General features: G+C 41.8%; 1 protein-coding gene, 1 long non-coding RNA gene and 1 pseudogene across 2 annotated transcripts; 2 read left to right on the forward strand and 1 right to left on the reverse strand.

The window, feature by feature from the left end:
- The first annotated feature begins 8,999 nt into the window (after positions 1-8,999).
- On the forward strand, positions 9,000-13,441 carry LOC114559146 (uncharacterized). The gene is made up of 3 exons (XR_003693018.1): positions 9,000-9,063; positions 12,368-12,430; positions 13,419-13,441. It is a non-coding gene; the product is annotated as an uncharacterized LOC114559146 (long non-coding RNA).
- An 18-nt stretch (positions 13,442-13,459) lies between these two features.
- LOC114555365 (uncharacterized) lies at positions 13,460-16,328 on the forward strand (annotated as a pseudogene).
- Positions 16,329-32,993: 16,665 nt separating this feature from the next.
- Positions 32,994-40,025, reverse strand: ccnd1 (cyclin D1). Its single transcript, XM_028574026.1, has 5 exons — positions 39,551-40,025; positions 37,953-38,168; positions 36,941-37,100; positions 36,119-36,267; positions 32,994-35,988 (listed from the first exon to the last, which is right to left on the reverse strand). Exons 1-5 carry the CDS (start codon positions 39,746-39,748, stop codon positions 35,833-35,835), a joined length of 879 nt encoding a protein of 292 aa, XP_028429827.1. The 5' UTR covers positions 39,749-40,025; the 3' UTR covers positions 32,994-35,832.
- Positions 40,026-72,089: the final 32,064 nt, after the last annotated feature.

Below are 72,089 nucleotides of genomic sequence, written 5' to 3' on the forward strand. Positions count from 1 at the left end.
TACATGCTTCGTCCTTGTTGCATTATTCATTAAGATCATTTTAAACAGATTTCAGATTTTCAGTTCAAACAACTCTGAATTGTATGAGAACGTCAGACGTATTAAAAAAGTGTTGGGTTAAAATCGGGCTCATGATTCCAGTTAATGTGTCGGGCCGGGCTTGGACACAACGCGCACGGGCTCGGGTTGGGTCGGGCTTACTCTAAAGACATTCATGACTAATAACTGTGAAACAGGTTGACACAATGCTATCCCTAACTTCACCACCAGATGTCCTCAAAGAGTTCTGAAGCTTCGAATAGTGAACCTTTTTTCGATACAATTGGCTTGAAAGCTTCACTGCTTCAGAAAGCTTCAGTTCGCCATCACTAGTAGTTGCCTGATTAACTGAATGCAGGTTAACTGTTGCTGTTTGTACAATAGAAAGTTGGTGTTCAAGTAACTCACCTCTGTTGTGTCTCCTCTACAGAGTGCTCAAGCTAAAAGAGCCCACAACGTATCGAGCCCCATTTTAAAGGTTCCGGGAGATACCATGGTTCATGTGGAGGAGGGGTGTTGGAGTACTTTAATTGATTGTACTTGCTAAACTAACTATGTGTGATTGTATTAGGTAACAAATGCAAATAAATTGAGATAAGAGTAGATTAGTCAAAATGTGTTTGATGTGGTTGTTGTTTTGTGTATAACTGTTTAAATTGAGTACATTTCAGACTTACCTGGCAATATGGTAGGGTCGATAAGATCAGTGGCAGGCTATAAAAGGCTGCCAGTTTACCATCTAGCGCTGCTGCTGTCTGGACCACATGTTGCCTGTGGTACTCAGTTTTGCTGGATGCGCTCATGGCTTCCACGTTTGTGTTAATTGCTGAGGAAATAAACACCTGTTGATCTGCACCGTACCTCTGCCTCAAGTCTCCTGCTGTCATTATCCAACCGCTATGCGGCCATTCTAACATGTGATACTGAGCCACCCCCCTAACCACGCCCATTTACTCAGGCCACGCCCCTTTCATAACATTTGAACCATTTAAGGTAGAGTCTTGTGTGAGGTGTCATTGAACTCAGCAGAGAGTTCCTTCTTCATTGTTGATGGTTTGGCCTGCCCCCTATGCTTAAACCACGCCCCCTTTCATAACTGGTGACCATTTAAGGTAGAGTCTTGTGTAAGGTGTCATTAAACTCAGCAGAGTTCCTTCTTCATTGTTGATGGTTTGGCCTGCCCCCTATGCTTAAACCACGCCCCCTTTCATAACTGATGACCAATTTAAGGTAGAGTCTTGTGTGAGGTATCATTGAACTCAGCAGAGAGTTCCTTTTTAATTGCTGATGGTTTGGACCGCCCCCCTAAGCTTAAGTCACGCCCCCTTTCATAACTGGTGACCCGTTTAAGGTAGAGTATTATGTGAGGTATCAGTGAACTCAGCAGACTTCCTTTTTTATTGGTAAAGGTTTGCCCCGTCCCCTATGCTTTGGCCACGCCCCCTTTCACAGCTAATGAACTGTATGACGTAGAGTCTTGTTTGAGGTATCATTGAACTCAGCAGGGAGTTCCCTTTTCAGTGGTGACGATTTGCGGTGTCTGAGTGCTGCGCAAATGCACGGTCATAAGGAGCGGCATCCGCCAGTAACCCCGATGCGCGCAGAGGCGCGAGGGCCCATCCAACGCTGCTTGCAGCTTTAATTTTTGGATTTATTACAGTAAATATATTACATATTGGACCTTTAACTACTTGAGGTCAATGCCTAACACCACCAATTGGGCTGCTTTGTAGGGTGGGATTTGCCTAGAAGTTGCATGGGATCCATAATAACGCCAGAATGACAGATATGCGTCTCCTGCACACTGATAGGTCGATCAGACTGTTTTGGAAAAAAATCCTAACAAGCAGAGGCATTTTCTGCTGCGTTCCGGAGTCAATGCTTGATTTTCCACGCGCGTCCCAGAAGCGTGCTAAAGATACGCGCCAGGTCTATTTTCACGCAAGCCGTCAGCCAGCCAGGAAGTGAAACGGCGAGAGCATCCAGTCAGTTTACCAAAACACACCCCCCCAATATCGTTATCTCCTCTACAATACCACAGACAACAAGAGATTCATCTTGGAGGTATAAAAAGTAATACGACATCACAGATCCTTTTTATCAGGACAACGCCAGAAAAGAGAAGGCATGGAGTTTAATTACAGGAATGCTTGGAGTGGAAGGTAGATGCTAGATTGTTCTGTAAAGTACTTGTAGAGACAATACAATCAGTGAGTCTGGCAGCAAGGCGCTCCACTTCTGAGATGCTCCCGGTGTGGTATAGCGCGTGACAGAGGACGGAACAACACCTGAACGCAGCCGGAATGCAGCAGAGACACGCCCAGTGGAGAATGGAGAATGGCAGAACAGATGATGAAGAGGAAGACTGAGAAAGAAACCTTGCAATATGCTTGATCTAAGCTCAATCTTGTGTCGGAATCTTTTGATTTATATACGTACAAAAGACGGTTTTATGTCTGAGATGTTGTTCTCTGTGATTTTTGTTTGTGCCTCAGTGTGAGGTTTGGTTGACAAGGCACCCATATATTTGTTGTTGTATATGCATGTACACATGTACATATTAGAACATTTCAAATAAATATATTAGAAATGTATGTATATATTTTGATGTGTGGTGAGCGTCTGGCGTCATATGGCTGCAGTGCATCACTCAGGAAGGTGCTACACGTTGGTGGTGTTAGAGAGTAAGGCAAGGCAAGGCAGCTTCATTTGTATAGCACATTTCAGCAACAGGGCAATTCAAAGCGCTTTACATAAAACATTAAAGAGCAGTTAGAAAATGATTAAAAAACAAATTAAAACATTAAAAGACAAGAATAAAATTGACAGTGCAGTATAAGAATTTAAAGAACTGAGAGATAAAATACGTGAATAAAAGTTGCAGTGCAGTATAAGAAATTAAACATTAAAGAGCAGTTATCGAGTGCAACTTCAGTATAACAAATGAACAGTTATTTAAAGAAAGGCAACATCAAAAAGATAGGTCTTTAGCTTTGATTTAAAAGAACTGAGAGTTGCTGCGGACCTGCAGTTTTCTTGTAGTTTGTTCCAGATATGTGGAGCATAAAAACTGAACGCTGCTTCCCCCTGTTTTAGTTCTCAGTATGTTTGTAGCTTCTAACTAAATCTCTGTGGTTTAAAGTTAAGTTTTTATTATGTCTGCTTTATTTTGCGTTTCATGTTCGCTTATAGGTTTAGTGTTAAGTTACTGCATTACTGCAACATGTCCTGATTTTGTTGCCTCATAATAAAAGCTTTTAAATAACAAAATCATGGGGGACTTTTATTGTGAAGAATATATAGGAAATTAAACCTTTTCTCAGCCGCTGCTTTGACTGTTTAGTTCGCTGGCTGTGAAGATAGGTCTGGCACTGCCAGACTAAAAATCACTGACACATCAGCAACAGTATGATAATAACATCTAAAACACACAATTCACCCAGTGGTTTCTGTGATATGAGAAATATTAATAGTACTACGTATGAGTACGTAGTTCCACTCACAGTAGGCGGTCCTTAATGTGGCCCAGGACACATTTATGTACACACTGCTATGAGAATGTGGACACATTCTCCAGACTACCTCCAAATGTGGTTTTGGTTATCAGATCTCAATGTGTCCTGAGAATGTTTTCACCTGTACTTAGAGCTATCAACTTGTGATTTGTTCACCCTGTGCCCTTCCCTCACAGTTTTGAAGGGGTCTATATATTAAAGTTTGCTTTATTTTTGGGGGTTTTTCCCTTTATTAGACAGTGACCGGATAGACAGGAAAGGGGGAAGAGAGAGGGAATGACACGCAGCAAAGGGCCGCAGGTCGGACTCAAACCTGGGCCACTGCCAATGACTCAGCCTATATGAGGTGCACACTCTATTGGGTGAGCTATAGAGGTCGCCCCAAATTTGCCTTCTTATAAAGCTTTGTAGCCTTGTATTGGTAGTTGTTTTCGGTATGCCATGAGTTATTTTCAATGATTTATATCCTCATGTTTTTGTAATTTATTAATTATATTTTTATTATTTTGTATGGTTTGGTAGTGGTACAAATATATTGCAAATGTGAGCAAAAGAAGAGCAAACAATCAGCATCCTCAATCCCAGAGTTCTGTTCTCAAAGTGCAGCAGGCCCCCAACACCCTCTGCAGAATGGATCCTGGAAATACTTGCCTCTGTGTTTGATGTGGTCTGCTCAGTAATGTCTCTCCCTGCTCTCAGACCACATACACTTACCTGTGACAGGACCAGAATAGTTTATCACATGTCAAATAAGTGTGAGTTGGTTCAATGAGGAGCCACCGGCTTTCCCGTTTCAATGCAAACTGCCATGTTAACACGCAAAGTCACCAGCCAGTATCAGCCTAGGACTGATTTCACTTTCACTTTGACACTACTGCTCCATAAACTGTCTGGGGCCTCCATTACTGCACATACCAATGTAGATTTTTAAAACTGCTCCTGGAAAAATCATTCCAACTTGAATCTTATTTCCCTCACGTTGGCCATTGTCTCAATTTGTTATAATAATAATAATAATAATAATAATAAGAAGAAGAATAAGAAGAAGAAGAAGAAGAAGACATACTTTAATGATCCACGGGGACATTACATTTTTACACTACATACTACACACAGGCCCAAAACACACATGCACACACACACACACACACACACACACACACACACACACACACACACACACACACACACATGCACAAACAGGACCTATACATGCACTAATGGAGAGATGTTGCGATAACACTGTATTCACCATAGTAATGGTGCATTTTTGCATACAGTGGCTTCCTGGATGCAGGTATGCTATTTGCGTTATTATGGAAGCCATGCAACTTCTAGTCAAGACCCACCCTTCAATAGTATTCACACACTACTATTGGCCAGGCGTCCATGCTTACGCAAGGTAACGTAACAGGTCCTATCCCCTGACCATTCGTCTATCCTAACCTTAACAACTCAAGGTCAATGCCAATCTCCCAACCAATCGAGGTGCTTCGTAGGGCGGGACTTGCCTAGAAGTTACGTGGGATCCATAATAACGCCTGATCATCACATGAGTCTGATGTGCTGGTCACATAGGTCAAGTGTGCTGGTGATATGGGTGAGGTGTGCGAGCCGGAGAGAGAAGAGCAGCATGCAGCGGAGCACATTGATCTCTGTTGTAGTTATGTTATGTCAGGATCTCAGATATTACTTAGGAGAATACAATGTTATCTTGACCAATAAAAACAATATCCAAAACATCAACAAAAAGAATATTGTAACAAGCCAGAATCCTTTATTTTGGATGTTTTTAACTTTTTCTCAATTGCATATCCAATTGCCTTTACAGCAACATAGTGTTGTATTTTTTTGTAATTCGGCACCCCTACATTACTTCACTTCTACACCACTGTTGTAAATATGGACAGCTGTTAACGTGCATTGGTTATCATTACATTACTGATGATCAAAAACCAGCGAGTCCACAACTTTACTAGTCTCGCTTTGCCAAACTATCCACATGCTGGTTAGTCCACACAGCTTTCCTGGATGGGAGAAAATCCTGTTCTGGTTTATTGGCATTTCTTTAAAGGTCACATATTATGCTTTTCTGTGTTTTCTGTCATATCTACAATGTTATAATGTTGGTTTCATGGTAAACATGGCCAAAACAATCAAATAATGAGGGAATCGTATTTTAGACAAATCCCTGTGAGCTAACACGTTCAGATTTCTAACTATTCTCAACAGTTTTTTCTTCTCTTGGTTCACTACACTCTCACATTAGCATACTGCTAACTATTAAGCAGCTACATGTCTAACAGCAGCTAACAGGCCAATGTTGGTCATTTCTCCCCATATTCCAGTCACTTTACTGTTGGGACATGTCCGGTTGTGTAATATTTGGTGTAGAAGCTTTCTTGGTGATTTTTCACAGTACAAAGTCCTGCTATATACTCCGTTGCAGTAGCTCCAGCTTCAACTAGCTAGTGAAACACGGAGCGGAGGTTCCGGAGATTCCAGTAAGCGCGCTGGCCAATCAGAGCAGACTGGGATTTTTCGGGAGGAGGGATTAAAGAGGCAGGCACTCCTATAGAGTGTCTCATTCAGAGGGTGAATACAGGTGCAGCAGCCATGGGCAGTATGACAAAAATAAAATTGTTTTTTTTAAATTAAAGCATGTAAACATGTTCTAGTACAAACACAAAATGCAAGTATAATCCTGAAAATGCTATGTAATAGTTGCCCTTTAAACCAATCACAATCAAAGCGCAGCACGGAGCTGCTGCAAAATAGTTGTGCGAGAGAAACTCAAGTTGGACAGATAGTCTTGCTAGCTGTCTCAATTTACCCTGCAGAGATCTGAGGAGCAGTTAACCATAGTCCTCATAAATCCACTGGAGTATAAAATTCCAGCACAAAGAAAGAGGAAGGTAACGGACATCAGCGATAAGACATGTATCTGGCAGAATTTCCTGCAGCACCGGAGCAATCCCGGAAGTGGAACGTCAAGGATCAAACATCGAGCAGGTGCAACAACACAAGACCTAGCTAGCCAGCCAATATTACTTACATGCAGTAGTCTGTCTGCAGCATTTTAGTTTAATATCACAATATTTTTTACCAAATACATCAATGCCGATATTTCGGCGATATTGTAGGGTTGACTATTGGTGCTTTCACAAAAAATGTACACAATGACATTTTAGACAAATAATCACCAGTGATGTGGATATAATGACGTTAATGGGTAAAAGCAAATAACAGATCAGCTAACAGTCTGGTAAATTCAGAAAATTACTCTCTTTGCAGCCTTTAAAGCCAGGAAAAGACACAACACTTGTGTCATATCACGATATTATGATATCCAAAATTTAAGACGATATGTAGTCTCATATATCGATGTGGATATAATATCCATATATTACCCAGCCTTACACCATTATCCTTATTACAAGTCAGAGGGGCATCCACATGATTTTGAAGCTGTTATTTTACAGTTTTTTACAATCGCTATGACATTTTTGTCAATACATTTAACAAGTTTCCTAAACTCTTAACGCACCAACACACCTAAAACACACAATTGGCAAAACGGTTAATTTCATACTCAAAATCACACATTGTAAATTAAACTCCAAAACTAATTTTCAAAATACAATAATACACTAACACAATACACTATGTCTAACAAAACACTGCAAACATGTTTCAAAATCAAATAATTATTCAAAACACTAACACATTATCTCTTCCAACAGGAACATTTAGTCAATCATAACACAATGACAAAAAAAAACACTATCATCAACTGAAATTACAGAAACTGCATTGTTTTATGTATCAGGTCTGCCCTTATACAATAGACAGTATATTGTATTGATCATAGATTGTGTTTTGCACTGCAGTTACTTTTGATGCCTCTCTACATTTTTGTTTTGTTGGGTTTAGTAAATGCATGCATTTTGTTTCTTTTGCTGCTGAAATTCAATAAAAAAAATGAATGACCATCTTAGAGTAGCTGTATAGAATGTACAGTTTATGAAAAAAAAAGACAGAGACAGAATTGCTGCATTAAAGACTTTATTTGCAAAAGGACATTGCTGCAAGATATACAAACAGAAAAAGCACTGGAATAATAATAACAAAAACAAAGCAATCTTCTAATCTGCCCGGTCTTCTGCATTTGGCCACATGTTCTCATCCACATCACACCTGATATCTTCATTGGCAAGGCATCGTGGGAAGAATCGTTTGCCATGCCTTATCCACCCCTGGCAGTGTTCAGCTGTGATGTCTTGGCATGCAGCATCCATTGCATCCAGGAGGGACATTTGGTCAAGTGGACGATGGTCAAAAACTTTCCATCTCCAAGCTGAGAAAAACTCCTCAATGGGGTTGAGGAAAGGGGAGTAAGGGGCAAGGAAATGGGACATCATCCTTGGATGGGCGTCAAACCAGGCTGTGACGGCCCGGGAATGGTGGAATGCCACATTGTCCCATATGATCACATATATTGGCAAGTGGTCTCCCACCTGTCCCTTTTCTACCTCTGGCACCAGTCTTTCGTGCAGGTCTTCTAAAAACAGGAGAAGGCGGGCTGTGTTGTAGGGGCCAATCTTACATTTATGCAGGAGTGCACCGTTGTTGGAGATTGCGGCGCACATGTTAATGTTGGCTCCTCTCTGGCCCGGCACGGTAACTGTGGCCCTTTTGCCAATTATGTTTCTCCCACGGCGACGCCTTTTTGCCAAGTTGAAGCCAGCCTCGTCAACATAGATAATTTCATGTGGGACTTGATTGGCCTCCAACTCCACGACTCTCTGAAAGTAATTAGACACAGTGTATGTAAATGTGTGCTGTACTGTATATCTACTGTATGTCCTAATGTACTCCAGGTTTATAGAGTAGTTTACTGCAAAACACACTGTGTATAGTACAGTAATGACTGTATTGCATAACCTTACCTGGACGTATTGGTGACGGAGTTCTTTGATGCGCTCACTGTTCCTTTCAAAAGGAACTTTGTATAGTTGTTTCATTCGGACTCTGTGTTTAGCTAGAGTCCGAGAAATGGATGTTATGCTGATTGCTGCAATGTTCCCAAAGACAAGGTTGTCCTCTACAACTCTGGACTGAATGTCCTTCAGTTTTATTTCATTGTCAGCAATCACCATGTTGACAATAGCACGTTCCTGTTCTTCATTCAGGAGCTTTCCTCTGCCCCCTGAGGGAGGTAGACGTTGAATCCTTAGAGGGACAAAATACACACTGTTAGTTATTACAGTGATTTCACAATATTTAACAGTATTATTTCACAATAAAATATTGTATTCAGACTTTTACTGTGAAATAAATGTAAGACTGTATGTTCTCTATCACAGTACAGCATCTTATTGTGAAATTTGAATTGCACTTGAAACGCACTGCATTGTGGGGCAATTTCGTCAGAAGCCAAACTCACTGGATTCTGGATTTTGTCACAGACGTCAAAGACGATCAGGAGAGATACACGACCAGATACGAGGTACGTCAAGTTGAAGGCAAAAAGTCAAGAAGTAAAAGAAGGCAATAGAGTTATATGTTAGATTGTAATTCACGGTGCTTTTAATAGGTATTCTGAAGAATTCTTTGCTTTTTGGTTTAACTTTTGCTAACGTTAGTGGATTGACTTTCATGCTGGTTAGCTAGCTAGCTATCAGACTCTGTCACCACATTTTCAGGCTCAGTCATATATTTATTTATTAAGCTGACACTTTTATCCAGGACGACATACTGACAGTCCCCCTGGACTTGAGCAACGGAGGGCTATATATATAGCTAGCTTACTAGCTAGCTAGCTAGCTAGCTATAACGTTAGCTAGCTAGCTACAACGTTAGCTAGTTAGCAGACCTCCACCGTTCTCAGACTCCCTCATTGTGGTGAAATAGCAGGTTGCCCCTTGTCCGTTCAGTGTACTTGTAACGTTAAATATAATTTTACTTCGGATACCAGTCCCTTTTTCTCGTTTTATCAGACATTATCTACTTATCTACCAAAATCCTCGCTTTTCCCTCCGTTTTTTTCTGCCGTTATTTTTTTTTTTTTTTTCGCTTTTTTTTTTTTTTTTTCGCTCAGCATGTTTCATACTCCTGCTAGCCAGTTCATTTAAATCCTTTCCCCCGCCATTTTGTGAACAATGTTTCACTGTAAATTTAGTTTGTGTGAGCATGTGTCTGAGACTGTTAGTCAGTTTATTCACCACACAAAGCTGCACAGTAACACTCCCAATTATCCGTATCAGTGTGGTGTTCCTGACTGTACTTGTATGTACAGCAAAGTGATTGTTTAAAAACTCATATGTATAGAGACCACAAAGCTACAGGATCTTCCCAGTGGCATTTCAAGCCAACTGGCACACTCTTAAAGTGTGTGTCTCAGCCCTGTGCATTCAAGTGTGGCACTATAACTTCCCTTGTAAAGCATTTGAAGGCACATTTACAAGAAGGGTTGGAAATCAAATGCCCATTTAGAGGCTGCAACTGCAGCTTTACAATTGCTTCCAGTTTTGCCTCACATGTTTCCAGGAAGCATACAAGTGGAGGTGTAGAGGATCTAGATGATTCGGTACTAGAAAAGTCTGTTCCCACAGAGCCTTTGGGTCAGCCTGAGCCTGGTCAGTCATGTTCAGACATTTCAGAGGAACAACATGAGCTAGAAGTGCCATTTGCTGTGGATGATGCCCTCTTTTTACACAACCTTACACTTCTTTACTTGAAATTACAAGCTAAGCTATTGTTACCAGCGAGTACCATTCAAACAATAATTGACGACTTCCAAAATGCCCATGAAATTGGTCTCTTACATTCACTTAACATTCTGAGTAAAACATTAAAGGTACATGGAATTCCTGAGGCCACAATAAGCAACATAATTGAAGAACTAAACAAAGGGGATCTACTCAGGCTTTATAACAGGGGTGCTCTGAGCACAGATGTAAAGAGGAAGGAGGCTTTTAAAACGGGTTTCAACTACGTTGATCCTGTGCCTTTATTTTTGGGAAATGATGAAAACGACAAAGAGTGCTTTGCCCAGTATGTACCTATAAGGGAAACATTGGCTGCACTTTTCAAAAGTGAGTCTTTTCAAGAGCAGTACGCTTTGACACGTTTGCAACCCAGTGCTGATAATGTCTATCATGATGTTAGGGATGGAGAAGGAATTCAGAGTAATCGATTGTTGACAGCTGAGCCTTCATCGGTTGGTTTAATACTATACCAAGATGCATTTGAGGTTGTGAACCCTCTTGGTTCAGGGAAAAAGAAACACAAAGTGTTAGCTGTTTACTCAACCCTGACTGACATTTTGCCGCACAATAGATCCACTATTGATCAAACGCAACTTGTCCTACTATGTAGGGAGCAGGACTTTAAATACTTTGGGATGAACAAAGTTTTTGAGTCATTGTTGAAGGACCTCAAAGTCCTGGAAGAGAGTGGTATTGTGATCGGTGATGGCAGCGTTGTCAGAGGCTCTTTGGTTGCGTTGGCAGGAGACAATTTAGGATCACATTCTGTTGGGGGCTTTGTGGAAAATTTCAGTAGGGCTAAGCATTTCTGTCGCTACTGTGACATAGACAGATTTACATTTATGAATGAACCACAGTTGTGTGGTACCACAAGAACAGTACAGTCCTACCAAAGTCATATACAAGATTTAAAGACTACTGGTACAGACTCTGTATGTGGTATCAAGTCTGACTCACCTTTTAACCAGCTTGCTCATTTTCATGTCTGCCATCCTGGCCTCCCACCATGCCTAGGTCATGACTTGTTTGAGGGTGTTGTGTCATATGACCTTGCTTTGTTCATTGGTCATTTAGTTAAGGAGAAGCATTTCACTTACTTGCAGTTAAATCGGTGTAAGAATCAGTTCAAATATCAAGGAAATGATGGCAGAGACAAACCGGCAGACCTCTCTCCTGGCAGTGAGAGATTAAGTGGGCATGCAGTTCAAAACTGGAGCTTTCTTAGATTGCTACCTATCTTGGTGGGTGACAGGATTAAAGATGCTTGTGACAATGAGGTATGGCAGCTCATATTGCAACTGAGAGAGATAGTGGAACTTGTCTGTGCACCAACCATTACAGCTGGCCAAGTAGGATATCTAAAAGTCATCATCGAACAGTACATCTACTTCAGAAAAAGGTTATTCCCTGATCATTCCCTGAAGCCCAAACACCATTATTTGTGCCATTATCCAGAGCTTATCATACACTTTGGCCCACTTATCCGCCTGTGGACTCTAAGGTTTGAGAGCAAACACACATATTTCAAGCAGTGTGCCAGAAAATTACACAACTTCAAAAATCTTTGCAGAACGCTGGCAGAGAGACATCAACTTCTGCAAGCCTACTTGAGTTCAGGAAACCTGTTCCCTCCAGCTATAAAAGTAGAAAGGGGTACAGAGTTTTATGTAAACGATTACAATGACATGATCAGGGCATCTGTAGCCAGTTTTAACTTTGAGTCAGAGTCATCAGTGGCTTGTAACAGTGTCACAGTGAAAGGCACTGTGTACAGAAAAGGCATGTTCGTTTTACTTGGGAACAGTGATGAAGAACTTTACTTTGGAAAAATTAACTTGGTCATTGTTCACCATGACTCTGTTTATTTTGTGACAAAGAAACATACTTTTGTTAAGTTGAGAGACGTGGGCATCTACTGTGAACTAGGAGTAGCCAAAGAGGATTATGTTTGCATCAAGCATGAGGATTTGCTTGACTACTATCCTCTTCCAGCTTACAAAGTATTTGACCTGTTACTAATTGCTCTCCACCATTCTTTTCCAGAGGCACTTTAAACAGGCAGGTGACAAGAGCAGACCGGACGGTTGTGACTAGTGAAGGTGGAAGGTAAGGAAGCTTTTAGGTGAAAATAATTTGGCGAGGCGATTGGTGGTGTTTTTGAAACCACGTAATATATCATCAATTTGGCAAACTACGTGTGAAAGTTTGCCACTGCCTTGATACCCCAAGGAGCAACAATGCTGCATTCTATTCTGTTTTAGCCTAATTCTATAATTTATCTAAACCTGTGTTGCTGTGTGTCTAGGTTACTCAGAAATCTAAGTTACTAAATCACATTTGAAACTAATGTTGCATAATAAAAACTTCAATACACCATGACAGCATGAATTGATCAAAATCAGCGTTACCTCTTCTCTACCATCTCCGTGCCTGTACTGAGTGTTTTTGAATACATTTTTCTAAGAATAGCCTGTTTTAAAACTTAACCTACTGGACTTGGTTATGAGTAGCATAGGCTGTGGCGGCATATTGGTCAAACTTTACTTATTCAAAGGAAATTGATAGCCTGTTGCCACATAGCAGTAAAAGACTGTATTTCTTGCTGCTGTTTGTTCAAACCAACTGAACACATATACATTCAAACAACATTATAGCCTAGTTCTAATTTGTTTATTTAATTTTCAGTCCCATCATGCAATATGCATGTCTATTCTGTCTCTGCTGTTCTATAATTGTTGTAAGCTTTGTTCGGCTGTTTGAAGTTCATAGGTGCTGTCATTTCTGCTGACCACCAGACCAAACTTTTAATAAACAATTACTATGCAAGTAGATTTGCTTCACTATCCAGCCAAATGCAAACAAATGGTAATTGATAAGACCCTGTTGATTCTTCTTGGGGCTCCGCCTTTTTATTATCGTGATGCAAAAACAATGGTGTCTCTACTCTGGTCAAATTCACTTATTTTGTAGTCATGAATGAAATTCAGATAGAATTCAGACCGTTCAAGAGAAAATCAACATTAAAATCAATATTTGCCAGGAGTATGAATAATTTTGTTACTAACTGTATGTTTGTCATTCTATGGTCTTGTAGGTAATGGATCGCCAAGCCATAAAAAAGCGGTCTCATCAGTTTTACCGGGCCTCCCTGTTGAAACCCTGAATTCCTTGCTGGATGGGTTTGAAGAGCTTGGTGTGGAAAGCAGGGCAGACCTTGTTTTGGTAAAAGAGAAGGATCTGGAGAAATACCTCAGACCAATCCAGTGTCGAAAATTGCTAAGTGTTTTTATGAATGAAGGTAAATCCATATTTTTATGCCATAGATTGAACAAACCCAAAACACTAAGTTTAAATATTAAGTATTTTTAGAATTCTTATCTTCACCTAAACATTAGAGATGCTAATGGACAGTTGGTCTATAAGAGCAGAATGGTACAAGTCGTACCATTTTTAATAATTTTTTCTCTGCAACCTGTGAAGTTTGTTTGTTTCAGTATACTTTATCTACCTCTTATCTATTCACAATTTCTTGTCCTCTGACTTGTAGGACTTCCGGTGCTTGAAATAGAATGTGTTTCAGTAGCCTCTCCACCCTGCCCAAGTAGTCCATGTCAGGCGTCATTGGGTTCCCAAAGCTCTCTGAACGCTTTATCTTCACCCAAACTACCTGGCAGGTCATGGTACACAGACTTCCATGTCAAGTGGGACCAGATGCCAGCAGCAATCCGAACAGCAGTGGACAATCAAACAAGACCATCACCAGGGGACAGACAAGCTATGGTGAAGGCAGTGGTGGACCAGATGCTTCAGCATGATCAGAACCCAACCAGAGCAACATGTCACAGCATTGTCCGCGGCATTGTAAGGGATTATCCCAAAAGTTTTGCTGATGTTGGTAGAAACGGAGACATTCTTGGAGATGGCTGTCACTCTCTTCTTCAGCAGATTAAAACGAGAGTGGAATATAAAAATAGAAACAATACTCTTGCACAGCGACGCAGAAAGAAAAGGCCCACAACTACGGTGGCTGAGGAAACCGGAGTGATGGCAAGAGGCCCTGTGGATCGGTACGGATGTGTGAGGTGGTGTCCTGCAGAACTTCCTGCTGGTGAGACCGAGGCAACCTTAGATGAAATGAAAAGGCAGCTGCACAACATCTACTCAGAGGAAGGGATGGGCGGGGCAGGGAGAGCTGAAGCTTTGATTGAGAAGACATACGTCATCCAGCGGCGGTACCTCAACAGTTTGCCTGCACCTGCCATTTCAGACATTAAGGAAGAATGGCCTTTTCTTTTCTCTCAGAGAGGCCTTTACTCCCACTTTAGTCTGCTGACAGATATCCCCATCCTTATTAAGTTGCAAGAGGCCCTAAAAAACAGAGGCAGTACACTTATTCGGTTCTGCCAGGAACTCAAACGCCATCCAGAGATTGAGGACGTCCTGAATAATTTCGAGCCAGAGGCTTCAGACAAGGCTGCATGTATCCTCCTGCTCCTGTTGGCGTACTTTAAGGAGCCCAAGAGTGCCATTAATGCTTGAGACTGATGTAAGTTGTGTATAAAATATTTTTAAAAAGCAGTCTGTGTTTACACTAGATAGTATACATAACATTCTCTCTGATTACCCTCTGTCAGGAGACCAGTGAACTGTCTTTTATGTATTTGAATCTGCTACCATAAATATGTTACAGTTAAGGTTTATTTTACAGCCGTGTGCCACAGCCGCTGATGTGCAGAGAACAGTGATGCTACCGAGCACCCCCTGCTTGATTATCCAAGGTACTATTTATATCTGGACTTCATATTCATATTTTCTAGCACAATGTTTCCTTTAGGATTTTTTTTTTTTAATTACTGTAGTAGTTGTATACAGTCAGTGGCTTTAGAGATTTTCAGAATTATCCCGCATTCAAGGGGTGGGGTAGCAAAGCATGTTCTGTAGCTTGAGCTGTTTGAGAGACTAAATCAGTAGATGATCTTGTTAGATCAGTAACAAGTGGGTTCACAGTTTAAAGGCAGTGTTGCTAGATATCAAAATCAGAAACATTCTTCTCTTGTTCATTCAACATTCCACTTCTATATCTGTTCATTTTAGGTGACCTGATGAAGCCAAAGACTTGGATGCTATCCACTGAAGGACAAGTGGTGATGGGGCCAGACAACCGCTTCATCAATGGGATAGCAGCCGTTTTTGCAAGCTATTACAACTTTAATCTGCAGTATCCTGAGGACGGCTCATGTACTCTGGAGTTTATTCAAAGGTATTGAAACACTCAAATGTACATTACACACACACACACACACACACTTATATACACACGCCTACAACAACACGGTAAGGGTCTGGATGCGCGCACCCCAAGGGGGTAAGCTTCGCCTCAGAACTCGAACCTCCTATGGCGCCATTTTGATGCTACAAAACGATCACGTCCCGTTAGCATTCCATTGACTCAAATTCATATAGCAATAATATAAATAATAGTAATAAATGGCAATTTATTTTGACATGGACGTATTCCCACTGCAACACGCTATAAAGTATTTTTTTGCTAATGTAAATAATGGTCTTTCACAAAACTTCGATTAACGTAATTTTTCTCCCAAATGAAAGTTTTAACCCATTATCAGCCATAAATAGACCCACGGTTGTTTTTACTCTGGAGCATTCCTTCTAACTGTAAAATATAATGAGCAATATAACATGCAATACTGAAAGTTGTTGTCTTGTCATATTGTTTACAGGTGCTTCTTGGGTATTAACCCTGAGGTGGGCTCCAAATCGAAGAAGAAACAGTTGGGAGGCATCAACCCACATGTGAGCACACTCATGAGAAAACTTGTGGACTTTGAATGGATGTCGATGTAGATATAAAGGATTAAAGTATAGGGACACCTGGCCATTACACCAACAGGGACTTTAACATTCAGGGGCATTGCATTCTAAAGACATGCATTACATTACTGATGGCAAGCTCTATATATCTCTCTCTCTCTATGTATATATATCTCTGTCTCTATATCTCTCTCTCTATATATATATATATATATATATATATATATATAATCTCTTTCTCTATATCTCTCTCTATATATGTATGTGTGTATATATCTCTCTCTCTATGTATGTATATATATCTCTTTCTCTATCTCTCTCTCTATGTATATATATCTCTCTCTTTCTCTATCTCCTATGTATGTATGTGTATATATATATATCTCTATATCTCTCTATGTATATATCTCTCTCTGTGTATCTCTCTTTCTCTGTGTATCTCTTTCTTTCTCTCTCTCTCTCTCTCTCTCTGTATCTCTCTCTCTCTCTGTGTCTCTCTCTCTCTCTCTCTCCCTCTGTATCTCTCTCTCTCTGTGTATCTCTTTCTCTCTCTCTCTCTCCATTTGTATCTCTCTCTCTCCATTTGTATCTATCTCTTTCTTTCTCTCTCTCTCTGTTTGTTTCTCTCTTTCTTTCTCTCTCCGTGTGTCTCTCTCTCTCTCTCTCTCTCTCTCTCTCTCTCTCTCTCTCTGGGAACAATTTGGTTTTGAAGAATTCTACAATCAGCAATACCACAAGCCAAGCAAACAGCCCGTTCCAAACACATTTTCAGCACTGCACTAGTTTAATCAATGTTATTAAAGTCCTTGTTAGTGTAATGGTCTGGTGTCCCAACAGTTTTGTAAAAAAAGTGTATGAGACACTTTCTCTCTCACACACACACACACACACACACACACACACACTCTATCTGAGCTTTTATTTGTGTTTCTGTTGATTGGAAGATGGTTGTAGTATTGTTGTTTATCCCTTGTGTTGACTTCGGGTCAAATTGACCCATTTTCAATTTATTTTTTATATCAGAAAATATGGGACGTAGAAATAAGCGCTGAAATTGTGTTGAAAAAATTTAACAATTTAAAATGCTGGAAAAAGCAAAAACAAACTGTGGGGGAAAAAAAGCCTTTTTTTCCTTCAAGGTTGACAGAAAGACAACACAAGGGTTATGATAATGTTTAAATGTACCAATGCATTCCTGTGAGGTGAACTATGTCATTATCACATTGGCCAATGTCTTTTTCTGTACTTGGACCCACATAGACAGCAAGATGGTTGTAGTATTGTTGTTGTTGTTGTTGAAGATAATCTTTAAATGTATAAATGTTTTGTAGTTTTATTCATTAAAAAGTTAAACTGGTATTTGCTTTGTTTTTATTTTTAACATGTTGGTATAGGTCTGGTAAAATCACATCAAATTTACAGTGTTCACTGTAAATACACAGCAAATTGCTGGCTACTGAGTTGCATTACTTTTACAGTAAAAATTAAAAATATACAGGATATTATTGTGATTATATACAGCAAGATACCTTAAAATAATGTAATTCACAGCAAATTGCTGGCTACTGAGTTGCATTACTTTTACAGTAAAAATGATAATATACAGGATATTATTGTGATTATATACAGCAACATAACGTAATTTCACAGCTAAATGCTGCTTTATTACAGTAAATAGGTGTGCCCGACTGCTGTGAAGTTACAGTATAGAGCTGTGGATTTATTGTAATTTACTGTAAAATAGTACCGATAAATTACTGTGAAATTACTGTGGAAGTAATGCAACTAGTAGCCAGCAATTTGCTGTGAATTTACAGTGAAAAATTTTACAGTGCAGTTACATTTTAGAGACCGGAGGCATACACTCTAATACTGTAAATGGTAAAATTACTGTATTTACACTTTGCTGTAGGAAAGGCAATATCCTACCTGTTGGTTTCTCTGAAAATACGGACAATGGATGCCACTGTGTCCCGGCTGAGATTTGGCTGTACTCGTTCACCAGCCTCTCTGTATGATAGCCCGTGGTTTATGACATGGTCAATGATAGTAGCTCTTATTTGATCAGTTACCCTAGCTCTGGTCCTTCTTTGAGCGCCACCACGCATTCTAACTCCTCTCCCTCTACCTTGCCCCCACTCCTCTCCCTCTACCTTGCCCCACTCCTCTCCCTTGTCCTTAACCCACTCCTTGTCATTGCACCACTCCTCTCCCTTGTCCTTGCCCCACCCATTCCTAGATGGGAATCAGCTGTGATTTATACATTTGCATAACTTCAATCAGCTGTTTCTCATTAGCAATGGAATAAGATACAGGGAATATATTTGTGTTTCAATTCACAATAAAAACAGCTGTTTACCTTGACTTTAGCCTGTAAGGTTAGGTTTAGAACATGGTGTTATCTGTTCTGACATACAGTGTGAAAGCATTTGTAAATTTGACTGTAATATTACATTGTTTTGGTCTTGGTTGAGCTTGTGTGTAAAAGAAGTTCAAGCATTTTAAATTTGTGTTAACTGTATGCATTTTGTGTCAAAACAACAAGAAATGTGTTAATTGTATAGCCTACACAGACTGATGTTGTGTTAACTGTGTTAAGAGTTTAGGAAAGTTGTTAAAAGTATTGAAAAAAGTGTCATAGCGATCGTGAAAAAGGTAAACAAGTTACATAATGCTGCTTTAATAGGCTGAACAAAGTAAATAATACTATTTATAAATAATTCATATTTGAACTATATTAACTTCATACATTTAGTTTCAAATGTGTTTTACTTGAATTAGTTATAGTGGACTACATAGGATGTAGTGTGTGTGTGTGTGTGTGTGTGTGTGTGTGTGTGCGTGCGTGGGTCTTTGTCTGCTGCTGTTTGAGCTGGTGCTGGCAGGCCTGTGGGAAAGGATTAGACTTTCACGCCTTTTCCTCCACACTGAAGCCCCATCAAAGACATTCCTTGCATAACAAATCAATGAGTACTGTCTCTCTCTCTCTCTCTCACACACACACACACACACACACACACACACACACACACACATGCACACACAAATACTCCTGTTAATCATTAGCCAGATAATAACTTTTGGACCTGTTCTCTCCTTGACTGTAGGAAGGAGGAAATTAGCAGAATTTACATGTTGAAACATTTATAGCAGTGTACTTTAAAATGAACATGAAATCATCCCCAGATATAGTACTGTATGTGTGCCAGTGCTCTTCTCTTTCTATACAGACTCCTATACCCAAACTCAAGTTAATGTTTCTGCTATATAAATTTTTTCAGCAGCGGCCCACCACTGCTATATAATTGCCACCACTGCTTCAGAATTTTATGAAATAACACAAAGCCACAATTACACGACTCTGCAGAGCCGTCTGCTCCACAGAAGTCAAGCTTACGCTCATCTGCTTTCTCCCCCCTTTGAGGGGGAGCAACTGGAACAGTAACAGGAAGTCATCACTTGCTAACTAATGACAACCAAATAAACAACAGCACGAGTACAGCATTTTCTCCTCAGGCAGAGTGACAAAAAGCCTCGACGGCTGATTTACCATGGAAACAGCGCTCACACAGGTCCTGGAATATGACAGCTATAGTAGCTTGGAAAATAGTGTTATGGGCACTGAATTTAATTAATTTACTGTTAATCAGACCCCAGAAGGTGTCCTTCTGCCTCACTTCCCGCTGCAGGAAATATATTCCCCAGACACGCTGTATTCACTAACTGTTTAAAATGTTTTCCAGGTTAGTGGGGATGCATACTGCTCAAAACTAACATGAAAAAATGTAGTAATATTCCCTACTTCCGGTATGCTCTGCGAGTGGTGAGACGCATGTGGGAGCCGCTCTGTGAACTCAACTTTTAAAATATATTTTTAGTAAAGCCTACTGTTTACTATTCGATTCTTATTGTCTCTTATTGACAATTAACGACCTCTGCATGTACCAAATGCCACGAAAGGGACCTAAATCCGACTCAGAGCAGACAACTGAAGCTAACGCTAGCGACCCCAACGGTAAGCTAGCTACGGCCACTGAAACCCCGGGTCTGTCCATGGGGACTGAGCTCACGCCCGCCTTGATCGAGAAGTTGCTAACTACGACCATTAGGAAGGAAATTTCCACAATTGGGGACTGAGTTTCTTTCAGAACTTCGTGAGTCACATTCTGCTCTGGTGGGCACTATCGAGGACCACGGAACCAGAATTGTGGCTATGGAGTCAGCCCTTACCGACATGACCTGCAGCCTCCAAAATGTTGAGAAGCGGTGCGCTGCTTTAGCCACAGAAAATCAACTCCTCCGGGAGAAGACTGACGACCTTGAAAACTGTGCACGGAGAGTGAACCTCCGGGTTACAGGCATCCCCGAGGGTGTCGAACAGGGAAGACCCTCTGATTTTATGTCATCCTTTTTCACCATCCTGTTTGGAGAAGGAAAACTGTCTCGCACTCCGGCAATTGAACGTGCGTATCACTCCTTCAACCCAAAGTCCGGTCCTGGACGTCCCCCTCAGGCTGTGATAGTCCGCTTCCACCATTACCGAATGCCCTCCCAGATTTTCAGTCATATTACTGGGCTGCCAATATTCACAACCTCCTTTACTGGCCACACTGTCATTTTGGTCTGAGCGACTGGGTTCCCACGTGGGTACAATTAGAAGAAGCCTCCTGCAAACCATTATCTCTAACAGCCCTACTTTACTCCCCACTAGCTTCAATTCCTAAACGTCTAAACTACAGTCCAGCACTCAATCAGTCTTTACATATTTGGAGACAATTCAGATCACATTTTGGGTTCCAGAGTTTCCTGTTTTCCTTCAGCCTTTCCCCCATCGTTGAATAATAGAGTCTTTAAACTCTGGTTCAAAAAGGGAATAAAAACATTTAAAGACTTGTATGTAGACAAGACGTTTGCCTATGTCACCCAGCTGTCCTTAAAGTTTAGCCTCCCAAGGTCGCACCTTTTTAGATACTTTCAGATTAGAGATTTTATTAGGAAGATTTCTCCTCAGTTTCCAAATCTTCCTCCCCCAACACAGCTCGACACCACCCTTGATGTTAACATCAATGACAAGGGTGCTGTATCTAGACAAAATTGGGAGGTCGATCTGGACTGTAGATTTACTCATGAGGAATGGAGACAAGTTCTAAAAAGGATCCATTCCTCCTCCATATGCAGCCGTCATAGTCTTATCCAATTCAAATTCATTCATCGCATATATTGGACTAAAGTTAGGTTAGCAAAGATCAAACCAGAGATGGACCCTGCATGTGATAGGTGCAGGCAGGCCCCAGCTTCTCTGCTCCACATGTTCTGGCTTTGTCCAAGTTTGACAGGCTACTGGAAATTGATTTTTAATTCTATGTCAGTTGCACTGGGCTCGATAATTAACCATTGCCCACTTGTTGCACTTTTTGGTCTCTCCCCAAAAACTGCAAATTTGTCATAATGGTACACTCGGCTTCTGTACATTACAGTTTTTTTCTGATGGCTTAGGCACATTTTTTGTAACTATTGGCTATTTTTGCAAAACTCTACACACAAATATGAAAACCTTTCACCAAATCAGCAAAACAATGTAGTTCTCTTGCAAAAGTTAATAAACGTTGAATCTTAAATCTTCAAACCTTCATAAAAATTGTATTTTCGTATCAAACAGTTAACACAAGCCATCACATTAATAAGCACACAATGCGCCAACTACACACTGATGGCATGAATAAAGAACACATCTGGCTTTTGCTTTCTCTGTGCACAAGGTAGGCTATGTCAGTTTGACGTCATACTTTTGTCATAGTTCTGTAAACATACAGGGATCCAAACTTCAAGTATTGGTCTTTATTTACACACATCAAAACAAACACAAGTGTTTTTTTCCAAGTCAAAACCCAAAATAGTAATTTCACTGAGAAGAAAAAAGAAAATCAGTCTACATCATGTCGTCTCTCTGGGTCCGGCCACAAAATTTCGTCTACATCAAATGCAATGTCTCCTAGTCCAAGGCACCGGGGAAAATATCTTCTGGAATGCCGTATCCAGTCCTGACATTATGCCTGGTCAATATCCCCACATGGCTCCTCCATTGCCTGTAAAAGGGCTGGTGGGGATACCTGACATAGACCTTCCAGCGCCAGGCAGAGAAGTACTCTTCAATTGGATTCAAGAATGGAGAGTATGCGGGGAGGTTGAGTACAGTGAAGAGCCAAAGAAGACCAAAGCAGCCCTATGTAAACTAACATTGTCCCATATGATGACGTATCTGGTTTGCTCTGGTCTATGAACATTAGTGAGCATGTCAAGTAAGGTGTCCAGGAATGTAATGATGTGTCCAGGATTTCATGATGGTGAACAATGGTGAATGATCCATTGTACTCCACACGGACAGCTCACCTGTGCTTAGGCTGACTGTTTTCACATGCAATAGTGTGCCAGACAGTTGGCAAAATAGTGTAAATAGGCTGACTGTTTTCACATGCGATAGTGTGCCAGACAGTTGGCAAAATAGTGTAAATAATAACCATACATGTGTATAGTTTTGCTAGGAGTGTGTTGATCATTTGGAAAATGAGTGTAAAGCAGTTAGTTGTGTTTACAGTTCCGCAAAAAGAGTGCTGTGCAGTGGATTGTACCTACAGTTTTGCAAAGTGTGTGTTACAACATTACAAACTGAGTTCAAAGCAGTGTTTGTGCTTTTAGTTTTGCAAACTCAGTGAGTGGTTTTGCTATGAGTATTAATAGTTTTAGAAATTGTGCTATGACAATCACGGTAAGGGTTTAAGCATTCAGAAAAAACTGTAATAGCCAGGCGATTGATTCTCCAAGTCAAGTCGACCACCTACCCATATAAACTGGATACGTGACCTAATGAGTTGCATCCATCTTGAAACTATAAGATATCTGAGAGATTGGAAGCAGGACAAATTTAGGACTATTTGGAACCCATTCATTTCCTACTTCTCTATCAATGCCACTGGGATCACTCCCACCCTGCCATCACTGTCTTAATCTGTCCCAGCTGATACCCTAGAGACGAAACCCCCTCAGTTGTTATGTTAATTATTAGGGATCCAAGCCCGAGTCTGCAAGAACCGGCGGTACCAACAGCTACGCCGTTCGCACAACAGGGCTGTAGAACCCTATTGTTTTTCTAAGGATTAATCATATTCATCATATTCATCATCATCATATTATTATTCTTCTCCGCCTAAAACTCTGACTACAGCCTAAACCGTACATGGTGGGGAGTTGCCATTTTCAGGACTTGTCCAAAATTCTGCAAGGACCTCAGGCGCAACAATTGACCCACTTCCACCACTATTAATTGGCCACTAGGGGGAGCTACAAGTACAAAAAGTTTATATCTCATGAACGGCTCATCTGATTTCTACAAAATTTGATGGGTACCATTTAGGGCCACCTTTGAGGCCAACCTTCGAGTGGGGTACTGAGGTGTCAAAGTGGGCGTGGCCTATGGGACCCAAGTCTAGATTCACCACTTACACTAATGTGAACAACTTGAAATTTACAGGGTAGATGGACAATGGGCCATGGACCAAACCTACCAAAGATTACACATGTGGACCACTAGGTGGCGCTATAATGTTTTGTTTGCCTTTAACTCCCACATTACACATCGCACATTAGAAAACCATACATCCACATGTTCCTTGAATCAAGCTGAATCACATGATATAGGCCACGCCCATTTCTGCTTAAAACCTTTTTTCGCAATATCGGGCAATGCACAAAACCAACTTTTTCGAACTCGTCCTAGGCTGTGCGATGGATCAGCACAAAACCTGGTACGTAGCATCTCCAGATGGACGTGCTCACAAGTTACTCAAGGAATTTTGCCACAGTAAATGCAATCAACACGAAACTTGTGTTGCTCGTTCGCCATGCTGCTCTAAGGATTTGTACCGTTTTGTTACGCGTGCTCCTCTGGTTTTCTACAATAAACAAACTTCTTAACCCACCTGACAAAGTTTCTACAACCTTCAGAGTGGACAAATGTAACTCTTTTCTCCCACTTTTTCAATCCAAAATCAACACCATTCATAGGCGCCAATACCGTGCAATTAAACATTGCAGTTGGTGCTAAGTGAAGAGTCAGTCATAGTGTGATTGGTTATGTTGGTGTCATTGATTCCTAATATCCCATGAAGCTGATCACGGTTACATGCCAGTTAATCTTTTCATCTCCAATCCTATCTGTATTTGTGAGAAGTGGCGCTGTCCTGAGTTGAAAGCCTACTTTACGGCTAAATTATCGAAATAATAGGCGCATGTGTTCGCATCGGACGCTGTCCATTTCCTAAGGTTCTGAAAAGCAAACCATTTTTGACTACTTTTTTTTTTTTAAAGGGCTTGCACTTGTGAGCATCCACGGACGAAAAAATAAATCGCCGCCTATGATGCCATTTACAACAACCTGACCATCTCCCCTGCTCCTTCAACCACTCCACCTGCCTCCCCCCCTCCACCCTCTCAGTCACTCTCTCATTTCTCTCTGCTGTCCACTGTGGTCAGGGGGGTTAAGAAGTTTGTTTATTGTAGAGAATTGTTAAAGGTAGTCTGTATATGCATGGAGATGAACTGTTAACCACTACATTTGCAATGGCAGAGTACCATTGACCTTGTGGATCAAACCTCTTGATATTCACCAATGTTTGCCCCCCCACGCAATGCTTTAGGTCCCGCATTGGCGTAGCTCCCCGGGTCATCGGGGACGACTGGCGCAGCTCCCTGGGGCGTCGGGGGCAACTGGTATCGGAGGCTTGGGCCCCGTCATAACTGCTTGCAGTTCTAGTTTTAATTTATTATTTTATTTTTATTATTTTTAATTTATTTTCTGTGTATTTTTTATAATTATTTTTGCTCCTCTTGCTTGCTGTGTCAGTAACATCATAATTACAGCTTTTTTATCTTTTTTTTTTAAACTCATTTTCTTTTATTTTCTTTCCTTCCTTTCTCCATTGAATAACTCCAACTGCCATAGATGATGTGATTTTTGTTCAATATCTAGCTAGATGCTATATGTATGTTTGTCATATATGTTGTCTACTAACAAAAACGAAAATATAAAAAAGAACCTAGTAATGTTCCCTCAGCATTTTGTTTTGTTGCTAAACTGTGTGTAAAAATGAGCCCATCCATCCATCCATCTTTGTCCGCTTATCCGGTATCGGGGGAGCAGCTCCAGCAGGGGACCCCAAACTTCCCTTTCCCGAGCAACATTAACCAGCTCCGACTGGGGGATCCCGAGGCGTTCCCAGGCCAGGTTGGAGATATAATCCCTCCACCTAGTCCCGGGTCTTCCCCGAGGCCTCCTCCCAGCTGGACGTGCCTGGAACACCTCCCTAGGGAGGCGCCCAGGGGGCATCCTTACCAGATGCCCGAACCACCTCAACTGGCTCCTTTCGACGCGAAGGAGCAGCGGCTCTACTCCGAGCTCCTCACGGATGACTGAGCTTCTCACCCTATCTCTAAGGGAGACGCCAGCCACCCTCCTGAGGAAACCCATTTCGGCCGCTTGTACCCTGGATCACGTTCTTTCGGTCATGACCCAGCCTTCATGACCATAGGTGAGGGTAGGAACAAAAACTGACCGGTAGATCGAGAGCTTTGCTTTCTGGCTCAGCTCTCTTTTCGTCACAACGGTGCGATAAATTGAATAATACCGCACCCGGTGCGCCGATTCTCCGACCAATCTCCCGCTCCATTGTCCCCTCACTGCTGATCCTCATCCCAACTGCTTCACACTCGGCTGCAAACTGATCTAGTGAGTGCTGAAGGTCACAGGCCGATGATGCCATCAGGACCACATCATCTGCAAAGAGCAGCGATGAGATCCCCAGCCCACCGAACTGCAACCCCTCTCCACCCGGATTACGCCTTGATATCCTGTCCATAAATGTTACAAACAGGATTGGTGACAAAGCGCAGCCCTGGCGGAGGCCAACCCTCACCTGAAACGAGTCCGACTTACTGCCGAGAACCCGAACACAGTTCTCGCTTTGGTCGTACAGAGATTGGATGGCCCTGAGAAGAGACCCCCTCACCCCATACTCCTGCAGCATCTCCCACAGTATCTCCTGGGGGACCCGGTCATACGCCTTTTCCAGATCCACAAAACACATGTAGACCGGTTGGGCATACTCCCAGGCTCCCTCCAGGATCCTTGCGAGAGTAAAGATCTGGTCCGTTGTTCCACAACCAGGACGGAATCCGCATTGTTCCTCCTCAACCCGAGGTTCAACTATCGGCCGAACCCTTCTTTCCAGCACCTTGGAGTAGACTTTACCAGGGAGGCTGAGAAGTGTGATACCCCTGTAATTGGCACACACCCTCTGGACCCCCTTTTTAAAAACGGGAACCACCACCCCGGTCTGCCACTCCTTTGGCACCGTCCCAGACTTCCACGCAATGTTGAAGAGGCGTGTCAACCAGGACAGCCCCTCCACACCCAGAGCCTTGAGCATTTCTGGACGGATCTCATCAATCCCCGGGGCTTTGCCACTGTGGAGTTGTTTGACGACATCAATGACCTCCGCCTGGGAAATTGACAATGATCACCCATCATCCTCCAGCTCTGCCTCTAACATAGAGGTTATAATTATTCAGGAGTTCCTCAAAGTGCTCCTTCTACCACCCTATTACCTCCTCAGTTGAGGTCAACAGTGTCCCATCCTTACTGTACATAGCTTGGATGGTTCCCCGCTTCCCCCTCCTGAGGTGGCGAACAGTTTTCCAGAAGCACCTTGGTGCCGACCGAAAGTCCTTCTCCATGTCTTCTCCAAATTTCTCCCACACCCGCTGCTTTGCCTCTTTTACGGCAGAGGCTGCAGCCCTTTGGGCCCTTCGGTACCCTGCAACCGCCTCCGGAGTCCTCTGGGATAACATATCCCGGAAAGACTCCTTCTTCAGTCGGACGGCTTCCCTGACCACCGGTGTCCACCACGGTGTTCGTGGGTTACCGCCCCTTGAGGCACCTAAGACCCTAAGACCACGGCTCCTCGCCGCAGCTTCAGCAAGGGAAACTTTGAACATTGGCCACTCGGGTTCAATGCCCCCAGCCTCCACAGGGATGCATGAAAAGCTCCGCCGGAGGTGTGAGTTGAAAGTCTGTCGGACAGGGGCCTCCTCCATACGTTCCCAATTTACCCGCACTACCCATTTGGGCTTACCAGGTCTGTCCAGAGTCTTCCCCCTGACCCAACTCACCACCAGATGGTGATCAGTTGACAGCTCCGCCCCTCTCTTCACCCGAGTGTCCAAAACACACGGCCTCAGATCAGATGAAACGATTATAAAATCGATCATTGACCTTTGGCCTAGGGTGCTCTGGTACCAAGTACACTTATGAGCATCCCTACGTTCAAACATGGTGTTTGTTATAGACAATCCATGACTAGCACAGAAGTCCAACAACAAACAACCACTCTGGTTTAGATCAGGGAGGCCGTTCCTCCCAATCACGCCTCTCCATGTGTCTCCATCATTGCCCACGTGCGCGTTGAAGTCCCCCAGCAGAACAATGGAGTCCCCCACTGGAGCCCCATGCAGGACTCCAGTCAAGGTCTCCAAGAAGGCCGAATACTCCGAACTCCTGTTTTGTGCATATGCACAAACAACAGTCAGAGTTTTCCCCCCCACAACCCGCAGGCGTAGGGAGGTGACCCTCTCGTCCACCGGGGTAAACTCCAACGTAGCGGGGCTCAGCCGGGGGCTTGTGAGTATCCCCACACCCACCCGGCGCCTCACACCCTGGGCAACTCCGGAGAAGAAAAGAGTCCAACCCCTATCCAGGAGTATGGTTCCAGAACCGAGACTATGCGTAGAGGTAAGCCCCACCAGATCTAACCGGTAGCGCTCCACCTCTCGCACCAGTTCCGGCTCCTTCCCCCACAGAGAGGTGACGTTCCACGTCCCCAGAGCCAGCATCTGCTGCCCGGATCTGGTCCGTCGAGGCCCCTGACCTTCACTGCCACCCGTGTGACAACGCACCCGACCCCAGCGGTTCCTCCCACAGGTGGTGGGCCCATGGGCTGGAGAGATGGGAGCCACGTAGCTTTTGGGGCTGTGCGCGGCCGGGCTCCGTGGCAAACCCGGCCACCAGGCGCTCGCCGACGAGCCCGCCATCTGGGCCTGGCTCCAGACGGGGGCCCGGGGCTTCCTCCGGGCAGGGTCACTCCATCTCTACCTCGTTTATTCATTGGGGTTTTTGAACCATTCTTTGTCACCACTTTGCCTTGGGAGACCCTACCAGGAGCACACAGCTCCAGACAACACAGCCCTCAGGTTCACAGAGACACACAAACCTCTCCACCACGATAAGGTGATGTTTCACGATAAGGTGCCGTCTTTGGGTTTTCTTTTTTGGTTAGCTAGCAATTAAGCCCACTGAAGGCAACGCTATTGTACATATTTTGGCACAATGTTTAGTATGTGAATCAACCCAGCCATATTTTCTTTGTGAATAATTCAGTGAGTAATACAGTTCAGTTGCTTTAATTTAGGCTTGTGAAGCAGTTTTAATGTTATCGTAACCTGACTGGCCAAGAAAAAGCAAAGGCTGAGTTGACTGGATATCACTAGTTATGTTTGCGTCAGGGCTGGCTGAGTGCTGAGGCAGGAACAGGATTTCTGGTTCCAAACTGCAAGACACCACGACAAGCAGGTTCAGGTGTATCATTTATTTAAACAGAAAATCTAGTCTTACGTGTGGATGACGAGCAAGACACCAAACGAGAGTGGAAAACCAAATAAAGATAAATCCAAAGCGACTGGAAGAGTCCAAAATCCATCACGTGAAAAAGTAAACAGAAAACAAGCTAACACACTCAAAAATAGACGATGACATGAGAAGGACTGAAGAGAACAGAGGACATTAGATACTATCGAAATCTAGAGCAGGATCGGCGATTCCCCCAGTATTGTTTCTCTCTCTATTACTTGCACACGTTTAAAGAAGAAGAAAAAAACACAGCGTAGCTTACTGGCAGGGTATCATTAGCTAATGGGCTGGTAGCATGCAGCTAAAGACACAGGGTATCGTTAGCTAACTGGCTGGTAGCATGCAACTAAAGACACAGGGTAACGTTAGCTTACTGGCTGGTAGCATGCAGCTAAAGACACAGGCTGTCTCTGAAACACTTAGTTTTAAGTATATAGTGTAGATAACGCAAAAAGTTAGTGCACTGAAAGTACCCGGATGATCCCCTAAAAATGGTCAAAAAGTTATGTGTGGAACTATGGACCTTACTTGCACTAAATGGGCGCCATCTTGACTACAAAGCGGAAGGGGAGGGACCAGGGATTTCGGCAAGTTTTTAATCAGTTGAATCCAGGCTACTTTATGCAAATGAGGACAGACAGATTCAGCAACTGTATGGTCTATTTTTTGCTTAAAATCTTTTCAGAAACACATTTCAGTGAACTATTTTTGTAAAATACGAGCTTGTATTCCGAACCAGCCACCATTATGGTCGGTTTTGAAATTCGGGAGCAGCCAGACCCATGTGACGCCTTTGTCCAATAAGCTGCCATGTGTTGCATTAGTCATGTTCGTCACGTTCATCCTGCTCGTCATTTCCGGTAAGTGTTCCTTTTGGGACAATACTAACCATCGAAAGTGGGCACTACGGCAGTAAGTGGTCAGTGCACATTAGCAGTGTACTGACAGAAGTATGCGTAATGAGACACAGGCACAGGGTAATCTTAGCTTAGCAGTAGCCGGCAGCTGCTCTTTTCCAAACAGATGACAGAGAAACAACAGAACTGGAAAATCCACCTGCTTCCCTTCAGACACCGTGTGGCAACATTTGAACTTCCCTGTGAGGGAGTTATGGAAACAAATAATGAAGGTAAAGCATGTGGGCTGCGATTGGACTACATAGTCCAATAGTAGTGTCAGTAGGCTCAGTGGTAGCCTAAAGGTTAAAGAAGCGAGCTTGTGACCAGGATGTGGTCGGTTCAATCCCCAGACCGACAGGATAAAAGGGAGGGAAAAGTGAAAGAGCAGCGCTCATTACCACCACTGAGGTGCCCTTGAGCAAGGCCCTTAACCCCAACCACTCCAGTGGAGCTGCTCAGTGGCCAGCAGATCAGACTGTGGTTGTACTGGGCAGCTTCCAGGTATGAATGTGTGTGACTGTGTGAATGTGATCAGGGTGTTCCTGCAAAAGAGAGGTTGCCTCTCAGTGAACCTTCCCTGAATGATTAGGTAAATAAATAATAAATAAAAAAAATAAGAAAATAGTGTATTCATGTGCACATCTGTAAACTAAGGGTGCATTCAATTGCACCTCGTAAACTCTGAGAAACACAAACTGTTGCTGCAAAGTACCCTTTTGCCATCTAGTGGCTATTATTGTGACATTGCCGTCGCTGTTTGAAAATGTAATTGAATCGTGGATTTGGAGAATAAGGACACCCCTAGTAATAATATACTTCTCTACTCTCTGCAGTGCTTAAACCTGTCACATTAATAGTATGCATTTCCTGACCCGTTCTCCAAAATCAAGCTTTGTTAAACATGTAATAAAATAGATTTAGTCCATTCAATGTTTCAAAACAACCTCCTGACAAAAAGTGAAGAAAATGTCTAGCAAAATCGATATGGCGTAAACCTAAGCTAACGTTAGCTGACTGCAAATGTAATTGTCAATTATTGTTTTACAATAAGATAACTGCTCCTTCTCACTAAAATCCAAGTGATTTAGTATCAACTGTAGCTTTACATATCATTAGTGCACAGCAGCAAATGAACAGCCACATCAGGACATACATGACGGATGAATTAAACTGAGTGGAACTGTGGTTTTTGATTGTTTCCTAAATGTTTCTAGAAGATGGAAAGCCAAAACATGCATCGATATGCATTTTCACACGCATGTGGCCATGCTATTAAGTATCTGCTTGCAATAAACATAACAACCTGTGTCTTCTCACAACTTAAGGAAGTCCATTCTCAACATGATTTATGTCGGAAATGGAGAAAAAAAAAGGAACATGACAGTGCTGCTCAAAAGTCAACACAGCACTTTCTTTCTCGTCCCTCGTCATTGGCAGAGGGAACAGATGGGTGATACACAAAGTAAAATAGGTTAGAAATGAACAACTTTACCCCTGACTTTCTGTCTTAAAATCACGACAGCAGCCCCAGAAAAAGAAATTGCCACCAAATGTGGGATTCTTTCTTTTCTGACTGCAGCTGTTTTACAACTTATACATCAGACGATTTTAATTTTACTTCTATGTTCTGCAAGTAACGATTATTTTTACTATCACATAATCCAATAAGTCCTCCAAACCATATGCCCACATAGGTTGTTTATTCCTAACCTCTTTTATATTTATTTTTTATTTAACCTTTATTTAACCAGGAAAAGTCCCACTGAGTTACATTAACTCTTGTTCCAGGGAGTCCTGGCCAAGACAGGCAGCAATAAGTTTCAAAATACATAAAAGACAGGACAATGGTTACATACTACAACACAAATCTCTATACATACACTATACATACTAGAACACACACTACACTTAACTTAAGCTAATGCAGACATACTTAACTTAAAGGGCACCCAGTTAAAAGCAATTACACTGTTCAGTCAGAGTTGACTTTAAAAGATTTTTGAAGTATTGAAAAGGTGGAAGTGATTCTAGATTTAAGGTGTTTTGGAGTTCATTCCAGACATTTGGTGCATATGATGAGAAAGTTGTTTTACCAAGTTCTGTTCTTGTTGATGAAGTACTTAATAGTGGGTTTTTTTATGACCTTATTCTGTAAACACTATTATGGTAAGTAAGCAAATTTGAAATGTAGAGGGGTAATTTACCCATTAGTGCTTTAGCAATGAAAATCAATAAATGGAATTTCCTTCTGAGGGAAAGGGAGGACCATTGTAGTTTCATACAGAATGCAGTGGTGAGTTCTAGCTGCTGCACCTGTAATGAAACGCAAGGCTGAGTGGTATAGTACATCCAATTTTTTCATTAAAAATGAAGTAGAATGCATATAAATGATGTCACCATAATCCAACACCGATAAGAATGTCCTCTGATACGACCCAGAGGAGCGTTTTCCATCCTCACAGCAAATAAAACTACTTGGTTAAGTTTAGAAAAAATATTTTTGGGTTTCATTAAAAAGGCACTATATAAATCTAAGTTATTATTATTATTATGTTGGTTGCTACAACAAACTCTTGCTCATGCTTTGGCTCGTGACACAGTGACAGTGATACCTGGTTTATCTCACGGTACATCCAAAGGAGGCTAGGTTACCGTTACCTCACATTGCAACAATGCATTGGTAACGTATTCTCTTATTGTAAATTAATGATTTTTTTTGTATACAAATACTAATACAATACTTTGTTAGTGTACTCAAGTAGAACTTTCACAAAACCCAGGATAAGCTGCAGCCACAGTTGGTTGTAACTAGTTCCTGCCATGTTGCCTCATTACTCTCTGCTTTTTGCTTTGTGTCAGTCCAATGCACACCCTCCTACTGCTGAAACATCTTACTACAGGACAAAATGAGTATTAATCTGCAGCTGAAAATAGTCCCCAACAAATGCACTTTATACTTGTGGAGCAGTGTGTTTAACTGACATAGGGAGCGGATCCTCTTCCACCAAGTCGGTTTCTAGAACAGACAAACCAAACACTGGCTTTTTTTAACATTACCTGAAGGCCACCATAGGTGGTAGATGCTAGAATGTAGCCATCGAAAGTCATTATTGCAAAAATTAAGGTATACGTTAAGTATAACTATACATCTATATGCTCAATATCGTCTCTGTGGACAAGAACAGACAGCAAGGTTTTCAGACTCCATCTAATTCATGTTTTTATTGTGTAGGCGACAAGTTGCAGACAATTGGCATGAAGTAGACACAACTGTGTGGAATGATCTGTAACAAAAAACAGTCTATGGCTTACCGAGCACGACACTGATCTATTTACAAACTCAAATCAACTCACTGACAGTTTGAAAATGGGAGCAAAAAGCTTTTTTTCCTTTTATAAATATAAAAAGGGGAAAGGAAAAAAGGCCACTATGGGCCTAAAGGGGGGATAAAGTCTCTTTCACCGAGACAGCTAAACACTCAACAGAGTTATACATATCCCACTTTCTGTTATGGCACCAGTATCAAAGCATGCCCTGGACTCGCTAGTTTCCATTGCGGATGCTTTATCTTAAGCAGGTTGATCAGAGCTAGTAGGCACTGAACCAACAAGTACAATAGAATAAGAACTAAACAAATAAAAAGCCTACAAATTTGAGATAGATCTTGACTGTCACATGAGGTATTGTGGATCAAAGCATTTCTATACATTGTCTCATTCTTCCTTGTGTTTTTTTTTGGAATAGTTTGGAAAATCATGTTACGTAATTACAAAAAAAAAAAAACGGATCACATAGAATCTACATAAAAACAAACAAGGATGTCAATAAAACAATTTTCTATGAGAAAATTCAAACCTATAATGGCAGTATATTGACATTTATATGTATAAAAAAAAACACCAAAAATGTAGCAGCAAACAACAGGAGAAAAGCATCATTTTTAATCCATTACGTTTTTGTCATCTGTTTTGCTTTTGTTTTGTTTTTAAACACGTAGCTGGGATTAATTTTCTATAGCAGCGGAATACAAGGAGTGTTTCTCTCCTACTCTCTATCATTAATGTACAATCAGAAACCTAACGTACAGGGTTCCTACACAGTTGACATAGTCAGAAATCAATACTTTTCCCAGAATTGGATTTGGAGAGAGGCCTCCTTTTCGTACTAATCTGTCCATCGTCATATATAAAGCGTACATCAACCTGGTCATGACAAGTCTGCCCTCCCGTGTAGGAACCGTGACTTATATTCTACAGCGTTAAGCCTTCACCCTTTTTTTTGCCACTGTTGCTGCCTTTTCATCCTTTGGTACGCTTGCCGGCTTTGCTCTCCACAATTTGTTTTCCCGGCAAGTCCCCAAGAAACGCAGCCATGTCTTTTAGGTCTGTGCAAAATCATAGTCTCAACACATTTCTTTTAGCTTCATCCCCCTTCCCAGAATCCATGAGCAGTGTTTGAACTGAGGCGCGATGACAGAGGAGATGCTGTCCTGGCGATTTCAAGGCAGGAGTGGAGTTTTAGTTTTTACAGATATTTCTGGACAACAGCGCTGCTCTGCAGGCAGAAATAGATTCAACAGCAGGTGGAGCCACGGGTTAATTCGCAAACTAGAAAATGAGAGCTAAAAATAAAAGAATAAATAATATGTTTTACTATATAAAAAATAAAGTATTATTTTAACTCTAAAAATAATACTTATTTTCTAGCTTCTGGCTCGGCACACTGAAACAATGTCTTTGAATGGAAGAGCAGCTTTGTCTGTATGAAACATCTGTTGAACTAAAACTCAAATCTGAGACTTAGAAGGCAGCTACAGAAAGCCATTGGCTCTGTGAGACTCATGACAGTTTCAAGCAGCATTCAGTCGTGTTTTGAAAAAGTATTTCTGCCATAATGGTCTATTCTTTCGTCCCATTAGAGGAATCCGATCCAGATCAAACTGTCTGCAGGTGCCGCTCTGACTCTCCATCACCAAAACACTCCTGCTCAGCCCCGGTTCAATTACATCTTGTTTAACAAACTTAATCACTGTGATTTTTTTTTTTTTATAAAAGACAACCAGCAGCGCTGACCAAAAGTGCTTTTTTTTTTTTTTTTTTTTCTCTTTAAAACAAAGTTGGAATGGTTTAGGTATAACTACACAGAGAAAAGATACATAACAGACTGCCGATTGCTCTGCTTGGTGGTGCAATGATTTGATCTTATCAAATGACAGCAAGCTGAAATGGACAAAGAATCACATACTGTATGCCCAAGCCTTAACATCAACAGTCCATAGTCACTAGGGTCATAACAGAGCGTCTCACTTGGTTTAAAAAAAAAAAAAAAAAAAAAAAAAAAAAAAGCTTAGAAGAAAAGAGGTATAAGACTAATTGATAAAGAGGTCTAAAATGATATATGATAAAGTGACTAAACATAAGCAAGCAGGGATATATGAATGTTTGCACTGCAACGAGACAAACATGGGAGCTTGGACAGAAAGTCTAAAACATTAGATATAACAATAGAGAAATGAAAACAAAATAGCTTCTTCTCTAACAAAAGTCAGATTTCAGATGAAGACCTGAACACAGACTACAGGGACCTACTGTACATGACACTTCGGGATGTTTTAGTAGGCCAGCTGAGTCCGCGGTAATTTAAAGATTCCTAGTTTAATATTTGAGGGAATTAGAAAATAATGTCTGTTTTGTGGCCTCAACTCCAGCCCACGCAAATCATCAGTATCTGGTGTCTTTTCTCTCTTGTACATTTCTGTAGTGTTCATTTCTTTTCCCAGGAAGGGAGGGGACACTGGCAGGAAATGTCACTTGGGCTTCGTTGCGGGGTGTGGGAGCTCTGTCCCGTCTTGGCAGCCGGTGCGGACAGCGGGCATGTGAGTGACATGTCGGCCATGATAGCAGCCCACCAGGATGAAGGAGGAGGAGAGGAGCCCTGAGTTCAGATGAGGAACCCCCCTCCCCAGCCCGCCCATCACCACCCTCTGTCGACAACGTTCCCTCCACCATCAGGTTATTGTGCGGCGCGGCTGGCACCAGTTTCAGATGTTGATGTCCCGGACATCTGTGGGTGTGCAGGACAGGTCCACGTCCTCGTCCACGTGTTTGCTCTCTGTGGTGTTGCCGTGCTGCTGCGCCTGCCGCAGGCTGGACTCCAGCAGGGACTCGATCTGCTCCTGGCACGACCGCAGGCAGTCCTGCAAGCACACAATCAACAGCCAGTCAGCACCAGCACACTGCTGACATTAAGACCCAATGCATGGCTGTTCCACATTTAAATACGGCTTTTGGAAAAAGGTGTGCGTGTGTGTGTGTGTGCGTCCATACCGGGTCACTGCGAATGACCTGCGACAGGAAGTTGGTGAGGTTCTGGGAGGACAGCGAGGCGTCCTGGCTCTTCAGATAGAGACCTTGGACGGCCGCCACCACGCTGCCCGCCGCCACCATGGACGGAGGACTGGCGATGAAGTTGACATCTGTGGAAAATAGCACACGCACATGTTACAACAGAATATCTACAGCACAGTTTGACAAGGATTTTTAAACTACACAGCATCTACTTTCCTTTATTTCTACGAATAGAACCACTCATTATACCCTAATCCATGTTGATTGTTGTTACATTTAAATAACAGTAGACAGATTCCTGCCTACATCTTCTCAGAGAAAAGCATCTGCCCCTCTGAACCTTCAACATTTATTAACTAATAACGACAACATGGCTGCAATCATCAGAAAAACAAAAGCAGAAACTGGGTCAAAGATAGCAAAAACCAGTAACTATTTTAGCTCCACAAAAGTCCTCAGTCCTCAATTCTAAATCAGTCCTGTCTGAAAACCTGTGGCAGTTAATTGTCATTTGCTACAAAAAAATAAATAAAAAGTAAATACAGTGTAATAAATACACAGGAAAAGGGGAATATTACATACAATAATAAAAAAATACAGATGAGAAAACGCAGGTCATATCACAACATACTCAAACAGAACAGATATATTGAAATATAGAAAATGTAGAAATAAGTATCAGTGTATACTGTATGCCTACATGACAAATAAGTGTTTTTCATAATTCTCTTAGCAGATAAATGTTAGCGAGTGTATTTACTGCCCACGTGAAGACAGAAGAAGATGCAGTTGGTGTCCTACCTGTAGCACAGAGAGCCACGAAGGTTTGCGCGTGTTTCCTGAGGATCTGCTTGGTGGACGGGTAGATCTTCAGCTTGGACAGGAAGTGCTCAATGAAGTCGTGCGGTGTGACTGAAGCCAGATCCCATTTCAGCTTGTTGAGAACCAGCAGCTCCATTTGCTGTGGACGGAGCAGACCAGAGGTATTCACTCAAACTGACCCACTTAGAGAAGATGTGCCCCTACTTTTATATCTGCTGTGACATACACTTCCTGCAATGGTAGCACTTTATCATTGAATCAGCTCCTACCTCTGGCAATTTAGGTTGTAGGTTTTCAGCTTTCATGGTCAAAATACTCAATTCATTTTATTAAGTTCCTATGCAATTATAGTAGATACATAACCCCTGGATCTATATCTATCTATCTATCTATCTATCTATCTATCTACACTGTATATACAGTCACCTCAATACATTACTACATGTATGTCTATTGTGCGTTCACCTAACGGATCTGTAAATCTGAATATGATTACACTGTTATTAAGTATCCCAAACGCCAGCTGCCTCCATTCTAGTGGAGGAACAGCAATGGAAACAGCTGCACATACAGTAAATGCAAACAAAAGAAACGTGGGTGGCTGTTCTGCATGTTCAGTTTGCCATTGCCGACAGCCTGCCCCTCTGTCTAACAGCCACTAGGTGTCTCTGTGGATCAGGGTTTTCTTGGCAGTCATCGAGACCATTCATGAAATCAGAGGGGCCTTCCAGTCACCATGGGAAAGTCACAGGCAGCCATTGAGACACTGCTTCACCGACTTTTTTTAAAATTATTTCAACCCAAAAAAAAAAAAAAAAAAAAAAAAGTAATTTATGACTTTTCTATGCAATATTGATATTTCCTGACCATGGTGACAATGACAAACCAGATGAACTGCAAAGCCTCTGTGTTATGGCCATGTGGTCTGCAGTGCATGCTGCTCATGTATTGTATGCGTTATGCAAAATCCATGTCTGCACAAGTCAATTACCAGTAGCTCTCCGGGCTGGACAGAGTTGTCCGTGTAGATACAGAGTTTCTCCGCTGTTAAGGGCACCGTTTCCTTCATCTTGGATGCTAGAAACATGCATGTAGCTCCCAGCAGCTGGAGTCTTGTTTTTCTGGTGGCCTCCACTGATAAAAATCTGTCCAAATAGTTCATAGCAAGTGGAAAAACCTCCTCCTCACATTTCTGTTCCTCGCAGACCTGTGAGGTGAGAAAAGCACTTAGAAGATGCTGGAAGGAAATTGCCCCATTCACATGCATTGTTAAGTCCGTGCCCCCACTAGCTCTTATTTTGTGCACAGCTGAATATTCAACATGCAATAGATCTACAATTATCCGGAAATATATTCAAAAAGGAATTAAACATTGTGTGCATATAATTCACATATCCTGTTTGACACGCCATTAAATGCAAACTCAATTTACATCTAAACCGAAAACATCATAAGTCAAACTTTAATAAAGTAGGCCCGAGTAAGACTTTTGCAGTATGGCCTACTGAAAACAGTCAGGAATTAGTGTGCAGTTAGTTCTGTCTGAGACACAAAGGTGGCGTCGATGCAAGTTTCACTCTGCAATTTCAACTTCGTCATCTTTTCATAAAATATTTATAAATATTTAAAAATTATCAGCGTGGGTACAATTGTCATGTAAATGATCCTCATCGAATGCCTGATCGGATGAGAGTAAAATGGGTCGAATTGTGAAACGCATGAATTTAAAATAAATTTATTTCGAAGACTGGTCTTATTCACGTGCAGCGACACTTCCCCTCGGCTCTCCCATGCACACTTTCAGAAATTAATACAAAATATAAAACCACAAAGAATTAAATCCAAAAGTTCATGTTAATGTTAAAAAACATCCAATCTATCAAATCCGACTGTTAAAATGCATTTAATATTTTCGCACTTTTACAAAATGTCCTTTTTTCTTAGCGAGCTCACAGACAGCAGGGACTCATGTGAAGCTAAACTAACTCATAGCAGTCCAACGAGCTGTCACAGTCTGTATGTCCCCGTCGTATGATATAGAAGCATTTCTGGCACATTTAACCCAGTTAATGTCATTGCTGCTGATGCTATAGATTTTTAATGATATTAAAATCCTTCTCATTTAGGCTACGACAACAAAGATGGCGTAATATGCTACTGGCACGGGCCAGACTGCATACGTGTACATTGCTGTTATTTTGGAATATTTTCCCCATGTGATTACATTTCATAACCTTCTGGAAAATGTGCGCTAAGACATATTCAATAAAAATGTATTCATGGAGGAAACTGAGTGCACTCTGTGGCTAGATCTCCTCTTATAGCCTAAGGACCACCCAGCACTCACGAGGACAGACTTTTCAGAGCGTTTATGTAACACGCAAAGTGAATTAACAGACTTAACACTAATTCATCATGTTTTAGCGTAGGGTAGGCTATGCTATATATATATATATATATATATATATATATATATATATATATATATATAGGCTAACAGATAAGCTAGCGACATGTTAACGTTACCAACAAGTCAGCAGCGGAACTCAGACACCGTTAAGTTGAAAGTTGAAGTGAAGTAAAACCCACCTCTAACATCCAGGTGGCAACTATTTTCCTCATTTTGGGTACAATTTCTTTCTGAACACACTTAAAGTAGTTTGGCGATGGTAGGTAGTTTTCCTCTGCCTTCAGCATGGTGTGCAGAACTCGGTCGTTGAGCAGGTTGACGTCCTGGTAGGCTCTCCGGATGGAGTCCACCTCGCAGCACAGCAGCTGGTCCCCCATAGTAGGCTCACGTTAACGTTACTTCTGTACTTGTGGTATTAATATTATTATCAGCGTCGATATTTTTGTAGCCTATCACCCTGTTGAAATATCACTGTATTAGGCTACTGAAGGAACAGGCCACAGCAGACAGAAGGCTATAGTCCGGTAATTTTAAATCACTTTCTTCTTGCTGCTGCTGTGTGCTGTTGCTCCTCCGGTGTGCGCGAGCCCTCTGAAGCACAGAACGCTTCTCCCTTCGAGACAAAAACCCCTGCCTCGCTCACAAAGTTTATCGGCAAGCGCGCGCTGAAGAGGAGGAGGTGGTGGGGTGGGTGCGCGCAATGACGTCAGCTGTTGTTAGGAGAGAGGGGGGACGATCAAAGAGACAAGCAGTCTGCTAGGGAGCGCGCGAGGAAGGGATTCTATATATATATATATATATATATATATATATATATATATATATATATATATATATATAAGGAAAGGGAGAGAGGGAGGATTCCCGCCTCTTCCCCCTACTCCTATAGCCTTGTAGCTTCTGAGGAGAAGGTGGGAGGTCCGAGGCTGAGTCTGGGGGACGTCTGTCCCCGGTGGAGGAGAGCTGAACGGGGAGGTTGGCAGATTGGCGTCGGTAGGGGGCGATAACGGCTTACGCCCCCCTTCTTTCTCTGTCTCTCCCCGAGACTCAATGAAAGCAGAAGCTCTCTCAACAAACTGCGGTGAACATGAGGCGAGCACATGGGACAATAGTGCAGTCTGAAGCACACAGTAGCCTACTGCTTTATTTATCTCCATTAATACGCCAAATAACAGGTGATATAGGCTATCAGGCAATACTACCTAGCTCTGTCAAAAAATCATGGTTAACATCTTATTGGCTACTAAACCCATTTCTACATGTAGGCTAAAATATCTGTAATGTCATACATTATTAATTGAGTTAGATTATGAAAAGTAAAAATAACAACATAAACCTCACCATGTGGCTTCCTTTAGACTGAATCAAATGGGAGTCTGAAGTCTAAATTGTGCTTGAGGACTGGTGAGTCAACATCTGTAAATGGGAACCTTAGTGTGTGTGTGTGTGTGTGTGTGTGTGTGTGTGTGTGTGTGTGAGAGAGAGAAGAAGAGAGAGAAAGATAGAAAGGAACTGAGTTGAATATCACGTTAGTTTGCTTTAATAATCTCAGTAAAAATGACTAGTTCATATTAATCAAAAACACAAGAAAGCTGTTTAGAATGAATTAAGAATGGAGTGCAAATAGTAAAGTTTAAAGACTTTCTCTAACACAGACATGCACGCACGCACACACACACACATACTCACACACACACACACAAACGGGAGGAGACTGGAGTTACACCAATAGGAGGAATTGCTGTTACTAGGCAGATGTCGGCATAACTTATTATTTGGGGAAAAGTTCATTGCACTGGAAAAGTTGACATTAACCCCATCAAAGTATAGGGTTAGGTAGTATAGTCTTTCACATAATCAAAATGGGCATAATCCATTGACAGCACTGCTGTCTATATATAATCCATGCTGCTTTATTAAGACTGAAGAGAGGACAGCAGGAGCCATATTCTGACATTTACAACTTGATACAAAGTATATCAATCAGACCCTGTAGCTATGTATTTAGTTGCTCAAGTTAAAACCGGTATTTAGTGTTAAGTGTACATTTTAATCTACTTTCAATATGAATTGGAGCTTTTCACATTCCTGGAATTCTTCTCTGGGCTATTGACTTGACTACCGTAATGCCTGAAGAGGGTTGCACCTCTGTGTTGAGCCTGGAGTCACATCAGCACACTTCATTACTTTGTTGTTGTTGTGAGGGATCAAACATACAATATGATTCTGTTTTGCAAAATATGTATTTACCATGCCTTGACATCTGTAACTGAGTAAACTGTTTACGTTCACTTTCACTTTATGTTTGGAGAACCTCTTAACATTTGTGTTATGATTCACTTAAATGTTTCCCATGCATTCATTTCTTACAATGTATTTTTGTTATGTGATTTTCTCTACCTATCAATCTACCATCAATATGATTAAAATTAAACAGTTGTATAAAATATCTAATCAGTCAGGCTTTTTCCACCATAAGCCTTTTGGATTGTCTAATACCCTTTTATAAATAGTTTATCACTTAAGTATTTTATTTATAGCGTGTGCATGTCATAACAAGCCACTAGGGAAACTTTTTTAACTTCTTATTTTATTTGGTTGTTTTAACACTTTGCAAATGACAAGGTGTGTAAACAAAATATAAATCCTGCTGACACAGAGTATGAAAAGCAAACAGTAATTCTGATCCACTTCATACATTACTTTTCTAAATGCCCTGCTCTGTCTTCCCTGTCCCTTTTATGCACAGACAGATACTGTAGAGGCGTCCTATGGGGAAACAAAGGGAGCTGGAGCATGTGACTTTTGCAGTGAGGCTCTTTTAGCAGCTTTATGGTAACAGGGGAAGGAAGTGTTTAAAGGGACAGCAAGAGCTGAAGTGAAACCAGCAGGGCACGGACTGGTTCAGACTACTGATTGGATACCACAGAGCCCATGCCTGGAAAAGAAATGACATGTCAACTCTGTGATTCACTACACCAAGGCCATTCCTTTTGGCCCTGGTTTCCATTCACTTAGAATTGTCATTGCTTCCTAAACACATCCAAACTGATTTCAACCACGTGTTGAATTTACTTGACTTCACAGGTTAAGCCCAATACTTGAATATAATGTTACCCATACCCTTTTTTTCTTAATTCAGGCTCTTGATAAGAAAAATAGATATCAGTACTTGTAGTGCAGGTGGTTGGAGAAATGTCATTACGTTCTATACATACCCCAAGAAAAGAAAGGATAGAAGAATGAAAGTCTACAATCATGCCAGCATTGAAAAACTCGAGCTCAATTTAGTTAAAAAAAAAATAAAGTTCATAACACATATAATTCTTGAGCGACAGATGCCAAAAAAATCCACAAAAATCTCTATCCCCACAGGGCAGGCACAGTCACAGCCGTTCTGTGGTGTAGAACTACAAATATTGTGCGGCACAATATGACTGAAGTGCCTGCACCGTTATTTTTTATTTTTTATCCTGCGCAGCTCCTCTCTCTGAGTGTGATGGCATGTCATGGCACATCATCAACATGGTACATGGATACATGGAGCAGAACATAGTGGGTCATATGTCTAATTCTTTTTGAAAACTAAAGGCTTTCTTCTTCATAAAACGTGTCGGACATAATCACATTTTTGTATACATTTTTATTCATTTACATTAGTAAGCTACAGGATAGCGTCTTTCAAAACATGACCTGCGCGAAAGAGGGAAAAAAAATGAATGCATCTTTGTACCCAGCACTTCTGAAAATGCACTTCCAAATGCGTCTCTGTCCCCAGCACATTTCAAACCAAACTGACGCCCAGGGCAGTCCCCTTAGTTTAGCTTACATCTGCTAAACACAAAATAAGTGTGTGGGAAATTGTATGTGTTCATAAGCCATTAGAACATTTTAAATTGTACATACATGTACCATTGGAGTTATTCAAATTCATCATGTGTGGGACATGGATATCTGTACAATATTATCCATCTTCTCCATTCTCAGACAGTGTGGGTTTGCATGTTTCATTTTACCCAAAATCCTTGCATGAATTTACATTTGTGCAATGCAGTGAGCATGTGTTCACATTCAAATGAGCTAAATGTTGTAACGGACCCTACCCATCGTTAACTTTAAGGGCCTGTGATGATCAGAAAGGCATGCACTTTCATGTGCATTCTCCATTATCTGCAAAGATATTTCTGCCTGGACCAAAGCGGCGGACGGACCAACTGACAGACCAACATTGCGTGTGTGGCTTAATTTCTTTACTGTGGTTGTGATTCCATATAATCAGATAAAGGTGTTTACATGACAATTTCAGAAGTTGCATCTGGTCTTAAACCAAGATAAGGATTTTTTCTGCATTCAAACTTTTAATATCTCAACTGAACAGCTCCTAACCATCAGAAAAGGGCTGTGACATGCATAGATTTTATATCTCGTTGCACACATTGTATACAAGTTAATACTTAAGTTAATGGTTGATTTAAGAGTTAATACCTTACTTAGTTTCTCTTTGACTATATAGCGATAGGCTTTCAGTCGGGGCACCAGCTTAGGTCTGTGGACTAGTAAAGCACATGTTTCACATGAATTCATTTTCTAGCTCTATGCTTGTTAGTTTGTTTTTTGTGACTTGAATGAGAATGTCAAATTGTCCCGTGTGTGTGTGTGTGTGTTTGTGTTTGAAAAAAACATTAGTTGTCATCATCACATTTTCTCAGTCAGCCATTCATTCACTCCATTTCCCAGGACTCCCTTTCATTAATTCTGTGGTTTGGTTGGTATGTGTGTGTGCTCACTCATCTCCCCCTCCTAAGACCCTCCCTGATGGTATTTGTAACCCCCCCCCCCCCCCCCCCACACACACACATATTGACTCATTCATGTAAATGTGCTGTGAGATAAGAGCCATTAGACTGTATGCATGCCTGGCATACCTGCATGTGCCATCAAACCAGGGTTCCCTTGGCTATTTTATCCTCCTAATTCTGTTTCCTTGTTGTTTTTTATACAAGTGTATGTGTGCGCACAGAAAAATAACTTTGCTATCTTTCATTTTTTGACATAAGGATATATTCTAAAATATTCCAGGCTATTCTTCAACTAACCCCAAGCTTCAATACCTAAAACCAAAGCTGTGTGTGTGTGTGTGTGTGTGTGTGTGTGTGTGTGTGTGTGTGTGTGTGTGTGTGTGAGATTGCAGGAAGTTGAAGTGGTGACATTTGTCTTCACCCTCATTCTTATGTCCAGCTTTGAAGTCCTGATGCCTCTTCATATTCTAAATATGACCTCCAACAACAACACACACACACACACACACACACACACACACACACACACACACACACACACACACACACACACACACACACACACACACACACACACACACACACACACATCTGTGTGAGGGCTTCCCTTCCTCCAGAAGGACTGAGTGAAAGAGAGAAGGCAGAGAAAGAGGGTTCTTGTGAATGAAGCTCCTTTCTCTGCTGAGGGCAGCTCCACAATGACCCTGTAAAAGATTGATAGGGAGATTGTCTTGTGAAGTGATCCGCGAATGCAGATAGGCGGGGGTCAATCCGGGAGTGTGTGTGTGTGTGTGTGTCCTGCACCACAACTGACCTAACAGCACCTCTGGTCTAGCTAGATGGGTGGGTGCTGTAGGGCCAAGGGCAAGGATAAGAGGAAAAGAAACCCGACACAATGGGTCAGTAGGAGTTTGGGAGGGGGTGGGGTGGCTTGGAATGCATGCACCCCATATCACACGCAATTTTAGTCTACAGGGGTGCTGCTTTGATAAGTATCAGTGAATGAAACTTACTAGCTAGGCTAGGACCAGCTAACAGTTGACATACAGTTTACAGGGGTTCCACACAGGCTGAGTATGGCTCCAATATAGGCCTCAATGAGGCTTTCAAAACACTTTAATCTTCATCTGACATTTCAATCCGCCATTTTTATCTGTATCAGTATAACACAATATATAAATGAATCCAACCTGTAGCAAATGTGTGTTGCATTTGCATTTGCATGTTACACTATTCACCCTGGGCCTCAGGTAGGTGTTCTCTCTTTTGGCACACAAGAAGTGATGTGTTTTGTGTTCCTGTGGATTAAATGAAATGAACAGGATAGTTACCATGAGCAGTCGTAGCCATCATGTCTGAGTAGGATACAGGACACAGAAAATACAAGGCCTCATTGCGCACATGAAAGTGCATGCCTTTCTGTTCATCACAGGCCCTTAAAGTTAACGATGGTTAGGGCCCGTTACAACATTTAACTCATTTGAATGTGAACACATGCTCACTGCATTGCACAAATGTAAATTCATGCAAGGGTTTTGGGTAAAATGAAACATGCAAACCCACACTGTCTGACTTTGTTGATCTTTGAAGGGGAGTTTGTACTGTAAAGTTAAAAAAAATTACATCAGAAGATAGCATGGGTGGATATCATGATTAATTGTTGTTTAATTTTGTTAAACTCACTGAGTGTTTATATCATTAACGATAATAATGATGAAATACGTTTGCCAACAACTTTTGTTTCCATGAGGAGAACCGACCATCATCATTAAACACTAACTCAACCAATGCTAGTCTATATCCACAACATTCCACATTGCCTGGAAATATGTTCTTTTTCGGCCGGATGTCCGTTACCTAACACTTCCTTTTTGTAATACTTTTAGCGTGTGTAGAGTCAACATACACGCTACATCACTTAGAGCACCTTTAAACCAGAAACAGCTCTGAAATTGCTAGCGCTAAACCCACCAGACTCCATTTTAAAAAGCAACACTTTTAGTGTGTATAGAGCCAACATATTTTCACATGTAAATTAGTAAATGATGTGTTTATTTCAACCAAAAATAGAGTTGTAATGGTTGGAAAAGTGGAAAGACGACCCAAAACAGCTTTTCATAGTTTTATTTTGTTTCTGTCGACTTTTTATGAAGTGTATTTTACAGTGCTAAAATTACAGTTTATTTACATGGATTCTGAATGAGCACTTTTGCGAATGTAAATACAAACTGGACAATTGACCATTCGCAAAAGCCACGCCCCCTAGTTATTGTTACTACGCCCGTCAAACAATTGAAAACCAGACACATAGCCATGGCTGGGTTGAGCTCCATACCTATTGGTATAAGTGATTGGTTTTGGAGTAATGCAGCAGACATATCCTCCAGGGCACGACAGAAAGGGCTGCAATATGCAGTGGAGGGATTCAATGACCGTCAACCTCTTGCTAAATTATCTGTGTCGATAGCAACATGTGCTGGACAGGCTAACAGCTATCAGGCTGCCTGAATTTCCTACGGAATAATAAAGTATCTAATGTTCTAACTTTCTCCCACACTGCTTAATCCATTGTCGGCATCTTTCCGCTTGGGTCTTGGGCTTTGGAAAGGCGAAAAAAACAACCCCTCCCTCTAAACTTTTGGGGTACCTGGTGTCAGACTTGCAGGTGCCATAGGCGCTTCGTTTCACCATCTTGCTGAAATCGCAATGTTTGACGGGGGTCCTACTCCTTAGTTACAGTTGCTAAGCTAGGATTGGACGAGGGACGTTCCAGAGCGGGGTTTTGCGAACGGTCAATTGCCATATTAACTTACATTGTAGCTTGTTTCGCTGCTGCCGACTGCAGCGATAATGCTTAATACTGGATGAATGTCAAAGATTGTTGTTCCCATCAGTCACACAAAAACATAGGAAAATAGGGTCCAGGTTTAAATAAACGGCAGTTACCCTTTAAGGTGAGTAATGCTACTACCTCTGATATGATGGGGTTTCTTTGTGATCACAGAGAGAAAGCCTGAACTTTAAAAAAAGTCTTAATATTTTTGAGTTATTTAAAAAGTTGTCTTGTGTGTTTCATTAATGTTTTAAACTAAATCCTGAAAGACAGGTCAAAACCTGTCTGGTTTTGAGTGGGAATGTTTAGTGTCTCAAAGGGATCTACTAATTGGAAAAGGAGCTAAAAGGGGAAAACAAGACCAGAAAGTAACATTCTGACCACATATGGTTTTCTGACAGGGCACTGGGTAGACACTACATTGCAAGAAACCATCTCCTGTACTTACAAAAACAGCTCCAAACATGCCCAGCCTGTGGAGTCAAGGAGTGTCTTCACCTGGGAAATCACTGCTTTGTGTTGGACCCTGTCCATGTTATTTGCATAGTATTTACATAGATTTAGCACTATGCCTACAAGGTTTGTAAAGTATTTCTATAACCATTCAGACAGATCTTCATCAAATCACCTGGAGCACTTCACAACAACATGGGAAACCCCCAAACTCATACTTTATTCATGATCATTTAACTATTTTGTGTAACTTGGTATCATGGGAAATATGGTCAGTTACTTTTTTGTCAGCGCAGTAGATTTGTTGATGACTTGTTTGGTTTTTCACCACACGTTAAATATAAACACAAAACCTTTGAGGGGACTAATGTTAACTTTTATGTTGTTGAACCATCCCTTTACTGATAAGCAGTGCACTGCCTGGCTGTTTGCCTTATCAAGCAGTTGGCCCAGAAAAGCTCTAAGTAAATTTGTTTGCTGAGTAATGCTTCCTTTTTCCTCTAACTGTACCCAGATCTGCAGATTTGGAGCTGATAATGAGTCACTGCAGCGACGGCCCTGGGCTAAAGGTGTGCTCTGTAAATATCACATACAGGCTTTAAAAAAAAAAAACAGTCACCTTCCATTTCACTTTAGGTATGTGAGTAACATATTTATATATAAAGTATTTATTTTGTAGTATAAAGTATTTATTTGTTTTATTGTATCTGTCACAAGGGAATTCAATTAAATTTTATCTATAGTATCAAATCATAACAGAGTTATCTCGAGACACTTTACAGATCCATCCATCCATCTTTGTCCGCTTATCCGGTATCGGGTCGCGGGGGGAGCAGCTCCAGCAGGGGACCCCAAACTTCCCTTTCCCGAGCAACATTAACCAGCTCCGACTGGGGATCGGCGTTCCCAGGCCAGGTTGGAGATATAATCCCTCCACCTAGTCCTGGGTCTTCCCCAAGGCCTCCTCCCAGCTGGACGTGCCTGGAACACCTCCCTAGGGAGGCGCCCAGGGGGCATCCTTACCAGATGCCCGAACCACCTTAACTGGCTCCTTTCGACGCGAAGGAGCAGCGGCTCTACTCCGAGCTCCTTCTTCTGGCTCAGCTCTCTTTTCGTCACAACGGTGCAATAGATTGAATATAATACCGCACCCGCTGCGCCGATTCTCCGACCAATATCCCGCTCCATTGTCCCCTCACTCGCGAACAAAACCCCAAGGTACTTGAACTCCTTCACTTGGGGTAAGGACTAATTCCCTACCTGGAGTAGGCACTCCATCGGTTTCCTGCTGAGAACCATGGCCTCAGATTTAGAGGTGCTGATCCTCATCCCAACCGCTTCACTCTCGGCTGCGAACCGATCCAGTGAGTGCTGAAGGTCGCAGGCCGATGATGCCATCAGGACCACATCATCTGCAAAGAGCAGCGATGAGATCCCCAGCCCACTGAACCGCAACCCCTCCCCACCCCGACTACGCCTCCATATCCTGTCCATAAATGTTACAAACAGGATTGGTGACAAAGCGCAGCCCTGGCGGAGGCCAACCCTCACCTGAAACGAGTCCGACTTACTGCCGAGAACCCAGACACAGCTCTCACTTTGGTCGTACAGAGATTGGATGGCCCTGAGAAGAGACCCCCTCACCCCATACTCCCGCAGCACCTCCCACAGTATCTCCCGGGGGACCCGGTCATACGCCTTTTCCAGATCCACAAAACACATCTAGACCGGTTGGGCATACTCCCAGGCTCCCTCCAGGATCCTTGCGAGAGTGAAGAGCTGGTCCGTTGTTCCACGACCAGGACGGAATCCGCATTGTTCCTCTTCAATCTGAGGTTCGACTATCGGCCGAACCCTCCTTTCCAGCACCTTGGAGTAGACTTTACCAGGGAGGCTGAGAAGTGTGATACCCCTGTAATTGGCACACACCCTCTGGTCCCCCTTTTTAAAAAGGGGAACCACCACCCCGGTCTGCCACTCCTTTGGCACTGTCCCAGACTTCCACGCAATATTGAAGAGGCGTGTCAACCAGGACAGCCCCTCCACACCCAGAGCCTTGAGCATTTCTGGATCTCATCAATCCCAGGGGCTTTGCCACTGTGGAGTTGTTTGACTACATCAGTGACTTCCACCTGGGAAATTGACAATGATCCCCCATCATCCTCCAGCTCTGCCTCTAACATAGAGGGCGTATTAGTCCAATTCAGGAGTTCCTCAAAGTGCTCCTTCCACCGCCCTATTACCTCCTCAGGTACAGTGTCCCATCCTTACTGTACACAGCTTGGATGGTTCCCCGCTTCCCACTCCTGAGGTGGCGAACAGTTTTCCAGAAGCACCTTGGTGCCGACCGAAAGTCCTTCTCCATGTCTTCTCCAAACTTCTCCCACACCCGCTGCTTTGCCTCTTTCACGGCAGAGGCTGCAGCCCTTCGGGCCCTTCGGTACCCTGCAACCGCCTCCGGAGTCCTCTGGGATAACATATCCCGGAAAGACTCCTTCTTCAGTCGGACGGCTTCCCTGACAACCGGTGTCCACCATGGTGTTTGTGGGTTACCTCCCCTTGAGGCACCTAAGACCCTAAGACCACAGCTCCTCGCCGCAGCTTCAGCAATGGAAACTTTGAACATTGTCCACTCGGGTTCAATGCCCCCAGACTCCACAGGGATGCACGAAAAGCTCCGCCGGAGGTGTGAGTTGAAAGTCTGTCGGACAGGGGCCTCCTCCAGACGTTCCCAATTTACCCGCACTACCCGTTTGGGCTTACCAGGTCTGTCCAGAGTCTTCCCCCACCCCCTGACCCAACTCACCACCAGATGGTGATCAGTTGACAGCTCCGCCCCTCTCTTCACCCGAGTGTCCAAAACACACGGCCTCAGATCAGATGAAACGATTATAAAATTGATCATTGACCTTTGGCCTAGGGTGCTCCAGTACCACGTACACTTATGAGCATCCCTATGTTCGAACATGGTTTGTTATAGACAATCCATGAATAGCACAGAAGTCCAACAACAAACAACCACTCTGGTTTAGATCAGGGAGGCCGTTCCTCCCAATCACGCCTCTCCATGTGTCTCCGTGCGCGTTGAAGTCCCCCAGCAGAACAATGGAGTCCCCCACTGGAGCCCCATGCAGGACTCCAGTCAAGATCTCCAAGAAGGCCGAATACTCCGACCTCTTGTTTGGTGCATATGCACAAACAACAGTCAGAGTTTTCCCCCCCACAACCCGCAGGCGTAGGGAGGCGACCCTCTCGTCCACCGGGGTAAACTCCAACGTAGCGGCGCTCAGCCGGGGGCTTGTGAGTATCCCCACACCCGCCCGGCGCCTCACACCCTGGGCAAGTCCGGAGAAGAAAAGAGTCCAACCCCTATCCAGGAGTATGGTTCCAGAACCGAGACTGTGCGTAGAGGTAAGCCCCACCAGATCTAACTGGTAGCGCTCCACCTCCCGCACCAGTTCCGGTTCCTTCCCCCACAGAGAGGTGACGTTCCACGTCCCCAGAGCCAGCGTCTGCTGCCCGGGTCTGGTCCGTCGAGGCCCCTGACCTTCACTGCCACCCGTGTAGCAGCGCACCCGACCCCAGCGGTTCGTCCCACAGGTGGTGGGCCCATGGGATAGAGAGGGAGTTGCCACGTTGCTTCTTCGGGCGGTGCCCGACCGGGCTCCGTGGCAAACCCGGCCACCAGGCGCTCGCTGACGAGCCCGCCATCTGAGCCTGGCTCCAGACGGGGGCCCCGGGCTTCCTCCGGGCAGGGTAACTTCACCTCCTCTACTTTGGCTCATAGGGTTTTTGAACCATTCTTTGTCTGGCCCCTCACCTGAGACACCACACCTTTGCCTTGGGAGACCCTACCAGGAGCACACAGCTCCAGACAACACAGCCACCGCTAATTTTACATTTTTCTTGCTACAGAGATTTCGACCCAGAATTGGCCCTCAGGTATGTAATATTTATATTTTATTCATAAAATAACTTTACAATGCACGATGTGGTTGTACGTCAGTAGACAACATTAAATTACGTCCCCCTTCCATTTAGCGCAGAGGTTTTAATCCTTTTAGTCCGTGTTTGTGTTGGCCTACTATTTTCTTTTCCCTTGTCCCCCTGTACTTGTGTAACAAGTCTTTGGGTTTCATGAAATGTGCTATATAAATCTAAGTTATTATTATGTTGGTTGTTACAACAATCTCTTAATGCTTTGGCTGGTGACACAGTAACAGTGATACCCGGTTTATCTCACAATACATCCAAAGTAAGCTAAGTACCGTATGCAACACTTGAAATGCAACGATGCATCTGTAATTTACTCTCTTATGGAAAATGAATGATTTTCTGTTTGAGCAAAATGTTCATGGCAACTATATGACCTCCCGGTAACGCTTACTCGGTAATACAGCACGTAAAGAAAATATCTTTACGACAGTAGGTGTGGTAAAAACACTACTGTTTTAGTCCAAAGCGGCTGCTAGAATCAACACAACCTGAAAGTTACATATAGAGACTTTAATGGAAACTTAAAGCTGAAGTTAGCTTCCCATTCACAGTGTCCGATTTGGCAGTGGAGCAACTGATTGTCCATTTTTGATCGTCTTACTGTTGTGAAAGTGTGTTAGACATTGTAGGAATGTATTAATGATGTGTGTCTGAAACACACTTTTAGATTTTTGAAAGCTTTATTATATTTATGAAAACACAATAAAAGGAGATTTGACTGTTTATTTCTCTTGTAGACCACATTGAACCAGGTCCAGATCCAAAACCCATATATCCAGACTTGTCAAATCTGGACTAAATTATACATTATGCAATTTGTTAGTTAGAGTACAGCATCTATTTGAGTGAAAACACTGGAATTGTGCTTAGAGTTTAGCAGTGTGAAGGCAAGGCAGCTTTATTGAGTAGCGCCGTGATTGAAAAGTGACTGATGGTATGCCACTGGTGGTCCAGCGACATATACTAATCCCCTACCGGCTTATGTCTCTTACTACTGCGGCCTGTGCCACTCATCGCAGTGCTAACGTTATGCTGCTTGTGTTCCACCAGGACAAAGTGTTTAACGGCAGGTGGAAGTGGTCGGCCACTGTCAGTGACAAACAGTAGAGTCATTTTATAATCATGCAGATGTACACAAAGTTAATATTAAAGCTAGCATTAGCTAATATGGCTGATGTCAGGGTGGGATTTTCCAGGGGGGATGCGTGGGATTTTCCCCTTTCTGGTCTATATATCCCTGCCTCTGCTGAATTATTTTTTTTATCCCCGGTGGGGACTAAATGTATCCTGCCCTCACAGTGATTAATGCTACTTGACCAATAGTATTTAAACCTATATATACATACTAATACCACTATACTAATAGTATATACAAACAACAAATCATCATTCACAAATCATCTCAGTAAAGAGCTTTTTTCCTCTTCTCCCAGGCTTTCTCAAAATAAGTGGCTAATTTATATGTTTCACATGTGAACAGCCATCTCAATCTTTGAGCATCATCCATATTTACAAAATCAATATCTGTTTTTATCTTACTTAACAAAGAATCACGCTGTTCACAATAAATAAATGGGGCGAAGCTAGTTCAGGCAGCCAACTCAAGCTGCACTGCGTATGTCACGGGGCGGAAGTCTATTTATATTTGTGCATGCTTTTATTGGATTTGCTGTGGTTTTATTTGCTGTTTTTATATTTTATAGCGCATGCTTTTATTCTGAAATGTGTGGTGTTTTTAATGTTGACTTCCGCCAGTGAACATTTTAGCAGGCCTAATGACTTTCACCTGGAAGTGAGAGGGGGTTGATTGGCCCTTGTATAAAAAGGGCAGAACTTTAGAGGAGCCAGGAGAGAGGTGCATGGGAAAAGGAGATGCCATGGTGAGCATGAGGGAGGCCTTAGAGCACACCAGTGAAGATGCTGAGATATGACAGTACATTCGGAACAGGTGGCGGAGCAGACAGGAGATCAGGCAAAGACACACAGAAAAACAACCTTAGAGCTCCCTGAAGCTACAGCGAAGAAACACAAACACCGACCGCTAGCGGTAGATAGTGGGAGTTAATGCCGAGGAAAGCCGCACAAGGAAAGGAAAGGAGGTTGCCAGCAGAACCCTGTGGACATTTTAAAATCAATACTCCCGTTCTGTTTGGACTGTTTTAGTTAGTTGTTTTTAGTTTTTAAATTGTTTTCTATTTTTTTTTTTGTAATTTTTATACTGCTCTCCCCCGGTACAAAGGACCCGTTTTAATCTTTGACTTTTAGTTTTTAATTGTTGTAGTTTTAAAGAGGTCCTAGGCCTCAGTATCAAAACCTAGGTGGCATTGTCGGCCATTTTCTATACCACTTTTATATATTGGATCTTTCATTTGCGCCATACCACCGTTTCAAAAAACTATTTGACACGGTTCAAACTGGTTAAAAATGTTCTGTATATCCTTACCACAGCAACTTTTACATTTTCCCTGTATTGTCAAGTTTGTTGCAACTTTCTGTTACGAAGCCACAAGTGGGGATGTGACAAGACTGTGGGTGAATGGGGTTTTGGGATCTCTCTCTCTCTCTCTCTCTCTCTCTCTCTCTCTCTCTCTCTCTCTCTCTCTCTCTCTCTCTCTCTCTCTCCCTCCCTCCTCTGCTCGTCTTGTTTTTCCCTTGCAGTGTGTGTGGGCCGGCCTCTCCTGGGATGACGCGCAGTTGCAGGCAATTCCTAATGACTCACCTGTTTCCCGTGGCTCATCAGTGCACAGTAGGGGTGGTACGGTTCATGAAAAAACATCCGAACCGTACGGTTTGCTTGTCTCGGAACGTGTGTGTGTAGCGCGGTTTGTCAATACACTTCTAATGTGCACAAACCACTTACTGCCCATTGTGGCCTCTTTCAACACCTATGTTAAAACACTTACCGGAAATGACAAGTGGGATGAGCGTGACAAACGCAACACATGGCAGATGATTGGACAAACGCGTCACGTGGGGCTGGCTGCTCTCGAATTTCAAAACAGACTCTAATGGCGTCTCGTTGTGAATACGGTCTCATATTTTACGAAAATAGTTCACCGAAACGTGTTTCTGAAAACATTTTAAGTGAGAAATAGGCCATGCAGTTGCTGAATCTGTCTTCATTTCAGATTGACAAAGGTCAGATATCTTTGTAAGAGCTACACTGAAGTTGTTAGTTTAATAAATGCCAAGTTATTTCAATTGTTATTCTGTAATATAATCTTCATGTGCTAAAAAGGGCACATATGTTCCTGTAAATGGCAATACACACTCATTTTTTTGTCAAATAAATGAAAAGCTTGTTGAAATCATCATTGTCTTCTCTCTTGCTGTATCAAAATCTCACCTTGCTTTCCTCAGAGATGGTCCCAATAATGTGCTTAAAGTCAAATTCCGTTTGTGCATACAAATTACAAGATAGAACTATGTTTTAATACTGTGTCCTACATTGTGGATAATTAAGCTATATATCATATGCTGAAGTATATTTCTCAAGTGTTAAAGATTAAAGAAAAAATAACAAGAACCGCACAGAACCGAAAACCGTGACCCTAAAATCGTGATACGAACCGAACATTGGGTTTTGTGAACCGTACCACCCCTAGTGCACAGTTTTAAGCCTTGGCTTCTCTCTGCTCAGCGCTGGATTGTTAAGTCATGTCATGTCGGTGATAGCTAGTTTTTGTCTCCGTATTTTTGAGAATCTCTGTTTTTGTCTTACCTGCTTTAATCCTGTCTTTTGTGCTCTGAAGGAATCTCTGGTGTTTTTTCGCTGTGTTCTGGACCTGCCTGCTGACGCCTCACTTCAGTTTCCACTCCTGCCATTCATGCCACATCAACCCTGCCTGTGTTTACTGCCTGCTGTCGCCTGAGAGGAGTTTTTGAATAAACTGTTCAAAATCTCTGAACTGTCTGTTTTGACACTTTCAAAAGTTGTTTTAGCCGTGCAACAGAAATCTCAGACTAGACAGATAGTCTAGCTAGCTGTCTGGATTTACCCTGCAGTTATCCGAGGCGCAGTTAACCATAGTTATCATAAATCCACTGGAGTTTAAAATTCCAACACAAAGAAAGAGGAAGGTGAAGGTCATCCGGCTAAACATGAGTGAAATCCAGCAGAATTTCCCAGAAATTAAACGTCGTTGTTATAGACTTCAATTTATGTTCCAAGACCGTTTAGGGCTCCCAGTATGCAGAAATATTCAAACACACCATTTCAGAATAGGCAACAAGAACACATTTATACTGCACGAGGAAAAGTGCATGGGATTAGCATGAAGTGGGCGTGTCTGTAAAGGGGACTTTACCCACAGAACCCATTTTCATTCACATATCTTGAGGTCATGCGATAACTAATGCCAGTTTTTCCCTCGCCCAAATGTAGCCTAACTTTGGAGTGTTATTTTGCCCAGTGATTCCCAACCAGGGCTACATGTAGTCCAGAGGGTACTTCTGCACTTGCCAAGGGGTTGCCAAGATTGTAGAGTAGCTCAACTCATTTTAAAAATATAAATTATGATTAGATTACAAAAATATATCCACATATTAATATTAAATCAACTGTAAGACCTGAACACTGAATGTTGCAGTTATGTAGGAGTGTGTGAAAACTAGTTAGTAAGCGAGCACAGAAGTTTGAACAGGTAGCTAAATGAATAAATGGTAGAAATAAAAAGCTCAAACTAATTACAGTTCAAATAATTAGCTCAAAGTAGCCAAATGGGTAAATGGTTGAAACATTTAGCTTCACTCCAAGAAGTGGTAGCCTAGCCTAGTAGTAGTACAATTGCTGACCAAACCAACCTGAATATTGACAGTTCAGTTGTATGAAAAAATAACAATATCCACTTTTATCTAATGAATAGTGTTATACATTTGGAACATACATTGGGAATCAATGAAGGGGTACCTGAGATCATCTGACAGGTAGTACAGATAGGTAGGTCCAGACCAAACTCTATAATTTAAAAAGACCCAACAATACCCCCCAACAGTAAGCATTTGTAGCGAGGAAACACTTTCTTTAAATAGGCAGTAAACCTCGGACAGACTTCATTCTGTTCATTCTGGTGTCTGGAACTATGAACTAGTTCATTTTTGGAACTGTGAACTTAGTTCAAAATTTTGAAGTATGAACTATGAACTGAACTAGTTCATTTTAAAATTTGTTTGTAGAAAGTGAACTTTCCCAAAACTGGATACCATCATCTTCACACTAGCTTTAAAAGCGGAGCCCGCTACAGCTTCTGATAGACAGTAGAGTCGGCCTAACAGATTTGGGGCTAAGAACATTTTAACAGTAATTATTTCTTGCTTTGTAAATTTTTTCTTAAATGCCACACAATCCCTGAATTTCAATGTGACTTTAAAAACAGATTGTTGGTGTTTTCTCAAAATCCAACATTATTTACTATCAATGCATAATGCTTGTAGGGTGCTTTTGTAGGTGTTGCTCCAGATTCAGATTTTACTCAGGAAGTGTAATACATTACTTTTTTCTTATTACTTATTACTCCTTAAAAAAGAAACTATTACATTACTTAGTATCAAAAGTAATTAGTTACGTTACTCGTTATATTGCTATATTACAATCGCTGCCGATGTGACGTGACCTGACCTGCTGCGCGCTACGACAAGCGTATACGCGTATACGTCACGTCATCTTATAAGAAAACCTACCTGGGACCAGTGTTGGTCATCTTACTTTAAAAAAGAAATTAGTTACAGTTAGAAATTACTTCTCCCAAAAAGTAATTGAGTTAGTAACTCAGTTACCACATTGTAAAAGTAATTAGTTACTCAGCAAAGTAACTGTGACGTTATTTTTTATGTTCTATAACGCTATTACGTTCTATAACATATTTAACGTCCAAGATGTTTATATTAACTGATTGAAGAATAAAAACACTATATACAGAACATGTGGTATTTATTTGAACTCAATAGATTGCAGCCTATATGATATGCATAGAAATAAAAACATATAAAAAAATAAATATTGAAAATAAAATTCAAGTGCAAAATTAAGACACACAAATGTAAACTTGGGTAAAAAGAAACAAAGGAAAATCTGGCCATTAAGTAGTGCACATCTCTGTAACTGTATATTAGGCCTACTGCACAATAAACAGAACACTATCCAACTCTTTTAACAGAGTGGCTCCGTCTCCTTAAGCTAGCTGCATTTGGGCTTGGGGTTGGGTTAGCAGCAGCAACAAGTGTCGTGTTAGCATGTGTTGATGTGAGGTGCTTCATAAGATTCGAGTTTGCTTCATAAGATTCGAGTTTGCTTCATAAGATTCGAGTTGCTTGAGGCAGACGTGGATAAAGTCTTTTTTCCTTTACATAGCGTGCATGTTACATAAACATTCTTGCCTTTAATTTCAATGAGCGAGAAGTAGTGCCGGTACTTCCAGTTCGAGAGCGCTACCTTTGAATGTCCCTGGCTCGTCGCCATTGTCGCTGTCTTGTGTTTATTGGTAGTCAGAGCGTGCAGTGAGACAGCATGAGCAGGGCATCCGCCCACCCAGCCAATCATCATCGTATTTGGAACAGTGTCATCATCCCCACCCCAGCTCTCTCCAGGCAGCTGATTTGGAGCCAAAGCCTGACACCTCGCGCTTCATTCAAATTGTAGTAACGCGCCACTTTACATTCTCAGTAACAATAACGGCGTTGCAACGATGAGAAAAGTAATTAATTAGATTACTCCATTACTGAAAAAATAACGCCGTTAGTAACGCCGTTATACTTAAACGCCGTTATACTTAAACGCCGTTACTCCCAACACTGCCTGGGACAAAAAACAATTTACATTCTGGTAACATAGCGTTCCTTGGATTAGTAACTGTAATATTATTACTGTTTTGGAAATTGTAATCCCTTACACTACTCGTTACTGTGGAAAGTAATAATATTACAGTAATGACAGCACACCCAGAGCCATTTATGCACACCTGGCGCATCACTTAAAATATCACTCCGTCATTTCTCTGTCAACATTACGGAGCTGAATTAAAAAAACTGTTTAAAAACATTACTATTCATGTAAGTATTGCAGGACAGTGATGGTGGTATCTTGAAAACAGCTGCTAAATGTGATTTCCCCGGACGTGCAGGAGCTATGTCTGTCAATAGAAAAAAACTATTCTGCAGATATCTTAGTTACAACAAGATTGAGCTAGCAAAGCAGTTTTGTGTTTATATGTGCAGTAGTTATTCAGTTTTGGAAGTACCACGATCTCTACAAAGTTAACGTTAGCTTAAGTTAGGTGCTGACTAACGTTTTACAGGGATAGGAAATCATCTCTGTTGTTTGAAGTTCGCGGACGTTTAGTATTTATCTATCCATGGAAAAAAAAAATTCATTAGATATCTTAGTTATAACAGGATAGAGGTAGCAAAGAAGTTTGGTGTTTATGTTTGCTGTAATTATTCAGTTTGGGAAACCCCCGATCTCTAGAAAGCTAACATTAGCTTAAGTTGACTGACAGGGAGGGACTATAAATCGTCTCTGTTGCTTTTTAAAAATGTTCAGAGCGAATTGCCCCATGAATACAGTTTGATTATAACTTTTATTTAGTTGGTAACCATTGTATAATCACAATATTACTACTAATATATATTGCTTAAGTAATGCATTACTGCCCAACACTGAAAATTACAGCCAGGAATTTATTTTCATTTACTCTTATAATAACTAGTGCTTTCAATCGATACATTTATTTTTAATCATGATTAACTGCAAATTTAAAATACTAGAATTTACTTGTAAACGGGCAGTGTTGAAATAAATGCATGACAAACTTGTTTAAAGAAACAAATGATTCAGTTTTATTATCTCAGTCATTAACATTTATTAGTGTTCAATAACAATCTTAATTTGTTGAGGCATCCATATGAACTGCAGACATATTTAGCAGTAACCAACAACTGTTAAAAGACGTCTGCTACAAAGTCACTAAAAGCTTACCTATAATGTTTTTGCATAGTATTATCAACTCAAATGAATGCAACAAAAAGCAGGCCTATTTTAGAAATAAAAGGCCATAATGTATGTGAAGAGACAAAGGGTACAGTCTCTACATTCTTGGTTAAAGATAATTACTTCAGTGTGCAACCAATCATACGGTCTGGTCTTCTTTCAACCAGTTGCTCAGGCAGACAGGTTGTTGAGATGTTCAGATAATAGAGCTGACCTCTTCTTCTGCAGAATATTGTTTGCCAAAGAGAACAGTCTCTCACATGGGTCTGTTGAGGCAGGTGTAGGCAACATGGGCCAGCTTACCATACGCACCTGCTTGTGATGGCCATGTCCAGTGCTCTCGAGTAAGTGCAATGAAAGTACTTTCTGCCCAGTGCACTCTGCCGGCACGGCTTGTTTGCCCTGCCTCAGCACTAGCATCTTTGCTAACATCAGCAAAAATGTGTTTCGCCCGGAGATGGTACTTCAAAGTTGTAAGTGCACACAACTTTGGTTTTATCAAAACTTTCATCTGGAAGCTTTTTATAACAAAACTTGCCATTCAGCAGAGCGGGCACCTTCTCCTCTGTCATTGTTTCCTCGCGTTTGCTGAGCCACACGTATCACACAAAGAATAACCTTGATAAAATGCTTACTTTGCGTTAAAAAAAAAGTAAAAATTTTTTTTTTAGATCAATCACATGCGTTAACGTGTTAATAATAGCATTTTCTATCAGAAATTTCAGACAGCATAAATTAGCTTTTGTTCTAATTGAATAATAATTTCTTTATTAAACCACAATTTTAATTTACTCTTTATTCTGTCATGACCACTTCCAAAAGCTGCTGTAAATTCCCCCCAGAGAGTTTTGCATTAGTAAATCATTTATAGAAAAAGAAAAAAACTATTATTGTCACATACAATCGTAAAGCATTAGGAGTAGTGGACAGACACATACAGTGCCAGGGGGAGCAGCTTGGAATTCAGTGCCTTGCTCAGGGACACTTGTGGCCGGAGGAGGCCGGGGATCGAACCCAATCTTGTGGTTGAGGATTGAATATTTCTAAATGCATAAATGGATTCTTTAGTTCTCACTCCCCTATATTTAATGGGATTATCATCCTTATTCTAATCGATCACATAGATCACAAAAACTATCAGTTTTTACCACTGACATGCCCATGACCAATGATTTCAGCTTTATCAATACTTTGCAGTTAGTAGTCTATGTTAATTGTATTTTGTTTCTTTAGAAATAAACAATGGACAAATAGAGTCTTTTACACTTCAGATGTAAAGTTATTCTCTGTCAAAGTGACGTCAAAATGAATGGCAGTCAATGCTAACGGGAGGTGAGTGTTTGTTAGCATCAAAATGGCGCCATTGGAGCTACGCTTGCCAGACGCTCGCTTACCCCCTTGGTATTACTCAACAGCATTGTATGTCACATGGAGCCCACTCAGAGAGCAGAGAGATAGTGGGCGGGGGATTAAAATGGATCGCACCAAACTATATGGACCGTCGCTATACATAGGAATGAAAAATGTCCTCTGCATTAACCCATCCTATTCACAGGAGCAGTAGGCAGCCGCAGTTGAAGGGTAACTACCGTTTTTTTCAACCTGGACCCTACAACAACAGTCTTTGACATTGGTCCACTATTTAAGCGAGATCGCTGCAGTCGGCGAAACAAGCTACAATGTAAGTTAATAGGGCAATTGTCCAGCTTGTATTTACCTTCACAATAATGCTCATTTGCATATTATTCTAAGTGTCTGACAACATTATGGAAATAATCCCTTCAAAGATAGATCTTTAAAACATCTTTGAAACCTTTCTGTTAAAGGTACTCTAAGCGATGTTGGGTGTCGGCACTTCTTGTTGACGTTCAAAGTATTTTCAAACAAAACGAGGCTAGCTCGCCCCTCCCTCCTCCTCATCCCATCCCCTCTCCATCCTTTCCGTGCTTCCGCGGACTAATCCCCCAACCCCCACCCCCAAATCCTTCTTGTCGGATATTGGATGTAAGACTGTTTGTTATGTTTCGTGGTGCAGGTTGGCACAGGTTTTTTTTGTTGCCGTTTGTGGAGCCTGGGCTGTATACAGAGACCGTGTTTTTTACAGTGTGTTCAAAGGACAGGCAGATCGCGGATAGTGAAGAGATGTTTGGTGTATGTAACAAAAAATGTTTTAGCCTAAAAAACGCGTGACATCACTTAGAGCACCTTTAAACCAGAAACAGCTCTGAAGTCGCTAGCGCTAAACCCACCAGACTCCATTTAAAAAAGCAACACTTTTAGCCTGTATAGAGCCAACATATTTTCACATGTAAATCAGTAAACTATGTGTTTATTTCAACCAAAGCTAGTTGTGATGGTTGGAAAAGTGAAAAGACGACCCAAAACAGCTTTTCATAGTTTAATTAGTTTCTGTCAACTTTGAATGAAGTGTATTTTACGATGCTAAAATTACTGTTTATTTACATGGAGTCTGGTGGTTTGGAAAATGCAATTTCGTGGATGTTTTTATGTTTAAAAAAAGGATATTACTCTTTAACAGAAAGGTCAACCTCCTTAGAAATCCTTTCCATAATGTTGTCAGACACTTATAGACAATACAGAATATTAATCTGAGCCTGTCAGTGGCAAAACAAGCAATTTTGTGAATGTAAATACAAGCTGGGCAATTGCCCTATTAACTTACATTGTAGCTTGTTTCCCTTTAATGGGTCATTTTTATCAACCTGGACCCTGGTCAGACACTTGTGACAATCTGAGCCTATCAGCGGCAAAAACAGCACTTTTAGTGGATGTACATTGACGGGAACATTTTTACCACAGGGTTACATTGCTGCCCGGTTCACGGCTGCTGGTTACAGCGTTCTCGCTCAATACTGGACCAACTTCAAAGATTTTTGTTCACATAAGTCACTTAGGCTACATTTACACAGCTCCATTTTGTTTTTGAAGCTGCGTTTTGAGCCACAAAACAATCTCCGTGCACACAAGAGTTTTAGCTACAGTAGCGGAAATATTCTTTGTTTAGAATAACACGGCCATTGTCGTATTCTTGGCCTGTGCCATAAGACGAGAAATTTCTTCTTCAATTGGACCGACAACAAAATAGAACTGTCTGTAAGGTGACAAAGGCGCCAAAAAAAAACGACTGGAAGTCTGCGGTTCAAAATCATAGCAGTTGAAAATACAGAAAATACTTTGGAAAGTAAAAAGTAAGAGCAGGGATTTATTAGCTTGGAGCAAGAATGAGGAGGAACTGTTACTAAAACGTACACACACACACACACACACACAGGGGAGTGAGGGGGAGAGTGGTTAAAAACCCCAAAACAAGCCGTTTCTGTATCTACGTGTTTGCATGTGAGTGTGTCTTGTACTGTGGGGGAACCCTCATGTGCTCATGTTTTCACTACTATTACTACACATACTCCTCCGTGTGTGTGTGTGTGTGTGTGTGTGTGTGAGAGAGAGAGAGAGAGATTACAGGTAAATGCTTGGCGAGCAGTCTGGTAGCCATTATGATGTTACTATTTTGTGAATGGCTGTCTGCTGATAGAGAAACACACCAATGTGAGCTTCAGAGAGCATGACAGGACGGGATTATTTATGTACTGAAGCATCTATTGAAGCATGGTGGAGCATCTGTCTTCTCATCTGTGCAACACGTTACTTGTGCAGCAAGCATTCTATTACCAAGTAAAATATCCAAATGTCAGTTTGAGGCTAACTATATTTCTCTAAGTTAAGCTAACAAATGTAACATTGGGCATGTCGTTAGCTTAATGTCAGGATCACACAGTCTTCCCATTCTCCCTGCTGATTCCTCATGTCTGTGTCCATTTTTGTCTTCCTAAAAGCTCAGTTTTCCGGGTCGGCAGCTTATAAAACTATAAGTTACATTGTTGGTAGTGAATATCACCACACAGCAGCTTTTATGCATTTTTCTGTTGTTTGCTAGCAGACAGAATAGAAGAGGAGGAAACCTTCACGCTACACAAGTCAATGGAGAGCAGAGAGTTGTTTCCCCTCCAGTGGGGGCGGGACTTAAATGTGCTCTGTCTGTATTATCAAGACAAAGCAAATTATTTATATGGCATGTTTCAGTGGCCATTGTTTTATTGAGGGCATCCTCTGAACTTGAACACTTCAGTTATGTGAAGCAAACATTGCACAGGAAAATAAGGGAGGATGATGATCTTGGCTAAAACTCCCTGACAATAAGGCAGAGATGTACTCGAGTTTCAGACTCAGACTCAAAGGACTTCAGACTCGACACGCACTCGAGATGCGGGACTCGTGAACAATCTTTATTTTATGGAAATGTCGGATGAGCAGAATGTTATTCCCCGCCCAGTGTAACCTATAACCTACCTACATAACACGTAACGTATCTGCTGCTCGTGGCCACACATGAGAGAGGACAACAAACATGTCAACGGCACCAGAAGCTGCTGTGCCTTCATCAGAAGCTTTGCTTCAAAAACTTCAGACAACAAGGCCCAAACAACAGAATCGCTGAATGCTAAATATGTGGTATCAAGATAAAGGATTCTGGCTCAACCACGTTTCGTTTTATCAGGCACCTAAAACACACCCTGATAGCTTAGCTAACATGTTTAGCTTCTTTAGCATTGGTCAGCTAACATTAGCTTGCTTCTTGCTTTACGACCTTTGGATGTAAACTCCGACTGTTGCTCGCTAGATGTTAGGAAAAAGTGAATGAGCGTTTGTTTGCTTGCCAAACTTTTCGGGGGATTTAAAATTACGTTAAACATTATGTTAACATCCTGCTGGCTGCCACCACGTTAATTATTACCGTCTGCTGCAATCCAGGTACGGGTTTATTGTTGATCATGTAACATTACAGTTTAATTTAGTTAAACTGAGTTTGAGAGTCTGGGGGATATGTTGACTTATGCTGCGTTCCAGACACAATATTTAGCCCATAAGTTACGACTTCAAGTCACGACAAACCTTAGCTAGCGGCTACCTTACGTTGATGTTAGCTAGCGCAAGCTGACACTAGCGATTTCTAGTCGGCGACATATTTTGGGCTTCATTTAATAAACATAAGCTGTAGTAGTACACAATCGTATGTGTATTGTTTTGATTACAATGTGCGGAATTACTTTACGTTGCCTATTTATGTCTATTTATTTCTATTTCTCACCGTTAACCACCGGCATCTGTACAACATCAACAGGGGTCGCCATTGTTGTTTGTATGTGTATGTCAAAAACTGTAACTGTGAGTACAACGATCTGGTACGAGTGCACGGGTAGTAAGTTACGGGTTTGACTGCCGTTCCAGGGCATTTTCACGGGTAGGCATTATGGCACTCGGGGACATCTTCGATATACCAGATGAATATAATAATATTTAACAGAACTATATATTATATCCAAACAAGCCTTAGTGATAAAGTTGAAGATTAAATATAATATTTATAAAAAAAAAACACTAAGCTGTCTGAGGCCGAGTGGCGAGGACCTGTAGTTGGACCAGGATGGCACGGTTCCGGCGCGTTGCCCTTTCTACTGGACCAAATTCATCTAATCGGCATATTAGCCAGTCATCATCATGGTCCCTGACGTCTCTTTCTCCTGATTTTTCCATTAGCGTAGTCCTCCTGCAGGGCCAGCAGTGCCATCATGCAGCATTACGCACGGGTTCACTGCAGTATTTATATCTTTACAACAATTTGTGATTGTTAACACCTTGCCAACACAACATCAACTAGTAGTATCCCCTACCCCGAGATACAATTTGAAGACGATAGAAAGTGTAATAGGCAAACACACTTTTTTTCATGCAGGTTTTGTCACAAACAGTATTAAAGTTTGGACTGATAATTAGGACATTAAGGGTAACGATTGCATGAGAGCTTAATGGCAGTATTTTCAGACTTTGACATTTGATGATATATGCACAGTTTTAAAGACAGATATTTAGTTATTTAGTAATCGTTATTCCCATTTACTTTCTGCAGTGTGACTTCAGTTCACCACATCACCATCGTCAATTCCTATTTTGTCTAAAAAATGTGCATACGCATGGGTCAGAGTTTGCGTGGAGGACCGCATTTTCTTCCATCAAGTTTGTTTTTTATAAATCACAACCTTTGCGTGGGAAGTGGCGTACACACATTTTCAGCCCCGTTTATAAATGAGACCCCTTGTGTTTTTGTCATATTGCAATATCCTGTTTACACTGATTATATACCAAACAACTAATCAAAGCTGACAATAAATAAATGAGTCAGAATAACAAATTACATGCTTTAAATTCCTTATATATAGCTATGCAGTGTTCTGAGCAGCCTGGATGGAACACAGCAGGTGATACAACACTCATTAGAACCACGAGAGACTTGACTTGGGCTCAAGCTCAGAGACTGAGCATCTCTGCAACAAGGTGACGAGACTCTTTGGGCCTGTTCTGACCTGGTATTAAAATCTGATCTGAGTGATCTGATCCCAAGTGGACAGCTTTCCCAAGTGTTTTCACCTGTCTGTAGGATGTGTCTCCAAATGCATCCTCAGTGACCACTTATGATCGGATATCTCTTCCCTGCTCTATACGCAAATAAACACGTACATCATTTCTGTTTGCATATAGAATGTCAGTTGTTACTGCCGAGCTTCAATGGAGTAGGACGTGAGTTTGGAAGCTCCTGCCAATTTCGGTTAAAATTGTAATTTCTTTGCGCTTTTTCGTCACATATTTAGTATCGTCGTACTCCGCAGTACTTTTTGGTGGACAATTTAACTCTGGACTGCGTAAGATGGCTGGAAAGAACTCTAAAACTCGCAATACTATTCAGACACAACTGCGGCCTGGTCCTCAAACCGCGACCACATCCTCGAGTGAGCCATCTGCTGCTGCAGAGGTCGCCTCGACGCACGCTAACCTTGACATCGCTGCCCTCAAGCTCGAGTTGCTGGCCTCGGTGAAGAAAGATATTGCTGATATTTTTAAAAAAGAACTCCAGGATGCTCTCGGGGATGCTTTGTCCAATATCAAGCTCGACCTGCAAGCGGTGAAGTCACAGCTGGCGAATGATAAAGCTGCTACCGATGCTACCATGTCTAAGCTAAAAGGTACGGTCGGAGAGATGGAGCACGCACTTACTGAGTGCTCCGATGACATCGCCGAGATGAAAACTACTATCGAGTGCCTCACAGCTAACGTAGCCAAGCTGGAAAATAAATGTGAAGACTTGGAGTCCATATCACGGCGTAACAACATTAGGATAGTGGGAGTACCGGAGGTTCCTGACACCTGTACCACTGCTGCTGTAGCCGCCTTATTGAAGGAAGCGTTCAATCTGGTAAAGGAGCCGCTTTTGGACCGGTCCCACCGGACCCTCCAACCCAAACCCAAGCCCGGTGATCGTCCACGAGCTATTGTGTGCAGATTTCATTATTACAGTGACTGTGTTGACATTTTGCGCCGCGCCAGAGAGCTCCGACAGATTAAAGTCAGGGACTTGACCGTGTCATTCTTCCCTGACCACACTGCCAAGATAGCTCGGGCTCGGGCCGCATTCAACGAGGTCAGACGCCAACTTTGTGGCATTGAAGGTGCTCGATATGGTCTGATTCATCCAGCGCGACTTCGCATCACATACAACGGTGTTGAGAAGGAGTTTGTTTCTGCAGAGGAAGCCAGCGACTATGTCAAAGCTTTGATTTCTGGGTGAGCTCCAGTAGCTTTTCAGATCTGAGTTCTATTATTCATTAGAGTTTGTGGACTCACCAGCCTTAATTCTCTACCTGTTCAGTATTGGTGGTTCTCTGGCTTGTTGCACTAACTTGGTTAGTGTCACTATTGTTTGTTTATAGCAGGTATTTTTTCCCTCTATCTTACTGGATAATGTTAACAAGGCTATACCATATTTTGTATTTTTTTTTACTTGAGATTAACACTACCTCATTTTATGCTTCCTGCATCTATTTGTACAGGACTGAGGGCCTGCTGTTATTTGTCAATTTGTTTTTTTTCACGTGCTTCACTGTATTCATGCGCATACTATATAATGTTGAGGTCGGCGGGAGTTTTTTTTTTTCTCTCACTTTTGTTTGTTGGGCATTGTCTCCGGGTTGTTCAACGCTAGTGTGGACAACTTTTGGTTATTGCGGGAAACACTGCAGTCTCCTTTGTTCTGTGATTATAAGGGGACTTTGGGTGTATTTGTGTTTAGGGGTATGTTGGGGGGAGGGTCTCCCATCTCGGCTCTTTATGACCATATTCATTTTTTTATTTTTTATTTAAATGGTTAATGGCGGTATAGATCCCAGCATTGCTGGGTCAGGCACACCTCTCAGATTTATCAGTTGGAATATCAGAGGTATGGGTAATCCTGTTAAGAGATCTAAGGTTTTTGCGCACTTGAAACGATTGAACTCGGATTTAGTATTTTTGCAGGAGACTCACCTTTGCATTAAAGATCACCGTTGGTTACATTGCCCCTGGGTAGGTCAAGTCTTCCATTCAAACTTTAATTCAAAAGCTAGAGGAGTCGCCATTTTAATTAACAAAAAAGTTCAGTTCTCATCCACTGATGTTATTGCTGATAGAAATGGCAGATACCTCATGGTTGCTGGTACCCTGATGCAAAACAAGGTTTTGTTGGTAAATGTATATGCCCCGAACTTTGATGATGTTGAATTCACTAATAGATTGCTGAGTAACATCCCCTTCTTGAATACACACCTGCTGATCCCCGGTGGGGATCTAAATTGTGTTTTTGACCCAGTCTTGGATCGGTCTAATCCTCGTAGGCTGACTCAATCTGCTATGTCTAAAACATTCTCTGATTTTATGAAACGGAATGGTCTTATTGATCCATGGAGATCTCGTAACCCCTCTATTAAAAAATTCTCTTTCTTTTCCCAAGTGCATCATTCATATTCTAGGATTGATTACTTTTTTATTGACAGTACACTTAATTCATGTGTAAATTCTTCTGACTATTTAGGTATTGTAATATCTGACCATTCACCTTTATTATTAAATATTCAACTTTCTACATAAACGTAGCCCACCACTTTGGAGATTTAACTCTCTTCTTTTGGCAGACAAAGAATTTTGCGAACTCATATCAAATTCTATTCAATCAAAATGACTCCTCTTCATATTCATTGCTATGGGAGACAATTAAATGTTACCTGAGAGGTCAAATTATTTCTTACTCTGCTCTTTCTAATAACAAGGTTAATGCTAGGCTTAATGCACTTACATCTGCGATTAGTAGCCTTGATTGAAGATATGCGCTGAACCCTTCTCCGGAACTACTTAAGCAGCGTCTTGATTTGCAAGCAGAATTTGATCTCATTTCAACCAAAGAGGCAGAGCGCCTGCTACTACGCAGCCGTGGCTCACACTATGAACACGGCGACAAGGCAAGTTGGTTGCTGGCACATCAGTTACGACATCAGGCCACTTCCCGTCTGATACCTAGTATTAAAAACACTTTTGACACTATCACTACAGATCCCTTGGAAATTAATGCTACTTTTACATCATTTTACTCATTACTATATAAATCTGAATTTCCTACAGACAACATTAAAATGAATACATTTCTTCAGAACCTTTCAAATCCTGTTATTGATACTAATACTGCCAGGCAATTGAATTCTCCACTCTCCCTTGAAGAAGTACAAAATGCTATTAATGCCATGCAATCTAACAAAGCTCCAGGCCCCGACGGGTTTCCGATTGAATTTTTTAAAACATTTGTTGGCAAATTGGCACCGCTACTTTTATCCGTATTCAATGAATCCTTTGAAAGTGGTACGTTACCGCCAACCCTGACACAAGCCACTATTGCTCTCCTTCTCAAAAAGGACAAAGACCCGACGACCTGTGGCTCCGACAGACCATTGTCTCTGCTTAATGCTGATGTAAAGGTGTTAGCTAAAGTAATTGCATCCCGCTTAGAGAATGTGCTTCCTCATATTATATCCGAAGAGCAAAATGGTTTTATAAAGGGTCGTCAATTGTTTTTTAATACCCGTACACTTTTCAATATAATTTATTCGAAATTCGTGTAAATTGGAACTTTCATCCTGTAGGGGATCTTCTATACCTGCTCTACTTTATTCTTCTTTACCTACTAAACCTTCTCTATATACTGATAATCAAGTGGTTCTTAACACACTCAAAATCTGGTTTCAATTTAGACGACACTTTAAACTTGTAGCCGCATCTTCCTTGGGTCCTGTGTTTAACAGCCATTTATTTCCTCCATCACTTTCGGACTCAACATTTTCACTGTGGTATGACAAGGGTATTACACAATTCAGAGATTTATATCTAGACAGGGTCTTTGATAGTTTTGCCAATCTGTCATCTCGTTATGGACTCCCTGTTACTCATCTGTTTCGCTATTTTCAAACTCTCAATTTTGTGGCTAACTGTTTCCCCAATTTCCCCTCTTTACCTCCAGAGCAGCGGTGGGAAACCATGCTTTCATTTGTCCCACATCACAGAGGTATCATGTCAAAGCTGTATGACATTATCTTAGCTTTTAGCGACCACTCCGATGCTAAACTTAAGTGTACATGGGAAAGGGAACTGGGAATACAAATACAGGAGGAGTCCTGGGAACAGGTCATAGAGAGGATACAATCAACCACCTCGTGTGCTCGTCTTGGGCTCATTCAATTTAAGGTCTTATACAGGGTACATTTCTCTAAGTTTAGACTGTCTGAACTGTATCCAGAGGTGGAAGACAAATGTGATAAATGCCATGGCTCTCCTTGTCACCTTAGCCACATGTTTTTTCTTTGTCCTGATTTGAAAGGTTTCTGGGTGTGTTATTTTACTATAATGTCCTCTGTTCTAGGAGTAAATTTCCAACCTTGCCCTCTGATTGCTATTTTTGGGATTCCTGACCCCTCACTTGCACTTGACCCTACACAAAAGGACATTATATCTTTCACATCCTTACTAGCAAGACGCTCTTTATTGTTACATTGGAAGTCTGCTAAATATCCTTCTATCTCCCGGTGGCTCAAAGACATCATGTATTTTTTAAAAGTTGAGAAAATTAAATACACGCTCAGAGGATGTACAGTCAAATTTTTCCATAAATGGCAACCCTTTATCTCCTATTTCAACAGTCTAGAGGTGCTACCCAATTGAATGTGTGCCTGTTATTGTGGTACAATTTTGTTTTGCATTAATAACCAGTAATATGTGTGTTGGTCATGTTGAGCTGAGTGGGGGCGTGAGGGCTGTTCACTGTTCATTACACAGTACTCTGTGATTTCATTTAATTATTTTCCCTTACATTCTTATTATTGTTTGTTTTGTTTTTTGTTTTTGTTTGTTTGTTTTTTTTTGTTTTTTTTTGTTTCTATATGTATTTCCTGATTTTGCTGTTTCATAATAAAAGCATTAAAATACCAAAATAACATATGACTTTTATTGTGAAGAACTTACAGGAAATTAATGCCAAACTAATAAATAACAAAAGATAACATAACATAAGACAACAGCGCTGCAGAGGGGAGCAGGCAGCATGCAGGAACAAAAAACACAGACACACTACTAACATCCAAACACACGATTCACTTTCTGTGACATGAGAAATACTTTGAATGAGTAGGCAAGCCTACGTATTTCTGCTCACAGTTGAGTAGGTGGTCTTTAATGTGGACACAGGACACATTCCCGTTCTCACTGCAAGTTGAATGTGGACACATGCTGTTCAAACCACCTCCAAATGTTGTCTCTGTCTCAAGACGGATGTTAATGCCAGGTGAAAACGGGGTCTTAGTCTGGATCAAATACATTTCCAGGATAAAGCCTGACATCCGGCGTGTCCCTTGCACTCCTTCCTCTGTGTGTGTTGCCGTTCTCAAACTCGCGCTACAGGAAACAACATCAAACTTCGAGCTAGCAAGCTAAACGCTGAAAATGACAAGTTTCGAAGAAAATGTGGATGGTGCAACAAGGCAGATCAGCTTGGTTCTTTCAGGGAATTATTGTAAAGATTTACAAAGAATGTGTTTACAGTATTTCCTCTCTAACTGGGACGTTTTGGGACTGATCGGTGGCGGTGACACTGGTAAGAGTGTGTGTGTGTGTGCGTGTGTCCGAGGATGACCTTCTAAGAGCGACCCTTCTTATTGATCCCAGCAGCTGCTCCCTCATCCACTAAACATGCTCTGCTGCTTAATTCCTCACCAGAATCATGGTAATATGGGCTATTGATTGTTGAGCAGAATTATCAGTCTACACACAAGGACATCCAACGTCTGACAAATTGTGAATTGATTTGTCCTGTATTCTCAGCCTTATGTTATATATAGTAACATAATCCCTACAGTCGCGTTGTGTCTCAGTGTCTTTTGTGTGACAGAAATATGCAATGGCCAATTTGACCATAAATGTGCGTGATTTATGATCCTGTGGAGGTTCCACGCAGAGCTTTCTCCGTAGCCTACGTAAGTGGCCTGAAGTTTATACTTGTGCGTTGGTGTGTGAGTCGATCTCTTTAAGAGAATAGCAGGGCTGGCATGTGTGTGTTGGGGGGTGTGGTGGCAGAGCGAGTGAGAGAGTGATGCCGATTAGCTTCGGAGCGAGTAGCGACTATAGCGACACTAGTCATAGTGAGAGAAATGGTTGGAGTTGTTCTCAAACAC

This window comes from Perca flavescens, chromosome 1, assembly GCF_004354835.1.
Source record: "Perca flavescens isolate YP-PL-M2 chromosome 1, PFLA_1.0, whole genome shotgun sequence".
Taxonomy (NCBI): domain Eukaryota; kingdom Metazoa; phylum Chordata; class Actinopteri; order Perciformes; family Percidae; genus Perca; species Perca flavescens.

What these genes read in the sequence shown, in the direction of transcription:
- ccnd1 (XM_028574026.1), bottom strand. Translation starts at nt 39,748, where the DNA reads ATGGGGGACCAGCTGCTGTGCTGCGAGGTGGACTCCATCCGGAGAGCC. An exon ending in TTGCCACCTGGATGTTAGAG is followed by an intron (nt 38,169 to 39,550) that starts GTGGGTTTTACT and finishes CTCACCTCACAG; the next exon opens with GTCTGCGAGGAACAGAAATG. An exon ending in TCCAGCCCGGAGAGCTACTG is followed by an intron (nt 37,101 to 37,952) that starts GTAATTGACTTG and finishes CTCCGTCCACAG; the next exon opens with CAAATGGAGCTGCTGGTTCT.